The 68,785-nt window shown below is 56.1% G+C and overlaps 3 protein-coding genes across 3 annotated transcripts; all 3 read left to right on the top strand.

Annotated features, from left to right (window-relative positions):
• The first annotated feature begins 137 nt into the window (after window positions 1-137).
• On the top strand, window positions 138-5,108 carry LOC144279979 (sialic acid-binding Ig-like lectin 13). Its single transcript, XM_077841682.1, has 5 exons — window positions 138-153; window positions 297-701; window positions 838-1,158; window positions 4,528-4,791; window positions 5,104-5,108. Exons 1-5 carry the CDS (start codon window positions 138-140, stop codon window positions 5,106-5,108), a joined length of 1,011 nt encoding a protein of 336 aa, XP_077697808.1.
• An 11,614-nt stretch (window positions 5,109-16,722) lies between these two features.
• On the top strand, window positions 16,723-33,209 carry LOC144279688 (sialic acid-binding Ig-like lectin 13). The gene is made up of 8 exons (XM_077841282.1): window positions 16,723-16,812; window positions 27,247-27,408; window positions 27,751-28,155; window positions 28,292-28,612; window positions 30,840-30,893; window positions 32,059-32,322; window positions 32,478-32,543; window positions 32,673-33,209. Exons 2-8 carry the CDS (start codon window positions 27,273-27,275, stop codon window positions 32,966-32,968), a joined length of 1,542 nt encoding a protein of 513 aa, XP_077697408.1. The 5' UTR covers window positions 16,723-16,812; window positions 27,247-27,272; the 3' UTR covers window positions 32,969-33,209.
• A 7,715-nt stretch (window positions 33,210-40,924) lies between these two features.
• On the top strand, window positions 40,925-60,264 carry LOC144279497 (sialic acid-binding Ig-like lectin 16). Its single transcript, XM_077841028.1, has 12 exons — window positions 40,925-41,020; window positions 51,175-51,336; window positions 51,680-52,084; window positions 52,220-52,540; window positions 54,788-54,841; window positions 55,967-56,230; window positions 56,545-56,610; window positions 56,740-57,006; window positions 57,570-57,875; window positions 58,012-58,105; window positions 58,354-58,447; window positions 59,324-60,264. Exons 2-12 carry the CDS (start codon window positions 51,201-51,203, stop codon window positions 59,513-59,515), a joined length of 2,199 nt encoding a protein of 732 aa, XP_077697154.1. The 5' UTR covers window positions 40,925-41,020; window positions 51,175-51,200; the 3' UTR covers window positions 59,516-60,264.
• The last annotated feature ends 8,521 nt before the right edge of the window (window positions 60,265-68,785 follow it).

Below are 68,785 nucleotides of genomic sequence, written 5' to 3'. Positions count from 1 at the left end.
CGCGCTACGCAGGGCCAGGTCTGTCCCAGGCCACGGAAGGGAGACTGGCCAGAGGGGGAGGGGAGCCCGATGCCCTCGTGCGGTGCTAGGGGGCACCGAGCGACAGGGAGCGGGCAGGGGGCTCGACGTTGGGAGGGATGGAAACTAAATGGAGTGAGGTTTGGTTGAGGACCCAGGGCTGGGCTCGCAGGGGGCTGCAGGTCGGGAGTGAGGGCACCGGCAGAGGTGTCGGGGGAGCTCAGGGTTGGTCTCTGCTCTCTGTGGCTCCCACTTCGATCCCTCTCCGTCCCCTGCAGGGTCCCTGTCCCTGGAGTCTGGTTATTCCCTGGGGCTGCCGCAGTCGGTGTCGGTGCAGACGGGTCTCTGCGTTCTCGTCCCCTGCACCTTCGCGTACCCAGCCTCGTTCGACACCGACAATCCCCGGGACCGGCTCTACGGACACTGGTACAAGGAGCCCGCAACTACGGGCCAGGATCCACCCGTGGCCAGCACTGACCCCAGCCAGTGGGTGTCGCAGGAGACCCAGGGCCGGTTCCGGCTGGCGGGGGATCTGGCACGTGGCGACTGCTCCCTTCAAATCAGCGACGCCCGACGGACGGATGCAGGGAGATATTTCCTTAGGGTTGAGAAAGGAAACTTTAAATACAATTACCGCCCCAATCTGTATCGCGCTCACCCCACGCTCGCGATCTCCGTGCCAGGTAAGAGCAGCCGCAGTCACCGCTCATCAGCCCCCCTGAGCCAGTCCCTGGCCTGGGGCCGGATCGGGGCCGGCGCCCCCAGAGGGGAAAGGCCTCGTGTCCCCCAGTGATTCTCTCCCCTCTCCCCGTGTCTCAGGGCTGACGGAGGAGCCGGAGATCCAGATCTCGCCAGCGCGGGGGCTGCCAGGGACACTGCTGGCCGGGGAGCCGGTGACTGTGACCTGCACGGCCCCCGGGCGCTGCTCCGGGCCCCCTCCCCGAGTCACCTGGACGGGGCCGTTCAGCGACACAGCCCGGGACGACTCAGCCCCGCTGGCGAACGGCACCTGGGCCCGCAGCTCCACGCTGCGCTTCACACCCGCCCCGGGGGACCACGGCAAAGAGCTCGTCTGCACAGTCACCTACCGCCCACGATGGGGACCTTCCACCCGCAGAACCGTCCGGCTACACGTCGGCTGTGAGTGACCCCTCCAGCCCCTCCATGCCGGGCCCCAGCCCCCACTGCTGGGATCCCCACCCCCCTGGGCTCCCCAGCCCTGCCCTCCAGCCCCTCCCCTAACTCAGCCCTGTGCTGGGATCCCCACCCCCACCATGCACCCTCAGCCAATTCTACTCCAGACCCCTTCCCCCCCACACCATGCAGCCCCTTCTCTCTTGGGATTTTCACGCCTTCCTGCCACGTTGGCTATGGCTTCCTCCTCCCATCCACATGCCCCGTCCTCAGGCCCTTCTCTTCTGGGATCCTCTCTACCCGCGACCTGCCCTGCCCCCAGAATACTTCTATGCTGGGATCCACCCACTATTCCAGTCCCCCCTTGCTGGGATTCCCCCCCTCACACCAGACACCCCAGTTCCCCCCGAGATCCCCCCGCGCTGTCCCACCACCTCTCCTCCACCCCGTCCCCTTTCTGTCGGGATCGGTGGATGCTCTCTATGGGGCAGAGTGTTAACGGGACCCAGTCGCTGTCTGGCACTGAACACGCTCCAGGGTCCGTGCCCAGAGACCTCGGCCCGCCCTACCCGAGGGCAAACCCCCATTAACTGGCCCGTGACCCCCGCGCTGCAGATCCAGGGCAGAGGGCAAATCAGCAGCCGCCTTTGCGAGGTGAAGGACCAAATCGGGCTTCACTATAAGGACGACAGCCCTTGTTCCCATCAGCCGGAGGGAGATTTAGAAGGAAACTCGCCCCCCGCCCCACCCCGTGTCTGAGCCCAGGCCCCAGCCCGACCCCGAACGTCTACACAGGCCTCAGAGGAAACGTCCGCGCTGCAATCACAGACCCGCAGCCCGAGCCCCGCGAGCCCGACCCAACGGACCCAGGCTCTGGCCCTTGGCACCGCGGGGCTTTGAGGGCAGCGTGGACGGACCCTGCCAGGCCTGGCCAGAGGGCACCAGCGTCCGGCTCCTCCGGGTGTTGCTTTCAAAATACCCAGGCCTGGCCAGGGGCCAAAGGAGAGGGCTGGGGAGAGACGAACCGAGCGGAGAAGGCAAAGGACCCACAAGGGGGGTGTCTGACGACCCTGGTGGGAGCGAGACCGGGGTTATTTAGGCCCCCGGCTCCGTCCCGCCCTGGGGAGGACACGTTTGGGGAGCAGGACGCTGAACACCCGGGCGCCCGGCGGACAGTGGCAGCGAGATGGTGACGCTCGCTCCAGTCCCCAGGCCGGAGCAGCCCGGCCCCTCGTTAGTGCCTCCGCCAATTAAGCTGAATTCCGACCCACCAGTTTTGGTCCCTTGGTTCTGGCTCCCCCTGGCCCTAACCCGGCCCCTGGGTTACATCCGGAGCCTCTTCGGTCGCGCCCAGTCGGGTCTGTGGCTTCCCTTCCCTGCCCACGGGGCTTGTGTCACTTCAGGGACCTTCCCGTCCCCCAGCTGAGCTCACAGCGAGGTGACACGGGGTCCCCGGTTGATGCTCTGGACCTGCTCCCCATGAAGCCAGGTAGGACTCTGGGGAAGTCTCCTCTCTGGGAGCAGCCTGTCTGCAGGACACACAGCTCCCCCGGCTCCACCTTCCTGGGTCTGACCTCGGAGCATTCAGCATCCTCTGCCCCTCCGTGCGCTTCCCACAGCGAGTCCGCCCGGGCGGGGTCCTGGGGAAGCCAGAGGGTCCTGCCCCCCAACTCCGCAGTCAGACGTGACTCTCAGCCAGCCAGGAAAACAGAAGGTTTATTAGATGACAGGAACATGGTCTAACACAGAGCTTGTAGGTGCAGGGAACAGGACCTCTCAGCTGGGTCCATTTTGGGGGCAGTGAGCCAGACAACCACGTCTGCCTTTCACTCCATGTCCCAGCCAGCCCCAAACTGAAAACTCCCTCCAGCCCCCTCCTCCCCTGGGCTTTGTCCCTTTTCTGGGCCAGGAGGGCACCTGATTCCTTTGTTCTCCAACCCTTTAGCTCTCACCTTGCAGGGGGGAAGGGCCCAGGACATCAGGTGCCAGGAAACAGGGTGTCGGCCACTGTCTGTGTCCAGACCCCTGCACACACCTGCCCTCTAGGGCTCTGCAATGATCATACACCCTTACCCCACCCGCTAGATACTTAAGAACTGCGTAGGGGAAACTGAGGCACCCCCACACTATTCAGAGGAAACATTAAGAACAGTCCCACTTCGTCACACGAGGGTCCCTGTCTAAGCTCAGTGATCACTAGCACCCCCACGCCCTCGGTGATATCCAGCCCCCCGATCCCCCCTCTCTGGTTTGTGTTACAGACTTGCCCGGCCCCCCCAACATCACCGGGACCCTGACCAGGAACAGACGCCCCGGTGAGAGGCCACGCTGCAAGCCCCGGGGATCAGCGAGCGCCTCCGAGTCACGCTCTGCCCGCGGTCCGGGCCCGGCACCAGCTCAGCCGGGCTAGGCTGCTCCGTGCCCGGAGGGGAGAGCCCGAGGAACCGCGGGGCTGTGGGGGGCAGTGGTGGGGTGATCAGGCCTGGTTCCCTCTCTCTAGAGCCCGGGGTGGCGTTAAGGGGGCGCTGGGCAGTGGGCAGGAGATGGATTAGGGACTGATCGCTGCGACGGAGACCTGCTGCCATGGCAAGGCACCGAGATTGTGCGCCCACCCCAGAGGGGCCAGGTCTCAGCGCCGGGTGAGGGGTCCCTGTATAACCCCCCCCTCACCATCCCAGTGCTGACTCTGTGTCTTGGCTCCTTGGTGGGTGTCATTGCATCCCCGGGCGATGCTCTGGACCTGCTCCCCATGAAGCCAGGCAGGACTCTGGGGAAGTCTCCTCTCTGGGAGCAGCCTGTCTGCAGGACACACAGCTCCCCCGGCTCCACCTTCCTGGGTCTGACCTCGGAGCATTCAGCATCCTCCGCCCCTCCGTGTGCTTCCCACAGCGAGTCCGCTGGAACATGGTCTAACACAGAGCTTGCAGGTGCAGAGAACAGGACCCCTCAGCTGGGTCCATTTTGGGGGGCAGTGAGCCAGACAACCACATCTGTCCTTCACTCCATGTCCCAGCCAGCCCCAAACTGAAACTCCCTCCAGCCCCTCCTCCTCTGGGCTTTGTCCCTTTCCCCTGGCCACCGGATTCCTTTGTTCTCCAACCCTTTAGTCTCACCTCACAGGGGAGAAGGGCCCAGGCCATCAGGGGCCAGGAAACAGGGTGTCGGCCATTCTCTGTGTCCAGACCCCTGCACACACCTGCCCTCTAGGGCTCTGCAAGGATCATACACCCTTATCCCTCCACCTAGATACTTAGGAACTACATAGGGGAAACTGAGGCACCCCCACAATATTCAGAGGAAACATTAAGAACAGTCCCACTTCGTCACAGTGGGGAATCTCTGGTAGGACCAAACCCGCCTGCTCGTCTCTTCCAGTGCCAGGTGCCTGGGGAGCTGAGGGCGACGTCGTGTCTCTGGAGACCCAGGAGGGCGACTCCCTGAGCCTGGGCTGTGAGGCTGGGAGCAGAACCGTGGCCACCCTGAGCTGGGCCAAGGGGAACGAGTCCCTGAGCCCCGGCCAGGGAGGGGCCGGGCGCCTGGAGCTGCCGAATCTCAGCAGAGGGGACGCTGGGGAGTATCGGTGCTGGGCGAAGAATCCCTTTGGGTCGGCCAGCCGGGCCCTGTGTGTGCACGTGCAGTGTAAGGCATTTGGGGGTGCTGGGCGAGACAGAGGGGCCTCAGTGGGGGGTGCTGGGCTGCAGGGGGTGGGGGTGGTCAGTAGGGGGCCTGTGGTGCAGGGGGTGGGCGGGGGATCCATGGGGGGCGCGGGGCTGCAGGGGGGCAGGTGGTCAGTGGGGGGTGCTGGGCAGCGGAGCAGGGTGGAGAAACGGGTGGGTTGGTGTGAAGCGCAGCTGGCCAAGGATGGGGCCGGATCAGCACCTTGGGGCAAGCCAAAATTGACAAACAAGGGCAGAAGAACCTGTGGGACTCCCTCCCACTGGATATTAACAGTTTAATCTATGGGACTCCCTTCTCCTGGGTGTTAGAAGTGTTAACCCATGGGACTCCCTGCCACTAAGTTTCTCTTCTGCCTCGGCTCCAACCCCCATGGGATCTACACTGTCCTGCTGAGCCCACTAGAAACAGGTGGGAGCCCTTCCCCTCTATGGGGCGCTGGCTCTGATCTGACCCCGGCGGGGGATTGGCTGGCTTGGTGTGGGGCGGGGATTGGGCCACGGGACCTTTCCCATCAAGGAGATGCCAGCTCCTATCTGACCCCAGGGCGGGGTTGGCTGGCTCAGGGGCTGGGGAATTTCCCCTCTAGGGGGTGCTGGCTCCGACCTGGTCCCAGGGCTGGGCCTGGCTGGCTTGGGGCAGGGGTTGCAGGCATCTATCCCAGACTCTCGGCTTGTTCCAGCTCCCACAGGTGGCCTCACTCGGGCATTTATTGAAATCAGCTGCAAACTCGTCTTCATGGCGACTGGATTCTTCCTGGCCTATTACCTCACCCTGCTCTATTACGGACGGTAACTCAGCCACTGACCCACCCACCAACCTACCCACCCACCCATCTACCCACCTACCTACCGTCTATCTATCCACCTACCCAACTATGTACCAACCCACCAACTTCTGTGTCTATTCATCCCCATTCACCCCTCTTTCTATCTATCTATCTATCTATCTATCCCCATTCACCCCTCTTTCTATCTATCTATCTATCTATCCCCATTCACCCCTCTTTCTATCTATCTATCTATCTATCTATCTATCTATCTATCCCCATTCACCCCTCTACCTATCTATCTATCTATCTATCCACACTGCCAGCCACATACATATCCCAGAATCTCTCTCCCAGGACACCCTGCTGCTGTCGTGGAGGGAGAAGAAAGGACAGGCCGGGGGCCCGGGAATCCATGGTGCCCGAGTCCGGTGTCTAGATCGGGCCGTTCCTCAGCCACCGAAGCGCCGACAAGGAATTGGAATCTCACAGGATTGAGGAAAAGGAGAACGAGACCTCAGCTGAGCCCAGGGGTAGAAGCAGACATAGAACAGGTCACCTGGGCCCCCTCTCTTCCCTCCATTGTCCTCCCACTTGCCAGAACCGTCTGGCTCCCAAGATGGGCTCGGCCTCTGGGCCACTGGTTGCTAATGTCCATAATATCCCGGCCATTGTCCAGGGTCCCGGCTGCCAGGTGACATCACACCTGGCCCTCTGCAACCACTATCCCCCTCTCCCACCACCTCGTTCCGCACACAGCACACAGGGAAACTGAGGCAGACACAGTATTCATGCAAAACTCTAAAAAAATCCCCCACTTCGTCACAGGTGCTTTTCAAAATAAAAGTTTTGCGCAAAGGTTCCCTGCCCCAAAAACTAATCACGGGATTTTTTGGTTTTTGGAAAGGTTTCACAGGGATCTGGGCCACTTAAAACTAATGATCCCTGGGAAACATTCACTAGCTAGGAATTTTTCACAAAAATATCCCAAATGTTTCAATCTCTCCTGCCTCCCCCCCCCGCCCGCCCCCACACACCTCCTCGGCTTTAAAATATCTTCAGGACACAGAAAAAAACAGACATTTGAATTATTAGATAGATAGATAGATAGATAGATGATTAACCCTTGCCCTTCCATACCGACAGACGCAGTCACCATGATCCCAGCGTTATCAGCCATGTCAGGTTTCTATCTCGACCTGGTGGGTACAAGGTTTCCCAGAGAATTTCATTTTTTTCCTGTATCTGAATCTGGTAATTCCCAAGACCCAGGAAACACACACGTGTCAAATACTGAGCTCAATACAATGCACAAAGAGCCCTTGCCCAGCGCTGAGATGTGACCGCCTCTGGGGTAGGGAATGGGGGCTGTTTATATAAGGATCCCGGCTGGCGCTGAGATGCACCCACCTCCAGGTGGGGCTGTGACGAAGTGGGACTGTTCTTAATGTTTCCTCCGAATATTGTGGGGGTGCCTCAGTTTCCCCTATGCAGTTCTTAAGTATCTAGGGGGTGGGGTAAGGGTGTATGATCCTTGCAGAGCCCTAGAGGGCAGGTGTGCAGGGGTCTGGACACAGAGAATGGCCGACACCCTGTTTCCTGGCAACTGATGGCCTGGGCCCTTCCCCCCTGCAAGGTGAGAGCTGAAGGGTTGGAGAACAAAGGAATCAGGTGCCCTCCTGGCCCAGGAAAGGAACAAAGTCCAGAGGAGGGGGGGCTGGAGCGAGTTTCAGTTTGGGGCTGGCTGGAGACATGGAGTGAAGGGCAGACGTGGTTGTCTGACTCACTGGCCCCCAAAATGGACCCAGCCGAGAGGTCCCGTTCTCTGCACCTGCAAGCTCTGTTTTAGACCATGTTCCTGTCGTTTAATAAACCTCTGTTTTACTGTCTGGCTGAGAGTCACGTCTGACTGCGAAGTTGGGGTTCAGGACCCTCTGGCTTCCCCAGGACCCCGCCTGGGTGGACTCGCTGTGGGAAGCGCACGGAGGGACAGAGGAGGCTGAATGCTCCGAGATCAGACCCAGGAAGGTGGAAGCTGGGTGAACTGTGTGTCCTGCAGACAGTCTGCTCACAGAAAAGCGACTTCCCCAGAGTCCTGACCGGCTTCGTAGGGAGCAGTTCCAGAGCATCGCCCAGGGACTCCGTGACAACTGGTGTCAGCGGTGGGATGTACTGCACCCCATGGATGGCGCTTCCTGCAGTAAGTGACTGGGGAGCAGTAAAACGAAGGGGGATTGATGAGGACCAGGCGTGCTGAAGGCTGAGAGAGGAGCGGTTTCGGGGGGCAGTTAACCCCTGGGAGTTTGTGACCAGTGAGAAGGACTGTGCAGTAATGGGGTGCCCCTGGGGACTGCGATGAGCAGTCTCCGGGGCGGAGGAGCCTGCGGCTTGGCCCTGGGAGAGAGAAGGACTTTTGCAGTAACAGGGTCCCCTGGGGGATTGCAGCGAGCAGTCCCGGGGGGGGGGAGTCTGCAGCTCAACCCTGGCAAAGAGGGGGTGACCTCGAGAAGGGCTGGCACACTAGGGGTTCTCCCTGGAAACCGTGGGGAGCTGAGAGCACACAGGCCTGTGAGTCCACAACAACTTGGGAAGGGCGGAGTGATGGCCTGTCACCGTCTCCTGAAGAAGGACATTGTAACCCTGTGCAGAAAGAGAGGGTTGAGCATTGGAAAGTTCACCAAGGCACAGTTCATCGTGCAGCTGGAGGAGGATGACGGCTCTAAGGAACAGATTCCTGACCACAAATGGGGCTACAGCAGGATCTGGGAGCAGCTGGAGTGGGAGCCAGGCACCCCCAAGACTCCTGTCCCCGACCAGACGGGGGTCTTCACGATCGGGTTCCCCATTGGGGGATCGGAGACGGACGGGATTGAAGCTGAGTCCAAGAGAGCAAGAGGACTGTGAGAGCCAGCGAGAGCCCGAGAAAGAGCTGCAGCAGCAGCATGAACTGGCGGTGGGGGAGCGGAGAGGCCTAGGGGACCTCCCAGGGTGAGTGGGGATAGACCCCGGGGGGCCAGTTCCGCAGGGAACCTCGAAACTAAATTGCTGCCCCTGTTAAGGAGGGGCGGGGGGATGTGGATGCCACCTCACTGCCTTTGAGCAGGCTGGTGATTTGAACCAGGGGGACCCTGCGGAAGAGCCCCGGCGTCTAGCTCCCTTGCTGGGTCCCAAGGCCATAGACTCCGTCAGCCAGATGGGTGGGGAGGTGGACAGGCTCCCACTCCTGACCCCAACCTATCTGTCTGTGTGGAGTTTCCTGGGGCCAGGCCCCTCGGACCCCCAGTGGGAGCGGAAGGGGATGGTCAATGGGGAGACATTCCTGGGGTGGCGAGATCCTGGGACAGAGACAACTGTTGTCAGGCCCTGGGTGGTGCAGCTTCAGAGGCTGAGGGGCTGTGTGAGCTGGGTGAGGGTCCCAGGGACGAAGCCCCTCGCCCTGCCTATGGCCCAGATCCCTGTGCAGACCCGGGAGGGGTGGGGCTGGCTGGTCGTTGGGGTCTCCAGGACACCAGCTGCGAGACCCTGTTGTGGGGTGACTGTGTCTCTTTGGGGCAGGATCCAGGCCATGCTCCGGTAACTGCCAAGGGTTTGAATTTGAATCCAGGGAACCAATCGGCGGAGAGGGAAATGGTCAGTGAAAAGGCAGATGACCTGGCTGGCAGCAGGGAGGAGCGGCTAGGCTCAGGCTACCTGCCTGCCTGTAACCAGCCCCCTGGGGCTGGGTGGGACAGAGAGATGCTCCCCGCCCCCTTGCACACTGGAGAAGGGGCTCAGGCTGGCTCTGATGCACTGAGGAAAGCAGCAAGCTCGCTGCCTACCCCCACTGGGACAGCAAGGGCAGCGCTGAGCAAGGGGGCAGATAAGACCCCAGCTGGGTGGGGGGAGACACAGGCAGGGCAGGGTATTTGTTGGGAGTGGCAAGGTGCTTGGTAAGGAAAGTTTGGATGAGCCTAGGCAGCCTTGTGAGCTGATGGCTGTGTCTAGTCAGCAGGGTGGGAAGGCGAGGAGAGTGGAAGACGAGTGTCCCTGGACCTTACCTGTTAGCTGGGTGGAGAATTGGGACAGGGAAGGAAACGTGCCCATGTCTGTCAGGGGTATTGACTTGCATAGGGAGGGAGCTACCCCGATCTCCAAGCAGTTGTCTGTGACCAGCCTTGTGTGCTGGGACAAGGGGAATGAGATCCCAAGCTGGGTGTCTGGGAAAGGAGAAAGTGTGTCCGGCTCTTCTTTGTCTGTGGAGCAGACAGAAGGGGCCTTGCAGCCTGTGATGGCAGAGGGTCATGCAGTTGTCTCAGAGTTGGTTCTGGATTCAGCTAAAGCCCAGGAAGGGAAGGGCCCTAAGTTTGGGTCTGCTCGGGAGAATGGCCCTGTAACTAGGTCGCATCCAGTTAGGGTCAATGTAAAATCCCAGAGAGCAGACAATTCTGGTGCTTATATTTTGCCTGTTGCTAGTGTCTTGTTGGGAAAGGGTGGAGCAACTCTGTCTAATCAGGGTGAGATCCTAGCCAGGGCACAAGGAGAGCATGAAGGTGATGTGATTGTGTTACCTACTGAGGGTGTGGAAACCTGTCGCAAGAAGGAAAAGATTCCTGAACTTGTGTGTGGCAAAGGGAAGGAGAATGCTTCTAACCTTTTCTCTAGGAAGTCTGTAAGTTTGCCTGAAAGGGGATTGTGGAGGAATCCGCCTGATGGGCCAGAGGTAATTCTGGATGTAAGGGAGACCCAGAAAGAGTCTGTTGTTGCTCAGGAAAGTGTTCCTCTAGAGCAAGCCTGTGCAGACCCAGGAGGGGTGGGGCTGGCTGGTTGTTGGGGTTCTCCGGGATATCGGCTGCGAGACCCTGTCGTAGGGTCACTGTGTCTCTTTGGGGCAGGATCCAGGCCATGCTCCGGTAACTGCCAAGGGTTTGAATTTGAATCCAGGGAACCAATCGGCGGAGAGGGAAATGGTCAGTGAAAAGGCAGATGACCTGGCTGGCAGCAGGGAGGAGCGGCTAGGCTCAGGCTACCTGCCTGCCTGTAACCAGCCCCCTGGGGCTGGGCGGACAGAGAGATGCTCCCCGCCCCTTTGTACACTGGAGAAGGGGCTCAGGCTGGCTCTGATGCACTGAGGAAAGCAGCGAGCTCGCTGCCTACCCCCACTGGGACAGCAAGGGCAGCGCTGAGCAAGGGGGCAGATAAGACCCCAGCTGGGTGGGGGGAGACACAGGCAGGGCAGGGGATCTGTGGGGAGTGGCAAGGTGCTTGGTAAGGAAAGTTTGGATGAGCCTAGGCAGCCTTGTGAGCTGATGGCTGTGTCTAGTCAGCAGGGCGGGAAGGAGAGGAGACAGCCGTGTTAGTCTGTATTCGCAAAAAGAAAAGGAGGACTTGTGGCACCTTAGAGACTAACCAATTTATTTGAGCATGAGCTTTCGTGAGCTACAGCTCACTTCATCAGATGTATACCGTGGAAACTGCAACTACAGCATTTGCTCAAGAAACTTCCTGAAAAAGCACAAGATCAAATCCGCACAGACACAGCCCTGGAACCCCGACCTGGGATATTCTATCTACTACCCAAGATCCATAAACCTGGAACTCCTGGGCGCCCCATCATTTCAGGCATTGGCACCCTGACAGCAGGATTGTCTGGCTATGTAGACTCCCTCCTCAGGCCCTACGCTACCAGCACTCCCAGCTACCTTCGAGACACCACTGACTTCCTGAGGAACCTTCAATCCATCGGTGATCTTCCTGATAACACCATCCTGGCCACTATGGATGTAGAAGCCCTCTACACCAACATTCCACACAAAGATGGACTACAAGCCGTCAGGAACACTATCCCCGATAATGTCACGGCTAACCTGGTGGCTGAACTTTGTGACTTTGTCCTTACCCATAACTATTTCACATTTGGGGACAATGTATACCTTCAGATCAGCGGCACTGCTATGGGTACCCGCATGGCCCCACAATATGCCAACATTTTTATGGCTGATTTAGAACAACGCTTCCTCAGCTCTCGTCCCCTAAAGCCCCTACTCTACTTGCGCTATATTGATGACATCTTCATCATCTGGACCCATGGAAAAGAAGCCCTTGAGGAATTCCACCATGATTTCAACAATTTCCATCCCACCATCAACCTCAGCCTGGTCCAGTCCACACAAGAGATCCACTTCCTGGACACTACAGTGCTAATAAACAATGGGCACATAAACACCACCCTATACCGGAAACCTACTGACCGCTATTCCTACCTGCATGCCTCCAGCTTTCACCCTGACCACACCACACGATCCATCGTCTACAGCCAAGCTCTGCGATACAACCGCATTTGCTCCAACCCCTCAGACAGAGACAAACACCTACAAGATCTCTGTCAAGCTTTCTTACAACTACAATACCCACCTGTGGAAGTAAAGAAACAGATTGATAGGGCCAGAAGAGTTCCCAGAAGTTACCTACTACAGGACAGGCCTAACAAAGAAAATAACAGAACGCCACTAGCCGTCACCTTCAGCCCCCAACTAAAACCCCTCCAACGCATTATTAAGGATCTACAACCTATCCTAAAGGATGACCCAACACTCTCACAAATCTTGGGAGACAGGCCAGTCCTTGCCTACAGACAGCCCCGCAACCTGAAGCAAATACTCACCAACAACCACATACCACACAACAGAACCACTAACCCAGGAACTTATCCTTGCAACAAAGCCCGTTGCCAATTGTGCCCACATATCTATTCAGGGGACACCATCACAGGGCCTAATAACATCAGCCACACTATCAGAGGCTCGTTCACCTGCACATCCACCAATGTGATTTATGCCATCATGTGCCAGCAATGCCCCTCTGCCATGTACATTGGTCAAACTGGACAGTCTCTACGTAAAAGAATAAATGGACACAAATCAGATGTCAAGAATTATAACATTCATAAACCAGTCGGAGAACACTTCAATCTCTCTGATCACGCAATCACAGACATGAAGGTCGCTATCTTACAACAAAAAAACTTCAAATCCAGACTCCAGCGGGAAACTGCTGAATTCGAATTCATTTGCAAATTGGATACTATTAATTTAGGCTTAAATAGAGACTGGGAGTGGCTAAGTCATTATGCAAGGTAGCCTATTTCCTCTTGTTTTTTCCTACCCCCCCCTCCCCCCAGATGTTCTGGTTTAACTTGGATTTAAACTTGGAGAGTGGTCAGTTTGGACGAGCTATTACCAGCAGGAGAGTGAGTCTGTGTGTGTATGGGGGTGGTTTTTGGAGGGGGGTGAGGGAGTGAGAGAACCTGGATTTGTGCAGGAAATGGCCTAACTTCATTATCATGCACATTGTGTAAAGAGTTGTCACTTTGGATGGGCTATCACCAGCAGGAGAGTGAATTTGTGTGGGGGGGTGGAGGGTGAGAAAACCTGGATTTGTGCTGGAAATGGCCTAACCTGACGATTACTTTAGATAAGCTATTACCAGCAGGACAGTGGGGTGGGAGGAGGTATTGTTTCATATTCTCTGTGTATATATAAAGTCTGCTGCAGTTTCCACGGTATACATCTGATGAAGTGAGCTGTAGCTCACGAAAGCTCATGCTCAAATAAATTGGTTAGTCTCTAAGGTGCCACAAGTACTCCTTTTCTTTTTAAGGAGAGGAGAGTGGCAGATGAGTGTCCCTGGACCTTACCTGTTAGCTGGGTGGAGAATTGGGACAGGGAAGGAAACATGCCCGTGTCTGTCAGGGGTATTGACTTGCATAGGGAGGGAGCTACCCCAAACTCCAAGCAGTTGTCTGTGACCAGCCTTGTGTGCTGGGACAAGGGGAATGAGATCCCAAGCTGGGTGTCTGGGAAAGGAGAAAGTGTGTCCGGCTCTTCTTTGTCTGTGGAGCAGACAGAAGGGGCCTTTAAGCCTGTGATGGTTGAGGGTCGTGCAGTTGTCTCAGAGTTGGTTCTGGATTCAGCTAAAGCCCAGGAAGGGAAGGGTCCTAAGTTTGGGTCTGCTCGGGAGAATGGCCCTGTAACTAGGTCGCATCCAGTTAGGGTCAATGTAAAATCCCAGAGAGCAGACAATTCTGGTGCTTATATTTTGCCTGTTGCTAGTGTGTTGTTGGAAAGGGTGGAGCAACTCTGTCTAATCAGGGTGAGATCCTAGCCAGGGCACAAGGAGAGCATGAAGGTGATGTGATTGTGTTACCTACTGAGGGTGTGGAAACCTGTCGCAAGAAGGAAAAGATTCCTGAACTTGTGTGTGGCAAAGGGAAGGAGAAGGCTTCTAACCTTTTCTCTAGGAAGTCTGTAAGTTTGCCTGAAAGGGGATTGTGGAGGAATCCGCCTGATGGGCCAGAGGTGATTCTGGATGTAAGGGAGACCCAGAAAGAGTCTGTTGTTGCTCAGGAAAGTGTTCCTCTAGAGCAAGCCCTAGGTAAAGAGGGTAAGAGCAGAATTTCTGGGAGGGGTGAATTGTTGCATAGAAAAGCCCTAGGGAAAGGAATCCTCATGGAGTCTTTGCAAGCAGTTTACTGCCACTGAAGGGTGTGAAAGTGATTTAATCAAGAAAGTTTCAGTTCCTAACAGCCAGAAATTTTCTGTTGTAAATGGATCCACTGACTGTCCTGTTGAAAGATCCAGTGTGGAGAGCTTTGAGAAGGTCTCAGATGAAGTGAAAGCTGTTAAGAAAGTTAAACAGTCCTATAGCCAAGTGGCTGTGTTTGGCCAGCTTGCTGGGGAGAAGACCCAATCCCAGTTTGACCCCCTGGGGTTTTGGGGTGGCCAAAGGGCACGGGCCGCAGAAACCTTCCCACATGCGGCCTGCGAGTGCTATCGGCCACCCCCGACCTAAGGGAGGGCATGAAACTGGAAGGGCCTGGTGTAACTCCTACCAAGGAATGGGAGAGATGCTGGGGCATCCATGGGAACGTTGGTGGCTTCGAACTTCCCCAGGTCACCGGGTAAAGTAACCCCGCTCAGTTCGATCTCGAAGGGGGGAGAGATGTGACGAAGTGGGACTGTTCTTAATGTTTCCTCCGAATATTGTGGGGGTGCCTCAGTTTCCCCTATGCAGTTCTTAAGTATCTAGGGGGTGGGGTAAGGGTGTATGATCATTGCAGAGCCCTAGAGGGCAGGTGTGCAGGGGTCTAGACACAGAGAATGGCCGACACCCTGTTTCCTGGCCACTGATGGCCTGGGCCCATCCCCCCTGCAAGGTGAGAGCTAAAGGGTTGGAGAATAAAGGAATCAGGTGCCCTCCTGGCCCCGGAAAGGAACAAAGCCCAGAGGAGGAGGGGCTGGAGGGAGTTTCAGTTTGGGGCTGGCTGGGACATGGAGTGAAGTGCAGACGTGGTTGTCTGGCTCACTGCCCCCAAAATGGACCCAGCCGAGAGGTCCCGTTCTCTGCACCTGCAAGCTCTGTGTTAGACCATGTTCCTGTCGTTTAATAAACCTTCTGTTTTACTGTCTGGCTGAGAGTCACGTCTGACTGCGGAGTTGGGGGGCAGGACCCTCTGGCTTCCCCAGGAGCCCGCCTGGGCGGACTCGCTGTGGGAAGCGCACAGAGGGGCAGAGGAGGCTGAATGCTCCGAGGTCAGACCCAGGAAGGTAGAAGCTGGGTGAGCTGTGTGTCCTGCAGACAGGCTGCTCTCAGAAAGGCGAAATCCCCAGAGTCCTGACCGGCTTCGTAGGGAGCAGTTCCAGAGCATCGCCCAGGGACTCCGTGACAGGGGCATCTATTAAACAGCAACGGAGGGAAACCTCCGGGCAGCTCATTAAAAAGAGTCAGAAACCAAACGGGGATTAACCAGAGGCAGAATGTAACACACCAAACTCGGGGCCGGCCCAGACCCCGGGGTTCCTGCCCCGGAGCTCACCCCAGCGACCAGGGGTCTGCCCTGATCCGCATGGATCCAGCGCAGCGACTTCTAACCCACTAGCCCTGGCAGCCACAGTCCCAGCAGGAATCTGCCCCGGGCTCTCTCCTTCCCCCACTAGCTGGGGACCTATGTCCAAGCAGCTGCGCCCCACTGTTCAATGGGACCCTCTCACCTGCTCTCAGTGGCTCTCACTCAGCCCCGAACTGGTGTCGACCGGCCGGAGGTGGAGCAAACTCACCGACTGGAAACTTCCTGTTGTGCAAGATCCGCTCAGCGACCAGCTTCCCAGCACAGCCGCCGGTGCCCACACGCAGGGGGGCAGAGCTGACATGCCACTGGCCTGGGGCAGAGCAGGACTGGGGTGGGAGACTCGCAAGGGCCTGGCCATTGGGGCTGGTCCCAATGCCCCTAGGGGGTGCTGTGTTTCTTTTAGTTATAGGTTTCCCCCAAACCCTTGTGTATCTCAACACCGGGCAAGGAGTCCTTGTGTAAACAGCCCCCGAGCCCCACCCCAGAGGCAGCCACATCTCCACGCCGGGGAGAGGTCCCTGTGTAAACAGCCCCCAGGACCCAGGCCAGATTCAGCTGCATCTCACCTCTTAAGTCGAAGGACGGAGTCTGTGGCGGGCCGTGGAATCCAGCTGCCTCTCCTGATCCAGCCGACGACCCGGGTCCCATCACAAGGGAATCCCCAGACTCAGTGACCTCAAACAGGCGTTTGAGGACCTGAGAGACAGAAAACAAACATCTGCGCTCAATGGACCGGCTCCGATCTGCTGGCTTCTCCCCTGCTGAGAGACCCTAGAGGGGAAGGACCCCGGGTCCCATTCCCACCCCCCAGAGCCAGCCAGTTCCCCACCCTGCAGCAGATCACATCCAGCGCTCCCGAGAGGGGAAAGGCCCCATGCCCCATTCCTCCCACCCCGAGCCAATCCCCCCACGGTGGGGCCGGAAGCCGGCTGCCAGGAGGAGCTGGCCTGTATCTGTGACAATCTCCCTCTTCTGTCGATGGCCCCGAGATCTCCGGCCACTGGAACCAGCTTGTGCAAGACATGCGAGGGCCAGATACACACACTGACTTCCCCTTCCTGTCTTGAAATCTCACCTCTCGCCCCAGCCCTCGCCCTGACACTCGCACCCGCTCCCTGCGAGGCAGGTCTCTGCACACACCCGGCTCTTCCCATTGGAGTCGGGATTGGCTAGCCGTCCTAACTGGGCATCTGCTGTTCCAGTGCGCTGTTCCCAGACGCCCCACCCCAGAGGCGGACGCACCTCAGCTCCAGGTGTGCAACCCCTGGACAGTGTTGCTGTGCGGCTGTTCCCCAGCCGCCCCACCCCAGACGCGGACACATCTCAGCTCGGGGTGAGTGATTAGTGTCTGCAGCGTGTTCAATACGATGAGAGGTGTGAGCTGCTAGCGTTCAAATATTGCTGTGTGACTGGAAAACGCAGTCAGAAAGGGATAGGGTGGGGACGGGGGGCAGGTAGTCAGGACTCCTGGGTTCTACCCCCTGCTCTGGGAGGGGAGTGAGGTCTAGTGGTCAGAGCAGGGCGGCTGGGAGCCAGGTCTCCTGGGTTCTCTCCAGGCTCTGGGTGGGGAGTGGGGTCTAGTGGTCAGAGCCGGGGGGTAATGGGAGCCAGGACTCCTGGGTTCCATCCACGGCTCTGGGAGGAGAGTGGGGTGTAGAGGGTCTCAGAGCCACGACTCCTGGGTTCTGTCCCTGGCTCTGGGAGGGGAGCTGGGTCCAGTGGGTTAGAGTGGGGGGTGGAGGCAAGGAGTCACGGCTCCTGGGTTGTGTCCCAGCTCTGGAAGGATTAGCAGGGCTCAGAGACCCGGACTCCTGGGTTCTATTTCAGCCCCACAAGCAAGATGCGGCCTGCCTCTGTTGCAAGGAAGCCACAGGCAGCCCCAGCCAGAGGGAGAGGAAGTCGGCAGGATGCTGATGCTGGGGTTTCTGAGACATCATCTCCCCTTCATCCCTGTCCGCACCGACTTCTGCTTTCACATTCCTATGCATGCCGCTTCCCCGGGCTCCAAGTCACAAAGCGTGAGGAACCCGGGCTGCAGGGTGGGAGAGCCAGGCCTGGGCCCCCCTCTGCAGGTCTAGGGGTGAGTGGAACTAGGGTGCGGGAGGGAGCTGGATGGTCTGTGGAGACTGGGGTGCCCTAAATCCCGACCCGCAGCCCCTTCTTATCCCAGCCCTGGGCTCCCTGCCCCCACAGCTCTGCCACTGCCCCTCAAGCCCGAGCAGGGTCCTGCCCCAGGGCTCCCCCACCCTGGGGACAACACTGGAGGTGTCGGCTCAGGGGGCCACGTACAGCCCGGGGTTCCCCAGCTCTCATCTCTCCGCCTCCTTCCCGAGAGCACCTGAGGGCAGCAGAGGGATGGTGGGAAATGGAACTGCCGGGGGTTTCCCCTTCCCCATGGGGGTGGGTTTTGGGGGCAGGGAGGCCAGGCATTGCAGAGGAGGCAGTTATAGATACCCCAGGGGGAGCACATACGTGCAAACTTCTCTCCCAACCCCCAGCTGTGCTCCCCATATTGCCCCGCATGGAGCTGGGTGGGGCACAGACCCCTTGGGGCTCCCAGACACTGCACGGGGTCAGGGCAGCCCCCCAGGGATGGGGATGGGGGCTGGACCTCTCAGGGCTGGTCCATGCTCCTCCTGCCCTGCCCACTTATCCCGCCTCCTGGAGAAGGGCAGCCAATCAGGGGTGCTGCAGGAGGGAGGCAGCTCCCCCTTCAGGAGCTGAGAGGAGTTTTTAGGTAGGGGAGGGAAAGAGGGGGAGCGGCCTGTACCATTTTCTTGGGGGTGCGAGGAGCCATTGCCCCATACCATTTGCACAGAAAGGGAAGGGGGAGGAGGAGAGAGGCTCATACCATTTTAAATGCAAAGGAGGGGTGAGGAGTCAGTAGTCCACAATATTTTCATAGGGGGGAGGGGAGAGGAGTGAGTGGCCCATACCATTCTCATGGGTGAGGAAGAGGTAGGAGGGAGTGGCCCAAACCCTATTAACAGGTGAGAAGGGGGGGAAGGTGTGAGTGGCCAATACCATTTTCACCTGTGTCAGGGTTCCCTCCCCACTCCGAACTCTGGGGTACAGATGTGGGGACCCGCATGAAAGACCCCCGAAGCTTATTCTTACCAGCTTAGGTTAAAAACTTCCCCAAGGCACAAATCCTTCCTTGTCCTTGGATGGTACTGCAGCCACCACCAAGTGATTGAGACAAAAATTCAGGAAAAGAGCCACTTGGAGTCCCTTGTTCCCCAAAATATTCCCCCAAGCCCCTTCACCCCCTTTCCTGGGGAGGCTTGAGAATAATGAGAATACCGACCAGACCCTTTGTCCTTAGGACACTGAAAATCAAACAGGTTCTTAAAGACGAACTTTATTTAAAGAAAAAGTAAAAGAATCACACCTGCAAAATCAGGATGGAAGGTAACTTTCCAGGGTAATAAAAAGATTTAAAACACAGAGGATTCCCCTCTAGGCTCAACTACAAAGTTCAAAGTTACAAAAAACAGGAATAAAACTCCCTCTTAGCATCGGGAAAATTCACAAGCTAAAACAAAAGATAATCTAACGCATTTCCTTGCCTTTACTTACACTTTCTGTAATTTTAGATGTGTCATTTCAGGTATCTTTTCAGGAGATGTTTTACCTGCTAGGTCTCTCTCTCTGTCCAGAGAGGGAACACCCAAAGAGAGCACAAACAAAACCTCTCCCCCCACCCCCAGATTTGAAAGTATCTTCTTTCCTTATTGGTCAGATACCAACCAGGTTATTTGAGCTTCTTAACCCTTTACAGGTAAAGTGATTCTGTACCTCTGGCCAGGAGGGATTTTATGTCCCTGCATACATAAAAGTTGTTACCCTTCCCTTTATATTTATGACAACATGTGAGCAGTGGGGAGGAGGGAGTGGCCTTTACTAGTCTCACAAGAGCGTGTGGGCGGGCGGGGGGGTCAGGGGGGAGTGGCCCCTACCATTCTCAGAAGAGTGGGGAGGAGGGAGTGGCCAGTACCATTTTCATCGGGGGAGGAGAGTCCCAGCTGGGGATAAGCCAACGGGCCACAAACAACAGGATGTGTGGAGACAAAGCACAAATCTGTGGATTTTAAAAGCCAGTCTCAGGATTCTTAGAGCAAATCTCACAATTTTTAGCCAGTCTCAGGATTTTTAAAGCAAACCATGGGATTGATTAGCGAATTTCGGGGACAAGGGGTTGTCATGAAGTTCACATTAAATCTCTGGATGTTTCAGTGAATCCTAGAATCACAGACCCACAGGGTGAGAAGGGACCGCAGGGGTTACCTAGTCCAACCCCTGCCAAGATGCAGGATTTGTTGGGTCTAACCTATCCCAGACAGATGCTCTCCAGCCTCCTCTCAAAACCCTCCAGTGAAGGAGCTTCCAAGACCTCCCTGGACATCTGGTCCATTGTCTGACTGCTCTCACAGCTGGGGAGATTGCCCTGAGATTTAATCTCAATCAATTCTGCTGTGGTTTGAACCGTTGCCCCTTGTCCTGCCCTCTGGGGGGAGAGAGAACAACTTTTCTCCAGCTTCTTTCTGGCAGCCTTTCCAGTATTTGAAAACCCCGATCATGTCCCCCTCCCCCAATCTCTTTTCCAAACTAACCGCGCCCAGTTCCTTCAGGCTGTGCCCCTAGGACTTCCCTTCCATCCCTTTGATCATCTTTCTCCCTCGCCTCTGGATCCTTTCCAGTTTCTCTGCATCCTTTCTACACATCGGTGACCAAAACTGGACACGGTCCTCCAGCTGAGGCCTAGCCAGCGCCGAGTAGAGTGGGACTGGCACCTCCCGGGACTTGCTGTGAGGATGGGACGCAGCCGGGAGGGGGGAGTGTTGACCTGGGAATGTGCCCTGGGAATGGGAGACCTGAGAGCCTGTCACCTGAGCCAGGAGCGGGAAGGGGAGGTGACACCTCTGACCAGGAATGTGGACGGAGGCTGCAGCAGGGAACCTGCTGGGTGGGTTTAGTTTCAGTTTGGGGCTGGGTGGAGGAACGCAGGGAACCCCAGGGCTGGGGTCTAAGCTCACTGCTCCCCCAGAAGGACTTGACTGAGGGGTCCTGGGTGTACCCACAAGCTCTGTTTTGGACTGTGTTCCTGTTGTCCAATAAACCTTCTGTTTTACTGGCTGGCTGAGAGTGTCAGTGAATCCCAGGAAGAGGGGTGCAGGGCCTGGATTCCCCCACACTCCCTGACATTTGCATGCTCTGCCTCTGGTAATGCAACCGGAAATTGCATTTGATTTTTTTTGCAACAGCATCGCATTGCTGACTCCTGTCGAGGTTGTGATCCACCCCAACACCCAGCTCCTTCTCAGCAGTGCTGCTGCCCGGCCAGTTCTTCCCCATCCTGTATTTGTGCAGTTGGGTTTTCTTCCCTACGTGGAGCACCTTCCATTTGTCCTTCATGAATTTCATTGTGTCGTCTGCAGCCCAGTCCTGCAATTTATCCAGTTGGCAACTCCCCCCAGCTTTGTGTCATCTGCAGATGTGATCAGTCTGCTCCCTAGTCCTACATCCAGGTCATTGAGAAAGATGTTAAACAACACAGGACCCAGAACAGATCCCCTGTGGGACTTCCGTTGAGACTTCTCTAGAATCCAATATCTTTCCATTAATAGTTATTCCTTATTTGCCGTTGTTTAACCAGTTATGTATCCACTTAATGGTAGTTCCACCCAGCCCACACTTCTCCACAAGAACGGCCAGACTGGGTCAGAACAAAGGTCCCTCTAGGCCAGTATCCCATCTTCCGACATTGGCCAACTTCAGGTGCCCCCAGAAGGAATGATCGGAGCAGTAATCATCAAGTGATCCATCCCCTGTCTCCCATTCCCAGCTTCTGGCAAACAGAGGCTAAGGACACCATGCCTGCCCATCCTGGCTAATAGCCATTGATTGACTTTCTCACCAGCTTTGCCCGTTACTTTGGGGTACGCTCATTTATTAGGGTTACCCTTCTGGGCGGGGGAGGTGTTCTGTATTTCTATCAAGGTACCGCTTGTGTCACTTGTGTTCTCATAGGGAGCTCAACTTCTCCCTGCTGCTCGGCCCTCCCAATGGCGCTATCCTGCAGGACCTCGGTTCCCCAGGGCTGGGCTCTTCCAGCCCCAGAATCAGACAAACACACACAAATTAACAGAGCGTGTCTGAGAGGACCGGGTTAATCAGCACTCCCAACCTAACCCCTTAGATGTCCCTGGCCCCAGTAGGCCAGGTCGACCAGCTATTCTAAGCTCCCACCCTCCTATGTCCCTGGTTCAGCACGTCTCTATCCCCACTTCAACGTTACAATTGTTCTGGTCGTAACCCGCTTGATGAGCAAACCCCACAGGATTTTAGGGCGCTGCTGTCACGGAGTCCCTGGGCAATGCTCTGGAGCTGCTCCCCATGAAGCCAGGCAGGACTCTGGGGAAGTCTCCTTTCTGTGTGCAGCCTGTCTTCAGGACACACAGCTCACCCGGCTTCCACCTTCCTGGGTCTGACCTCGGAGCATTCAGCATCCCCTGCCCCTCCGTGCCCTTCCCACAGCGAGTCCGCTCAGGCGGGGCTCCTGGGGAAGCCAGAGGGTCCTGCTCCCCAACTCCTCAGTCAGACGTGACTCTCAGAGAGCCAGTAAAACAGAAGGTTTATTAGACGACAGGAACATGGTCTAAAACAGAGCTTGCACGTGCAGAGAACAGGACCCCTCAGGTGGGTCCATTTTGGGGGGCAGTGAGCCAGACAACCACGTCTGCACTTCACTCCATGTCCCAGCCAGCCCCAAACTGAAACTCCCTCCAGCCCCTCCTCCTCTGGGCTTTGTCCCTTTCCCGGGCCAGGAGGGCACCTGATTCCTTTGTTCTCCAACCCTTTAGCTCTCACCTTGAGGGGGGGGGGAAGGCCCAGGCCATCAATTGCCAGGAAACAGGGTGTCGGCCATTCTCTGTGTCCAGACCCCTGCACACACCTGCCCTCTAGGGCTCTGCAATGATCATACACCCTTACCCCACCCCCTAGATACTTAAGAACTGCTTAGGGGAAACTGAGGCATCCCCACACTATTCAGAGGAAACATTAAGAACACCTCACTGCCTTTGAGCATTATCTTTGAAAACTCATGGCGATCGGGGGAGGTCCCGGACCACTGGAAAAAGGCTAATGTAGTGCCCATCTTTAAAAAAGGGAAGAAGGCGGATCCTGGGAACTACAGGCCAGTCAGTCTCACCTCAGTCCCTGGAAAAATCATGGAGCAGGTCCTCAAGGAATCAATTCTGAAGCACTTAGAGGAGAGGAAAGTGATCAGAAACAGCCAGCATGGATTCAGCAAGGGCAAGTCATGCCTGGCTAATCTAATTGCCTTCTATGATGAGATAACTGACTCTGTGGATGAGGGGAAAGCAGTGGACGTGTTGTTCCTTGACTTTAGCAAAGCTTTTGACACGGTCTCCCACAGTATTCTTGCCAGCAAGTTAAACAAGTATGGGCTGGATGAATGGACTATAAGGTGGATAGAAAGTTGGCTAGATTGTCGGGCTCAACGGGTAGTGATTAATTGCTCCCTGTCTAGTTGGCAGCCGGTATCAAGTGGAGTGCCCCAAGGGTCGGTCCTCGGGCCGGTTTTGTTCAATATCTTCATAAATGATCTGGAAGATGGTGTGGATTGCACCCTCAGCAAGTTTGCAGATGACACTAAACTGGGAGGAGAGGTAGATACGCTGGAGGGTAGGGATAGGATACAGAGGGCCCTAGACAAATTAGAGGATTGCGCCAAAATAAATCTGATGAGGTTCAACAAGGAGAAGTGCAGGGTCCTGCACTTAGGATGGAAGAACCCAATGCACCGCTACAGACTAGGGACCGAATGGCTCGGCAGCAGTTCTGCAGAAAGGGACCTAGGGGTGACAGTGGACGAGAAGCTGGATATGAGTCAGCAGTGTGCCCTTGTTGCCAAGAAGGCCAATGGCATTTTGGGAAGTATAGGTAGGGGCATTGCCAGCAGATCGAGGGTCGTGATCGTTCCCCTCTATTCGACATTGGTGAGGCCTCCTCTGGAGTACTGTGTCCAGTTTTGGGCCCCACACTACAAGAAAGATGTGGAAAAATTGGAAAACGTCCAGCGAAGGGCAACAAAAATGATTAGGGGACTGTGACACATGCCTTATGAGGAGAGGCTGAGGGAACTGGGATTGTTTAGTCTGCAGAAGAGAAGAACGAGGGGGGATTTGATAGCTGCTTTCAACTCCCTGAAAGGATTCCAAAGAGGATGGATCTAGACTGTTCTCAGTGGTAGAAGAGGACAGAACGAGGAGTAATGGTCTCAAGTTGCAGCGGGGGAGGTTTAGGTTGTATATTAGGAAAACCTTTTTCACTAGGAGGGTGGTGAAACACTGGAATGCGTTACCTAGGGAAGTGGTGGAATCTCCATCCATAGATATTTTTAAGGTCAGGCTTGACAAAGCCCTGGCTGGGATAATTTAGTTGGGGATCGGTTCTGCTTTGAGCAGGGGGTTGGACTAGATGACCTCCTGAGGTCCCTTCCAACCCTGATATTCTATGATTCTATGATTCTATTGCCAGGTCATAACCACAGGGGAGCCAAACAAACAAAACAGTGATACTATTAAATCCAACTCAAATTTGATTATTAAACTCAGGTTTACAACACTCTAACTGATCACACAAGTCAGGGTCAGAAGGCTACACCTCGAGAGACAGAGAGCGAGAGCTGGGTTCTCACCACTCCGTGAAGCTGGAATCGATCGGGGGACCCAGGTGTTGGTGGTAGCTGAGGGTCTGGAGTGCTGGAGACAGGCAGAGCTCTCAGCATGATCAATCAGGAGAAGATGAAGTCCCAATGGAAGTGATGCAGATTTTGGATCCAGGCATCAGAACACTTACTTGAGTGTGGGTCGGGGATTTTCTAGAGAAACAACAATGGTTCAAGGGAGAACTCGAGATTTGTTGATGTGTAAACAAGGGAGAATACCAAAGCTGTTTTGATCAGGCTAGACAATGGGAGCTGATCATTCCTGGCTATGGGCGATGTTCCTTGGAGGGAGCTCACAATGCAGTCAGGCGGCTTCATTATTTTGGATCCCAATAAAGGATTTCTTACTAGAATTGGTCTGATAACTAATGAGCTGGGGGTGTGCAGGCATGGGTTTGTTAACATCTGGAGCAGAGATCCCCCATCATGCAGTGCTTCCCTGCTTTTCTGGCCCCAGAGTTCCCTGCGGTTCTTGCCTTGGAATCTCTGTTCTCCATTCTGTCTGCTAATGGAGATGCCTCCTTGTCCCATCTTCGATGTAAATGAGGCTAGGGGAGTTGCCTTAATTCTGTCATCCTTATCCCAGGGGTTTAGGTGTGTCTCCCACTGCCTTTTCATTGGTTTTCATAAGTCATTCTTCTGGTGTAGATTTGGTTCAAGCAGAGGCTGTGGGGGGGGGCACACGGTATTCGTGAGACAGACAGACTGGGTACAGCGCCATGCTTCCCCAAGATCACAGAGCTGCTAGGTAACAACCTATCCTCCATTAATTTATCCAGTTCTTTTTTGAACCATGTTATAGTTTTGGCCTTCACAACGTCCTCTCGCAAGGAGTTCCACAGGTTGACTGTGTGTTGTGTGAAGAAATACTTCCTTTTGTTTGTTTTAAACCTGCTGCCTATTAATTTCATTTGGGGACTTCTAGTTCCTGTGTTATGGGAAGGAATGAAGAACACTTCCTGATTTACTATCTCCACACCTGTCATGATTTTCGATCATATCCCCACTTAGTCATCTCTTTTCCAAGCTTTAGAGTCCCGCTCTTATTAATCTCTCCTCATATGGAAGCTGTTCCACACCCCGCATCATTTTCGTTGCCCTTTTCTGAACTTTTTCCAATTCCAATTTGAGATGGGACCACCAGAACTGCACGCAGCATTCAAGCTGTGGGCGTACCATGGATTTATATAGAGGCAATGTGATATTTTCTGTCTTATTATCTGTCCCTTTCTTCAGGATTCCCAACATTCTGTTCACTTTTTTGACGGCCGCTGCACATTGAGTGGATGATTTCAGAGAACTATCCGCAGTGACTCCAAGATCTCTTCCTTGAGCGGTAACAGCTAATTTAGACCCCAATCATTGTATATGTATAGGTGGGATTATGTTTTCCAATGTGCATTACTTTGCATTTACTAACACGGAATTTCATCTGCCATTTTGTTACCCAGTCATCCAGTATTGTGAGATCCCTTTGCAGCTCATCGCACTCAGTTTTAAACTTAACTATCTTGAGTAGTTTTGTATCATCTGCAAATTTTGCCACCTCACTGTTTACCTCTTTTTCCAGATCGTTAATGAGTATGTTGAACAGCACTGGTCCCAATACAGACCTCTGGGGGACACCGCTATTTACCTCTCTCCACTGTGAAAATTGACCATTTATTCCTATCCTTTGTTTCCTATGTATTAACCAGTTACTGATCCAGGAGAGGACCTTCCCACGTATCCCATGACAGCTTACTTTGCTTAAGAGCCTTTCGGGAGACAACTTGTCAAAGGCTTTCTGAAAATCTAAGTACATCAACTGGGTCACCCTTGTCCACATGCTTGTTGACTCCCTCACAAAATTTGAGTAGATTGGGGAGAATCTTTAGAAAAACCGTGTTGAGTCTTCCCCAACAAATGATGTTCACCTAGGCGTCTGATCATTCTGTTCTTTGCTATAGTTTCAAACAGTTTGCCTGGCACTGAAGTTAGGCTTAGCGGCTTCTAATTGCTGGGATCACCTCTGGAGCTCTTTTAAAAAAATTGGTGTCACATTAGCAATCCTCTCGTCATCTGGTACAGAAGCTGATTGAAATGCTAGGTTACAGACCATCATTAGTAGTTCTGCAGTTTCACTTTTGAGTTCCTTCAGAAGTCTTCTCCAGCTTACTTATGAGAATGTCCTGTGGGACAATGTCAAAAGCCTTCCTGAAGTCCAGGTATGTGATGTCCACCGCTTTCCCCTGCCATTAACCAATTAGCTCGTCAAAGAAGGAAATCAAGCTGGTTTGGCAGGATTTCTTCTTGGTAAATCCAGGCTGGTGATCACCCCTTCGTCCTCCCGTATTGAAGGTTTTCTACATTGTTCTAATAGCATTCCAGGTGTCGGGGTCAGGCTGACTGGTCCGTAGTTGCCCAGCTGTTCCTTTTCCCCCTTTTAAAGATGGCCACTCCGTTAGCCCTTCTCCCGTCTTCTGCAACCTCTCCTAGCATCCATAAGTTTGCAAATATTATTGCCAGTGGCTCCAAGTTTTCTTCAATTATTTCCTTCAGCATTCTAGGTTGAAAAGCGCCCTGCCCCACTGATTTGAATTCATTCAAATTGGTCAGAACATCTCTGACGGGTTCTTTCCTTCTCCCGATCTGACGCCCTTCCCCTTTGTCATCCGTGGTAACTTCGCTGGCCGCCCGCTCGTGTGTTGGTGTTTGTGGGAAGATGGAAGCAGAGCAGGCTCTGAGCAGCGCTGCCTTCCCACCATCTTCTCTCACCAGCTCGGGATTTTCTGACTGATCTCGTGATTCCTGGAGAAAATCTCAGCTTTTTCGCTAATTGAAGGATTTTTTTAGCCCACGATCTCTCGGGACCGTCTCCTGATTTGGGGATTTGGAGGGGTCACTGTGCTGTCAGCAGCCCCAGATCAGCCCCCTGCAGAGCCCAGCAGCACTGATGGTCCCCAAGGCAGATCTTTCCCCCTGTAAACAGCTTCTGCTCTCACACACCCCACCCTCCCCGTCTGTCTCTAGGTCTGTCCCAGCTGGACGCCCCAGCCATGGGCAGAGCCCTGCTTCCACAGCAGGACACCAGGGAACGGGAGCTCCCAGCTCAGGGCCCCCCCCGGAGAGAAGGGGGTCCTGCCCCCCCTGCGGCCACGCTGAGGGTCCTGATCCTCGCCCTGCTCTGGAGGGGTAAGTAAGCAGCCCTGCAGCCCCAGTGCAGGGGGAAGGGCAGAACCCGCGCTACGCAGGGCCAGGTCTGTCCCAGGCCACGGAAGGGAGACTGGCCAGAGGGGGAGGGGAGCCCGATGCCCTCGTGCGGTGCTAGGGGGCACCGAGCGACAGGGAGCGGGCAGGGGCTCGACGTTGGGAGGGATGGAAACTAAATGGAGTGAGGTTTGGTTGAGGACCCAGGGCTGGGCTCGCAGGGGGCTGCAGGTCGGGAGTGAGGGCACCGGCAGAGGTGTCGGGGGAGCTCAGGGTTGGTCTCTGCTCTCTGTGGCTCCCACTTCGATCCCTCTCCGTCCCCTGCAGGGTCCCTGTCCCTGGAGTCTGGTTATTCCCTGGGGCTGCCGCAGTCGGTGTCGGTGCAGACGGGTCTCTGCGTTCTCGTCCCCTGCACCTTCGCGTACCCAGCCTCGTTCGACACCGACAATCCCCGGGACCGGCTCTACGGACACTGGTACAAGGAGCCCGCAACTGCGGGCCAGGATCCACCCGTGGCCAGCACTGACCCCAGCCAGTGGGTGTCGCAGGAGACCCAGGGCCGGTTCCGGCTGGCGGGGGATCTGGCACGTGGCAACTGCTCCCTTCAAATCAGCGACGCCCGACGGACGGATGCAGGGAGATATTTCCTTAGGGTTGAGAAAGGAAACTTTAAATACAATTACCGCCCCAATCTGTATCGTGCTCACCCCACGCTCGCGATCTCCGTGCCAGGTAAGAGCAGCCGCAGTCACCGCTCATCAGCCCCCCTGAGCCAGTCCCTGGCCTGGGGCTGGATCGGGGCCGGCGCCCCCAGAGGGGAAAGGCCCCGTGTCCCCGAGTGATTCTCTCCCCTCTCCCCGTGTCTCAGGGCTGACGGAGGAGCCAGAGATCCAGATCTCGCCGGCGCGGGGGCTGCCAGGGACGCTGCTGGCCGGGGAGCCGGTGACTGTGACCTGCACGGCCCCCGGGCGCTGCTCCGGGCCCCCTCCCCGAGTCACCTGGACGGGGCCGTTCAGCGACACAGCCCGGGACGACTCAGCCCTGCTGGCGAACGGCACCTGGGCCCGCAGCTCCACGCTGCGCTTCACACCCGCCCCGGGGGACCACGGCAAAGAGCTCGTCTGCAGAATTACCTACCGCCCACCACAGGGACCTTCCACCCGCAGAACCGTCCGGCTACACGTCGGCTGTGAGTGACCCCCCCAGCCCCCCCTGCTGGGATCCCCACCCTCCTGGGCTCCCCAGCCCTGCCCTCCAGCCCCTCCCCCATCTCAGCCCTGTGCTGGGATCCCCACCCCCCACCATGCACCTTCAGCCAATTCTACTCCAGACCTCTTCCCCCCCACACCATGCAGCCCCTTCTCTCTTGGGATTTTCACGCCTTCCTGCCACGTTGGCTATGGCTTCACCCTCCCATCCACATGCCCCGTCCTCAGGCCCTTCTCTTCTGGGATCCTCTCTACCCCCGACCTGCCCTGCCCCCAGAATCCTTCTATGCTGGGATCCACCCACTATTCCAGTCCCCCCTTGCTGGGATTCCCCCCTCACACCAGACACCCCAGTTCCCCCCGAGATCCCCCCGCGCTGTCCCACTGCCTCTCCTCCACCCCGTCCCCTTTCTGCCGGGATCGGTGGATGCTCTCTATGGGGCAGAGTGTTAACGGGACCCAGTCGCTGTCTGGCACTGAACACGCTCCAGGGTCCGTGCCCAGAGACCTCGGCCCGCCCTACCCGAGGGCAAACCCCCATTAACTGGCCCGTGACCCCCGCGCTGCAGATCAGGGCAGAGGGCAAATCAGCAGCCGCCTTTGCGAGGTGAAGGACCAAATCGGGCTTCACTATAAGGACGACAGCCCTTGTTCCCATCAGCCGGAGGGAGATTTAGAAGGAAACTCGCCCCCCGCCCCACCCCGTGTCTGAGCCCAGGCCCCAGCCCGACCCCGAACGTCTACACAGGCCTCGGAGGATACGTCCGCGCTGCAATCACAGACCCGCAGCCCGAGCCCCGCGAGCCCGACCCAACGGACCCAGGCTCTGGCCCTTGGCACCGCGGGGCTTTGAGGGCAGCGTGGACGGACCCTGCCAGGCCTGGCCAGAGGGCACCAGCGTCCGGCTCCTCCGGGTGTTGCTTTCAAAATACCCAGGCCTGGCCGGGGGCCAAAGGAGAGGGCTGGGGAGAGACGAACCGAGCGGAGAAGGCAAAGGACCCACAAGGGGGGTGTCTGACGACCCTGGTGGGAGCGAGACCGGGGTTATTTAGGCCCCCAGCTCCGTCCCGCCCTGGGGAGGACACGTTTGGGGAGCAGGACGCTGAACACCCGGGCGCCCGGCGGACAGTGGCAGCGAGATGGTGACGCTCGCTCCAGTCCCCAGGCCGGAGCAGCCCGGCCCCTCGTTAGTGACTCCGCCAATTAAGCTGAATTCCGACCACCGGTTTTGGTCCCTTGGTTCTGGCTCCCCCTGGCCCTAACCCGGCCCCTGGGTTACGTCCGGCGCCTCTTGTGTCGCGCCCAGTCGGGTCTGTCGCTTCCCTTCCCTGCCCACGGGGCTTGTGTCACTTCAGGGACCTTCCCGTCCCCCAGCTGAGCTCACAGCGAGGTGACACGGGGTCCCCGGGCGATGCTCTGGACCTGCTCCCCATGAAGCCAGTCAGGACTCTGGGGAAGTCTCCTCTCTGGGAGCAGCCTGTCTGCAGGACACACAGCTCCCCCAGCTCCACCTTCCTGGGTCTGACCTCGGAGCATTCAGCCTCCTCTGCCCCTCCGTGCGCTTCCCCCAGCGAGTCCGCCCAGGCGGGGTCCTGGGGAAGCCAGAGGGTCCTGCCCCTCAACTCCACAGTCAGACGTGACTCTCAGCCAGCCAGGAAAACAGAAGGTTTATTAGACGACAGGAACATGGTCTAACACAGAGCTTGTAGGTGCAGAGAACCGGACCCCTCAGCTGCGTCCATTTTGGGGGCACTGAGCCAGACAACCGCGTCTGCCCTTCACTCCATGTCCCAGCCAGCCCCAAACTGAAACTCCCTCCAGCCCCTCCTCCTCTGGGCTTTGTCCCTTTTCTGGGCCAGGAGGGCACCTGATTCGTTTGTTCTCCAACCCTTTTGCTCTCACCTTGCAGGGGGGAAGGGCCCAGGCCATCAGTTGCCAGAAAACAGGGTGTCGGCCACTGTCTGTGTCCAGACCCCTGCACACACCTGCCCTCTAGGGCTCTGCAATGATCATACACCATTACCCCACCACCTAGATACTTAAGAACTGCGTAGGGGAAACTGAGGCACCCCCACACTATTCAGAGGAAACATTAAGAACGGTCCCACTTCGTCACACGAGGGTCCCTATCTAAGCTCAGTGATCACTAGCACACCCCCCCCAGTGATATCCAGCCCCCCGATCCCCCCTCTCTGGTTTGTGTTACAGACTTGCCCGGCCCCCCCGACATCACCGGGACCCTGACCAGAAACGGACGCCCCGGTGAGAGGCCGCGCTGCGAACCCCGGGGATCAGCGAGCGCCTCCGAGTCACGCTCTGCCCGCGGTCCGGGCCCGGCGCCAGCTCAGCCGGGCCAGGGTGCTCCGTGCCCGGAGGGGAGAGCCCGAGGAACCGCGGGGCTGTGGGGGGCAGTGGTGGGGGATCAGGCCTGGTTCCCTCTCTCCAGAGCCCGGGGTGGCGTTAAGGGGGCGCTGGGCAGCGGGCAGGAGATGGGTTAGGGACCGATGGCTGCGACGGAGACCTGCTGCCATGGCAAGGCACCGAGATTGTGCGCCCACCCCAGAGGGGCCAGGTCTCAGCGACGGGCGAGGGGTCCCTGTATAACCCCCCCCACCCCATCCCAGTGCTGACTCTGTGTCTTGGCTCCTTGGTGGGTGTCATTGCATCCCCGGGCGATGCTCTGGACCTGCTCCCCAAGAAGCCAGGCAGGACTCTGGGGCAGTCTCCTCTCTGGGAGCAGCCTGTCTGCAGGACACACAGCTCACCCGGCTCCACGTTCCTGGGTCTGACCTCGGAGCATTCAGCATCCTCCGCCCCTCCGTGCGCTTCCCACAGCGAGTCCGCTCAGGCAGAGTCCTGAGGGGGCCAGAGGGTCCTGCCCCCCAACTCCGCAGTCAGATGTGACTCTCAGCCAGCCAGGAAAACAGAAGGTTTATTAGACGACAGGAACATGGTCTAACACAGAGCTTGCAGGTGCAGAGAACAGGACCCCTCAGCTGCGTCCATTTTGGGGGCACTGAGCCAGACAACCCCGTCTCCCCTTCACTCCATGTCCCAGCCAGCCCCAAACTGAAACTCCCTCCAGCCCCCCTCCTCTGGGCTTTGTTCCTTTCCTGGGCCAGGAGGGCACCTGATTCCTTTGTTCTCCAACCCTTTAGCTCTCACCTGGCAGGGGGGAAGGGCCCAGGCCATGAGATGCCAGGAAACAGGGTGTCGGCCAGTCTCTGTGTCCAGACCCCTGCACACACCTGCCCTCTAGGGCTCTGCAAGGATCATACACCCTTATCCCACCCCCTAGATACTTAAGAACTGCATAGGGGAAACTGAGGCACCCCCACAATATTCAGAGGAAACATTAAGAACAGTCCCACTTCGTCACAGTGGGAAATCTCTGGGGGGACCAAACCTGCCTACTCCTCTCTTCCAGTGCCAGATGCCTGGGGAGCTGAGGGCGACGTCGTGTCTCTGGAGACCCAGGGGGGCGACTCCCTGAGCCTGGGCTGTGAGGCTGGGAGCAGAACCGAGGCCACCCTGAGCTGGGCCAAGGGGAACGAGTCCCTGAGCCCCGGCCAGGGAGGGGCCGGGCGCCTGGAGCTGCCGAATCTCAGCAGAGGGGACGCTGGGGAGTATCGGTGCTGGGCGAAGAATCCCTTTGGGTCGACCAGCCGGGCCCTGTGTGTGCACGTGCAGTGTAAGGCATTTGGGGGTGCTGGGCGAGACAGAGGGGCCCCAGTGGGGGGCGCGGGGCTGCAGGGGGGCAGGTGGTCAGTGTGGGGTGCTGGGCAGCGGAGCAGGGGGTCAGTGGGGGACGCTCTCCAATCTAATACGTTGCCATGGGTATTTCAGCTCTAGAGAGGACTCTGCAAATCACCATTTCCAGAGCCAACAGGAGCGACCCCCAGCTATTCCAAGGTATCGCCAGGGGGCGGGAACTGGGGCATGGGGCCTTTCCCCTCTAGGGGGCGCTGGCCCTGATATGGCCCCCAGGCAGGGCCTGGCTGGCTCAGGGTGCGAGTGGCTCTGTGTTATTCCTGTTCCCAGATCCCGGCACCCCGGTGGGGAACGGCTCACAACTCACAGCCCGGGAGGGCGACTCCCTGCGGTTCCTCTGCTCCGTCGCCAGCAACCCCCACGCTGTGCTGGGCTGGGTGAGGGGGGGCCGAGCCGTCGAGGGCGCCCGCCCCACGGGGGAGAATCAGCTGCAGCTGGAACTGCCCAACGTGACGGCCGAGGACGGGGGGCTGTACGGGTGCTGGGCCCGGAACGAGGAGAGCTCTGCCCAGGGGACGTTCCAGCTGCTCGTCGAGTGTGAGTGGGGTTTTGCCCTGGGATGCTGACACTGGAGAGTAGCAGTGTTAATCCGTGGGACTCATTGCCACTGAGTTCTAGCCGGTGTCGCAGGGTGCCTGGCCCTTTTAAAATGGCAAATCAGCCAACCCCCCCACCCCCGTGCCATAGTTAATTAGCTGCTTCGGGGTAGCCCCAAGAGGGGCAGCTGAGGCTGCATAAAAGGGCCGTGAGCACCCAGGCTAAGGGTGAAGAAACAGGTGGGTTGGTGTGAAGCGCAGCTGGCCAAGGATGGGGCCGGATCAGCACCTTGGGGCAAGCCAAAATTGACAAACAAGGGCAGAAGAACCTGTGGGACTCCCTCCCACTGGATATTAACAGTTTAGTCTATGGGACTCCCTTCTCCTGGGTGTTAGAAGTGTTAACCCATGGGACTCCCTGCCACTAAGTTTCTCTTCTGCCTCGGCTCCAACCCCCATGGGATCTATACTGTCCTGCTGAGCCCACTAGAAACAGGTGGGAGCCCTTCCCCTCTATGGGGCGCTGGCTCTGATCTGACCCCGGCGGGGGATTGGCTGGCTTGGTGTGGGGCGGGGATTGGGCCACGGGACCTTTCCCATCAAGGAGATGCCAGCTCCTATCTGACCCCAGGGCGGGGTTGGCTGGCTCAGGGGCTGGGGAATTTCCCCTCTAGGGGGTGCTGGCTCCGACCTGGTCCCAGGGCTGGGCCTGGCTGGCTTGGGGCAGGGGTTGCAGGCATCTATCCCAGACTCTCGGCTTGTTCCAGCTCCCACAGGTGGCCTCACTCGGGCATTTATTGAAATCAGCTGCAAACTCGTCTTCATGGCGACTGGATTCTTCCTGGCCTATTACCTCACCCTGCTCTATTACGGACGGTAACTCAGCCACTGACCCACCCACCAACCTACCCACCCACCCATCTACCCACCTACCTACCGTCTATCTATCCACCTACCCAACTATGTACCAACCCACCAACTTCTGTGTCTATTCATCCCCATACACCCATCTATCTATCGATCTATCTATCCCCATTCACCCCTCTTTCTATCTATCTATCTATCTATCCCCATTCACCCCTCTATCTATCTATCTATCTATCCACACTGCCAGCCACATACATATCCCAGAATCTCTCTCCCAGGACACCCTGCTGCTGTCGTGGAGGGAGAAGAAAGGACAGGCCGGGGGCCCGGGAATCCATGGTGCCCGAGTCCGGTGTCTAGATCGGGCCGTTCCTCAGCCACCGAAGAGCCGACAAGGAATTGGAATCTCACAGGATTGAGGAAAAGGAGAACGAGACCTCAGCTGAGCCCAGGGGTAGAAGCAGACATAGAACAGGTCACCTGGGCCCCCTCTCTTCCCTCCATTGTCCTCCCACTTGCCAGAACCGTCTGGCTCCCAAGATGGGCTCGGCCTCTGGGCCACTTAAAACTAATGATCCCTGGGAAACATTCACTAGCTAGGAATTTTTCACAAAAATATCCCAAATGTTTCAATCTTTCCTGCCTTCCCCCCCGCCCCCACACACCTCCTCGGCTTTAAAATATCTTCAGGACACAGAAAAAAACAGACATTTGAATTATTAGATAGATAGACAGATAGATAGATAGATGATAGATGATTAACCCTTGCCCTCCCATACCGACAGATGCAGTCACCATGATCCCAGCGTTATCAGCCATGTCAGGTTTCTATCTCGACCTGGTGGGTCCAAGGTTTCCCAGAGAATTTCATTTTTTTCCTGCATCTGAATCTGGTAATTCCCAAGACCCAGGAAACACACACGTGTCAAATACTGAGCTCAATACAATGCACAAAGAGCCCTTGCCCAGCGCTGAGATGTGACCGCCTCTGGGGTGGGGAATGGGGGCCGTTTATATAAGGATCCCAGCTGGCACTGAGATGCAGCCACCTCCAGGTGGGGCTGTGACGACGTGGGACTGTTCTTAATGTTTCCTCTAAATATTGTGGGGGTGCCTCAGTTTCCCCTATGCAGTTCTTAAGTATCTAGGGGGTGGGGTAAGGGTGTATGATCATTGCAGAGCCCTAGAGGGCAGGTGTGCAGGGGTCTGGACACAGAGAATGGCCGACACCCTGTTTCCTGGCAACTGATGGTCAGGGCCCATCCCCCCTGCAAGGTGAGAGCTGAAGGGTTGGAGAACAAAGGAATCAGGTGCCCTCCTGGCCCAGAAAAGGAACAAAGCCCAGAGGAGGAGGGGCTGGAGGGAGTTTCAGTTTGGGGCTGGCTGGGACATGGAGTGAAGTGCAGACGTGGTTGTCTGACTCACTGCCCCCCAAAATGGACCCAGCCGAGAGGTCCCGTTCTCTGCACCTGCAAGCTCTGTTTTAGACCATGTTCCTGTCGTTTAATAAACCTCTGTTTTACTGTCTGGCTGAGAGTCACGTCTGACTGCGAAGTTGGGGTGCAGGACCCTCTGGCTTCCTCAGGAGCCCGCCTGGGCGGACTCGCTGTGGGAAGCGCACGGAGGGGCAGAGGATGCTGAATGCTCCGAGATCAGACCCAGGAAGGTGGAAGCTGGGTGAACTGTGTGTCCTGCAGACAGGCTGCTCACAGAAAGGCGACTTCCCCAGAGTCCTGACCGGCTTCGTAGGGAGCAGTTCCAGAGCATCGCCCAGGGACTCCGTGACAACTGGTGTCAGCGGTGGGATGTACTGCACCCCATGGATGGCGCTTCCTGCAGTAAGTGACTGGGGAGCAGTAAAACGAAGGGGGATTGATGAGGACCAGGCGTGCTGAAGGCTGAGAGAGGAGCGGTTTCGGGGGGCAGTTAACCCCTGGGAGTTTGTGACCAGCGAGAAGGAATGTACAGTAATGGGGTGCCCCTGGGGACTGCGATGAGCAGTCTCAGGGGTGGAGGAGCCTGTGGCTTGGCCCTGGGAGAGAGAAGGACTTTTGCAGTAACAGGGTTCCCCTGGGGATTGCAGCGAGCGGTCCCAGGGGCGGAGGAGTCTGCAGCTCAACCCTGGCAAAGAGGGGGTGACCTCGAGAAGAGCTGGCACACTAGGGGTTCTCCCTGGAAACCGTGGGGAGCTGAGAGCACACAGGCCTGTGAGTCCACAACAACTTGGGAAGGGCGGAGTGATGGCCTGTCACCGTCTCCCGAAGAAGGACATTGTCACCCTGTGCAGAAAGAGAGGGTTGAGCATTGGAAAGTTCACCAAGGCACAGTTCATCGTGCAGCTGGAGGAGGATGACGGCTCTAAGGAACAGATTCCTGACCCCAAATGGGGCTACAGCAGGATCTGGGAGCAGCTGGAGTGGGAGCCAGGCACCCCCAAGACTCCTGTCCCCGATCAGACGAGGGTCTTCACGATCGGGTTCCCCATCGGGGGATCGGAGACGGACGGGATTGGAGCTGAGTCTGAGAGAGCAAGAGGACTGTGAGAGACAGCGAGAGCCCGAGGAAGAGCTGCAGCAGCAGCATGAACTGGCGATGGGGGAGCGGAGAGGCCTAGGGGACCTCCCGGGGTGAGTGGGGATAGACCCCGGGGGGCCAGTTCCGCAGGGAACCTCGAGACTAAATTGCTACCCCGGTTAAGGAGTGGGGGGATGTGGATGCCACCTCACTGCCTTTGAGCAGGCTGGAGATTTGAACCTGGGGGACCCTGCAGAAAAGCCCCGGTGTCTATCTCCCTTGCTGGGTCCCAAGGCCATAGACTCCGTCAGCCAGATGGGTGGGGAGGTGGACAGGCTCCCACTCCTGACCCCAACCTATATGTCTGTGTGGAGTTTCCTGGGGCCAGGCCCCTCGGACCCCCAGTGGGAGCGGAAGGGGATGGTCAATGGGGAGACATTCCTGGGGTGGCGAGATCCTGGGACAGAGAGAACTGTTGTCAGGCCCTGGGTGGTGCAGCCTCAGATGCTGAGGGGCTGTGTGAGCTGGGTGAGGGTCCCAGGGACGAAGCCCCCCGCCCTGCCTATGGCCCAGATCCCTGTGCAGACCCAGGAGGGGTGGGGCTGGCTGGTTGTTGGGGTTCTCCGGGATATCGGCTGCGAGACCCTGTCGTAGGGTCACTGTGTCTCTTTGGGGCAGGATCCAGGCCATGCTCCGGTAACTGCCAAGGGTTTGAATTTGAATCCAGGGAACCAATCGGCGGAGAGGGAAATGGTCAGTGAAAAGGCAGATGACCTGGCTGGCAGCAGGGAGGAGCGGCTAGGCTCAGGCTACCTGCCTGCCTGTAACCAGCCCCCTGGGGCTGGGCGGACAGAGAGATGCTCCCCGCCCCTTTGTACACTGGAGAAGGGGCTCAGGCTGGCTCTGATGCACTGAGGAAAGCAGCGAGGTCGCTGCCTACCCCCACTGGGACAGCAAGGGCAGCGCTGAGCAAGGGGGCAGATAAGACCCCAGATGGGTGGGGGGAGACACAGGCAGGGCAGGGGATCTGTGGGGAGTGGCAAGGTGCTTGGTAAGGAAAGTTTGGATGAGCCTAGGCAGCCTTGTGAGCTGATGGCTGTGTCTAGTCAGCAGGGCGGGAAGGGGAGGAGAGTGGAAGACGAGTGTCCCTGGACCTTACCTGTTAGCTGGGTGGAGAATTGGGACAGGGAAGGAAACGTGCCCGTGTCTGTCAGGGGTATTGACTTGCATAGGGAGGGAGCTACCCCAATCTCCAAGCAGTTGTCTGTGACCAGCCTTGTGTGCTGGGACAAGGGGAATGAGATCCCAAGCTGGGTGTCTGGGAAAGGAGAAAGTGTGTCCGGCTCTTCTTTGTCTGTGGAGCAGACAGAAGGGGTCTTGCAGCCTGTGATGGTTGAGGGTCGTGCAGTTGTCTCAGAGTTGGTTCTGGATTCAGCTAAAGCCCAGGAAGGGAAGGGTCCTAAGTTTGGGTCTGCTCGGGAGAATGGCCCTGTAACTAGGTCGCATCCAGTTAGTGTCTATGCAAAATCCCAGAGAGCAGACAATTCTGGTGCTTGTATTTTGCCTGTTGCTAGTGTGTTGTTCGAAAGGATGCAGCAACTCTGTCTAATCAGGGTGAGATCCTAGCCAGGGCACAAGGAGAGCATGAAGGTGATGTGATTGTGTTACCTACTGAGGGTGTGGAAACCTGTCGCAAGAAGGAAAAGATTCCTGAACTTGTGTGTGGCAAAGGGAAGGAGAAGGCTTCTAACCTTTTCTCTAGGAAGTCTGTAAGTTTGCCTGAAAGGGGATTGTGTAGGAATCCGCCTGATGGGCCAGAGGTGATTCTGGATGTAAAGAAGACCCAGAAAGAGTCTGTTGTTGCTCAGGAAAGTGTTCCTCTAGAGCCAGCCTTAGGGAAAGAGGGTAAGGGCAGAATTTCTGGGAGGGGTGAATTGTTGCATAGAAAAGCCCTCGGGAAAGGAATCCTCATGGAGTCTTTGCAAGCAGTTTACTCCAACTGAAGGGTGTGAAAGTGATTTAATCAAGAAAGTTTCAGTTCCTAACAGCCAGAAATTTTCTGTTGTAAATGGATCCACTGACTGTCCTGTTGAAAGACCCAGTGTGGAGAGCTTTGAGAAGGTCTCAGATGAAGTGAAAGATGTTAAGAAAGTTAAACAGTCCTATAGCCAAGTGGCTGTGTTTGGCCAGCTTGCTGCGGAGAAGACCCAATCCCAGTTTGACCCCCTGGGGTTTTGGGGTGGCCAAAGGGCACGGGCCACAGAAACCTTCCCACATGCGGCCTGTGAGTGCTATCGGCCACCCCCGACCTAAGGGAGGGAGTGAAACTGGAAGGGCCTGGTGTAACTCCTACCAAGGAATGGGAGAGATGCTGGGGCATCCATGGGAACGTTGGTGGCTTCGAACTTCCCCAGGTCACCGGGTAAAGTAACCCCGCTCAGTTCGATCTCGAAGGGGGGAGAGATGTGACGAAGTGGGACTGTTCTTAATGTTTCCTCCGAATATTGTGGGGGTGCCTCAGTTTCCCCTATGCAGTTCTTAAGTATCTAGGGGGTGGGGTAAGGGTGTATGATCATTGCAGAGCCCTAGAGGGCAGGTGTGCAGGGGTCTGGACACAGAGAATGGCCGACACCCTGTTTCCTGGCCACTGATGGCCTGGGCCCATCCCCCCTGCAAGGTGAGAGCTAAAGGGTTGGAGAATAAAGGAATCAGGTGACCTCCTGGCCCCGGAAAGGAACAAAGCCCAGGGGAGGAGGGGCTGGAGGGAGTTTCAGTTTGGGGCTGGCTGGGACATGGAGTGAAGTGCAGACGTGGTTGTCTGGCTCACTGCCCCCAAAATGGACCCAGCCGAGAGGTCCCGTTTTCTGCACCTGCAAGCTCTGTTTTAGACCATGTTCCTGTCGTTTAATAAACCTTCTGTTTTCCTGGCTGGCTGAGAGTCACGTCTGACTGCGGAGTTGCGGGGCAGGACCCTCTGGCTTCCCCAGGAGCCCGCCCGGGCGGACTTGCTGTGGGAAGCGCACGGAGGGGCAAAGGAGGCTGAATGCTCCGAGGTCAGACCCAGGAAGGTGGAAGCTGGGTGAGCTGTGTGTCCTGCAGACAGGCTGCTCTCAGAAAGGCGAAATCCCCAGAGTCCTGACCGGCTTCGTAGGGAGCAGTTCCAGAGCATCGCCCAGGGACTCCGTGACAGGGGCATCTATTAAACAGCAACGGAGGGAAACCTCCGGGCAGCTCATTAAAAAGAGTCAGAAACCAAACGGGGATTAACCAGAGGCAGAATGTAACACACCAAACTCGGGGCCGGCCCAGACCCCGGGGTTCCTGCCCCGGAGCTCACCCCAGCGACCAGGGGTCTGCCCTGATCCGCATGGATCCAGCACAGAGACTTCTAACCCACTAGCCCTGGCAGCCACAGTCCCAGCAGGAATCTGCCCCGGGCTCTCTCCTTCCCCCTCTGGCTGGGGACCTATGTCCAAGCAGCTGCGCCCCACTGTTCAATGGGACCCTCTCACCTGCTCTCAGTGGCTCTCACTCAGCCCCGAACTGGTGTCGACCGGCCGGAGGTGGAGCAAACTCACCGACTGGAAACTTCCTGTTGTGCAAGATCCGCTCAGCGACCAGCTTCCCAGCACAGCCGCCGGTGCCCACACGCAGGAGGGCAGCTGACGTGCCCCTGGCCTGGGGCAGAGCAGGGCTGGGGTGGGAGACTCGCAAGGGCCTGGCCATTGGGGCTGGTCCCAATGCCCCTAGGGGGTGCTGTGTTTCTTTTAGTTATAGGTTTCCCCCAAAGCCTTGTGTATCTCAACACTGGGCAAGGAGTCCTTGTGTAAACAGCCCCCGAGCCCCACCCCAGAGGCAGCCACATCTCCACGCCGGGGAGAGGTCCCTGTGTAAACAGCCCCCAGGACCCAGGCCAGATTCAGCTGCATCTCACCTCTTAAGTCGAAGGACGGAGTCTGTGGCGGACCGTGGAATCCAGCTGCCTCTCCTGATCCAGCCGACGACCCGGGTCCCATCACAAGGGAATCCCCAGACTCAGTGACCTCAAACAGGCGTTTGGGGACCTGAGAGACAGAAAACAAACATCTGCGCTCAATGGACCGGCTCCGATCTGCTGGCTTCTCCCCTGCTGAGAGACCCTAGAGGGGAAGGACCCCGGGTCCCATTCCCACCCCCCAGAGCCAGCCAGTTCCCCACCCTGCAGCAGATCACATCCAGCGCTCCCGAGAGGGGAAAGGCCCCATGCCCCATTCCTCCCACCCCGAGCCAATCCCCCCACGGTGGGGCCGGAAGCCGGCTGCCAGGAGGAGCTGGCCTGTATCTGTGACAATCTCCCTCTTCTGTCGATGGCCCCGAGATCTCCGGCCACTGGAACCAGCTTGTGCAAGACATGCGAGGGCCAGATACACACACTGACTTCCCCTTCCTGTCTTGAAATCTCACCTCTCGCCCCAGCCCTCGCCCTGACACTCGCACCCGCTCCCTGCGAGGCAGGTCTCTGCACACACCCGGCTCTTCCCATTGGAGTTGGGATTCGCTAGCCGTCCTAACTGGGCATCTGCTGTTCCAGTGCGCTGTTCCCAGACGCCCCACCCCAGAGGCGGACGCACCTCAGCTCCAGGTGAGCAACCCCTGGACAGTGTCGCTGTGCGGCTGTTCCCCAGCCGCCCCACCCCAGACGCGGACACATCTCAGCTCGGGGTGAGTGATTAGTGTCTGCAGCGTGTTCAATACGATGAGAGGTGTGAGCTGCTAGCGTTCAAATATTACTGTGTGACTGGAATACGCAGTCAGAAAGGGATAGGGTGGGGACGGGGGGCAGGTAGTCAGGACTCCTGGGTTCTACCCCCTGCTCTGGGAGGGGAGTGAGGTCTAGTGGTCAGAGCAGGGCGGCTGGGAGCCAGGTCTCCTGGGTTCTCTCCAGGCTCTGGGTGGGGAGTGGGGTCTAGTGGTCAGAGCCGGGGGGTAATGGGAGCCAGGACTCCTGGGTTCCATCCACGGCTCTGGGAGGAGAGTGGGGTGTAGAGGGTCTCAGAGCCACGACTCCTGGGTTCTGTCCCTGGCTCTGGGAGGGGAGCTGGGTCCAGTGGGTTAGAGTGGGGGGTGGAGGCAAGGAGTCACGGCTCCTGGGTTGTGTCCCAGCTCTGGAAGGATTAGCAGGGCTCAGAGACCCGGACTCCTGGGTTCTATTTCAAGCCCCACAAGCAAGATGCAGCCTGCCTCTGTTGCAAGGAAGCCACAGGCAGCCCCAGCCAGAGGGAGAGGAAGTCGGCAGGATGCTGATGCTGGGGGTTCTGAGACATCATCTCCCCTTCATCCCTGTCCGCACCGACTTCTGCTTTCACATTCCTATGCATGCCGCTTCCCCGGGCTCCAAGTCACAAAGCGTGAGGAACCCGGGCTGCAGGGTGGGAGAGCCAGGCCTGGGCCCCCCTCTGCAGGTCTAGGGGTGAGTGGAACTAGGGTGCGGGAGGGAGCTGGATGGTCTGTGGAGACTGGGGTGCCCTAAATCCCGACCCGCAGCCCCTTCTTATCCCAGCCCTGGGCTCCCTGCCCCCACAGCTCTGCCACTGCCCCTCAAGCCCGAGCAGGGTCCTGCCCCAGGGCTCCCCCACCCTGGGGACAACACTGGAGGTGTCGGCTCAGGGGGCCACGTACAGCCCGGGGTTCCCCAGCTCTCATCTCTCCGCCTCCTTCCCGAGAGCACCTGAGGGCAGCAGAGGGATGGTGGGAAATGGAACTGCCGGGGGTTTCCCCTTCCCCATGGGGGTGGGTTTTGGGGGCAGGGAGGCCAGGCATTGCAGAGGAGGCAGTTATAGATACCCCAGGGGGAGCACATACGTGCAAACTTCTCTCCCAACCCCCAGCTGTGCTCCCCATATTGCCCCGCATGGAGCTGGGTGGGGCACAGACCCCTTGGGGCTCCCAGACACTGCACGGGGTCAGGGCAGCCCCCCAGGGATGGGGATGGGGGCTGGACCTCTCAGGGCTGGTCCATGCTCCTCCTGCCCTGCCCACTTATCCCGCCTCCTGGAGAAGGGCAGCCAATCAGGGGTGCTGCAGGAGGGAGGCAGCTCCCCCTTCAGGAGCTGAGAGGAGTTTTTAGGTAGGGGAGGGAAAGAGGGGGAGCAGCCTGTACCATTTTCTTGGGGGTGCGAGGAGCCATTGCCCCGTACCATTTGCACAGAAAGGGAAGGGGGAGGAGGAGAGAGGCTCATACCATTTTAAATGCAAAGGAGGGGTGAGGAGTCAGTAGTCCACAATATTTTCATGGGGGGGGAGGGGAGAGGAGGGAGTGGCCCATACCATTCTCATGGGTGAGGAAGAGGTAGGAGGGAGTGGCCCAAACCCTATTAACAGGTGAGAAGGGGGGGAAGGTGTGAGTGGCCAATACCATTTTCACCTGTGTCAGGGTTCCCTCCCCACTCCGAACTCTGGGGTACAGATGTGGGGACCCGCATGAAAGACCCCCGAAGCTTATTCTTACCAGCTTAGGTTAAAAACTTCCCCAAGGCACAAATCCTTCCTTGTCCTTGGATGGTACTGCAGCCACCACCAAGTGATTGAGACAAAAATTCAGGAAAAGAGCCACTTGGAGTCCCTTGTTCCCCAAAATATTCCCCCAAGCCCCTTCACCCCCTTTCCTGGGGAGGCTTGAGAATAATGAGAATACCGACCAGACCCTTTGTCCTTAGGACACTGAAAATCAAACAGGTTCTTAAAGAAGAACTTTATTTAAAGAAAAAGTAAAAGAATCACACCTGCAAAATCAGGATGGAAGGTAACTTTCCAGGGTAATAAAAAGATTTAAAACACAGAGGATTCCCCTCTAGGCTCAACTACAAAGTTCAAAGTTACAAAAAACAGGAATAAAACTCCCTCTTAGCATCGGGAAAATTCACAAGCTAAAACAAAAGATAATCTAACGCATTTCCTTGCCTTTACTTACACTTTCTGTAATTTTAGATGTGTCATTTCAGGTATCTTTTCAGGAGATGTTTTACCTGCTAGGTCTCTCTCTCTGTCCAGAGAGGGAACACCCAAAGAGAGCACAAACAAAACCTCTCCCCCCACCCCCAGATTTGAAAGTATCTTCTTTCCTTATTGGTCAGATACCAACCAGGTTATTTGAGCTTCTTAACCCTTTACAGGTAAAGTGATTCTGTACCTCTGGCCAGGAGGGATTTTATGTCCCTGCATACATAAAAGTTGTTACCCTTCCCTTTATATTTATGACAACATGTGAGCAGTGGGGAGGAGGGAGTGGCCTTTACTAGTCTCACAAGAGCGTGTGGGCGGGCGGGGGGGTCAGGGGGGAGTGGCCCCTACCATTCTCAGAAGAGTGGGGAGGAGGGAGTGGCCAGTACCATTTTCATCGGGGGAGGAGAGTCCCAGCTGGGGATAAGCCAACGGGCCACAAACAACAGGATGTGTGGAGACAAAGCACAAATCTGTGGATTTTAAAAGCCAGTCTCAGGATTCTTAGAGCAAATCTCACAATTTTTAGCCAGTCTCAGGATTTTAAAAGCAAACCATGGGATTGATTAGCGAATTTCGGGGACAAGGGGTTGTCATGAAGTTCACATTAAATCTCTGGATGTTTCAGTGAATCCTAGAATCACAGACCCACAGGGTGAGAAGGGACCGCAGGGGTTACCTAGTCCAACCCCTGCCAAGATGCAGGATTTGTTGGGTCTAACCTATCCCAGACAGATGCTCTCCAGCCTCCTCTCAAAACCCTCCAGTGAAGGAGCTTCCAAGACCTCCCTGGACATCTGGTCCATTGTCTGACTGCTCTCACAGCTGGGGAGACTGCCCTGAGATTTAATCTCAATCAATTCTGCTGTGGTTTGAACCGTTGCCCCTTGTCCTGCCCTCTGGGGGGAGAGAGAACAACTTTTCTCCAGCTTCTTTCTGGCAGCCTTTCAAATATTTGAAAACCGCGATCATGTCCCCCTCCCCCAATCTCTTTTCCAAACTAACCGCGCCCAGTTCCTTCAGGCTGTGCCCCTAGGACTTCCCTTCCATCCCTTTGATCATCTTTCTCCCTCGCCTCTGGATCCTTTCCAGTTTCTCTGCATCCTTTCTACACATCGGTGACCAAAACTGGACACGGTCCTCCAGCTGAGGCCTAGCCAGCGCCGAGTAGAGTGGGACTGGCACCTCCCGGGACTTGCTGTGAGGATGGGACGCAGCCGGGAGGGGGGAGTGTTGACCTGGGAATGTGCCCTGGGGATGGGAGACCTGAGAGCCTGTCACCTGAGCCAGGAGGGGGAAGGGGAGGTGACACCTCTGACCAGGAATGTGGACGGAGGCTGCAGCAGGGAACCTGCTGGGTGGGTTTAGTTTCAGTTTGGGGCTGGGTGGAGGAACGCAGGGAACCCCAGGGCTGGGGTCTAAGCTCCCTGCTCCCCCAGAAGGACTTGACTGAGGGGTCCTGGGTGTACCCACAAGCTCTGTTTTGGACTGTGTTCCTGTTGTCCAATAAACCTTCTGTTTTACTGGCTGGCTGAGAGTCTCAGTGAATCCCAGGAAGAGGGGTGCAGGGCCTGGACTCCCCCACACTCCCTGACATTTGCATGCTCTGCCTCTGGTAATGCAACCGGAAATTGCATTTGATTTTTTTTGCAGCAGCATCGCATTGCTGACTCCTGTCGAGGTTGTGATCCACCCCAACACCCAGCTCCTTCTCAGCAGTGCTGCTGCCCGGCCAGTTCTTCCCCATCCTGTATTTGTGCAGTTGGGTTTTCTTCCCTACGTGGAGCACCTTCCATTTGTCCTTCATGAATTTCATTGTGTCGTCTACAGCCCAGTCCTGCAATTTATCCAGTTGGCAACTCCCCCCAGCTTTGTGTCATCTGGAGATGTGATCAGTCTGCTCCCTACTCCTACATCCAGGTCATTGAGAAAGATGTTAAACAACACAGGACCCAGAACAGATCCCCTGTGGGACTTCCATTGAGACTTCTCTAGAATCCAATATCTTTCCATTAACAGTTACTCCTTGTTTGCCGTTGTTTAACCAGTTATGTATCCACTTAATGGTAGTTCCACCCAGCCCACACTTCTCCACAAGAACGGCCAGACTGGGTCAGAACAAAGGTCCATCTAGGCCAGTATCCCATCTTCCGACATTGGCCAACTTCAGGTGCCCCCAGAAGGAATGATCGGAGCAGTAATCATCAAGTGATCCATCCCCTGTCTCCCATTCCCAGCTTCTGGCAAACAGAGGCTAAGGACACCATGCCTGCCCATCCTGGCTAATAGCCATTGATTGACTTTCTCACCAGCTTTGCCCGTTACTTTGGGGTACGCTCATTTATTAGGGTTACCCTTCTGGGCGGGGGAGGTGTTCTGTATTTCTATCAAGGTACCGCTTGTGTCACTTGTGTTCTCATAGGGAGCTCAACTTCTCCCTGCTGCTCGGCCCTCCCAATGGCGCTATCCTGCAGGACCTCGGTTCCCCAGGGCTGGGCTCTTCCAGCCCCAGAATCAGACAAACACACACAAATTAACAGAGGGTGTCTGAGAGGACCGGGTTAATCAGCACTCCCAACCTAACCCCTTAGATGTCCCTGGCCCCAGTAGGCCGGGTCGACCAGCTATTCTAAGCTCCCACCCTCCTATGTCCCTGGTTCAGCACGTCTCTATCCCCACTTCAACGTTACAATTGTTCTGGTCGTAACCCGCTTGATGAGCAAACCCCACAGGATTTTAGGGCGCTGCTGTCACGGAGTCCCTGGGCGATGCTCTGGAGCTGCTCCCCATGAAGCCAGGCAAGACTCTGGGGAAGTCTCCTTTCTGTGAGCAGCCTGTCTGCAGGACACACAGCTCACCCGGCTTCCACCTTCCTGGGTCTGACCTCGGAGCATTCAGCCTCCTCTGCCCCTCCGTGCCCTTCCCACAGCGAGTCCGCTCAGGCGGGGCTCCTGCGGAAGCCAGAGGGTCTTGCCCCCCAACTCCGCAGTCAGACGTGACTCTCAGCCAGCCAGGAAAACAGAAGGTTTATTAGACGACAGGAACATGGTCTAAAACAGAGCTTGCACGTGCAGAGAACAGGACCCCTCAGGTGGGTCCATTTTGGGGGGCAGTGAGCCAGACAACCACGTCTGCACTTCACTCCATGTCCCAGCCAGCCCCAAACTGAAACTCCCTCCAGCCCCTCCTCCTCTGGGCTTTGTCCCTTTCCGGGCCAGGAGGGCACCTGATTCCTTTGTTCTCCAACCCTTTAGCTCTCACCTTGCTGGGGGCGGGGGAAGGCCCAGGCCATCAATTGCCAGGAAACAGGGTGTCGGCCATTCTCTGTGTCCAGACCCCTGCACACACCTGCCCTCTAGGGCTCTGCAATGATCATACACCCTTACCCCACCCCCTAGATACTTAAGAACTGCTTAGGGGAAACTGAGGCATCCCCACACTATTCAGAGGAAACATTAAGAACACCTCACTGCCTTTGAGCATTATCTTTGAAAACTCATGGCGATCAGGGGAGGTCCCGGACCACTGGAAAAAGGCTAATGTAGTGCCCATCTTTAAAAAAGGGAAGAAGGCGGATCCTGGGAACTACAGGCCAGTCAGTCTCACCTCAGTCCCTGGAAAAATCATGGAGCAGGTCCTCAAGGAATCAATTCTGAAGCACTTAGAGGAGAGGAAAGTGATCAGAAACAGCCAGCATGGATTCAGCAAGGGCAAGTCATGCCTGGCTAATCTAATTGCCTTCTATGATGAGATAACTGACTCTGTGGATGAGGGGAAAGCAGTGGACGTGTTGTTCCTTGACTTTAGCAAAGCTTTTGACACGGTCTCCCACAGTATTCTTGCCAGCAAGTTAAACAAGTATGGGCTGGATGAATGGACTATAAGGTGGATAGAAAGTTGGCTAGATTGTCGGGCTCAACGGGTAGTGATCAATTGCTCCCTGTCTAGTTGGCAGCCGGTATCAAGTGGAGTACCCCAAGGGTCGGTCCTCGGGCCAGTTTTGTTCAATATCTTCATAAATGATCTGGAAGATGGTGTGGATTGCACCCTCAGCAAGTTTGCAGATGACACTAAACCGGGAGGAGAGGTCGATACGCTGGAGGGTAGGGATAGGATACAGAGGGCCCTAGACAAATTAGAGGATTGCGCCAAAATAAATCTGATGAGGTTCAACAAGGAGAAGTGCAGGGTCCTGCACTTAGGATGGAAGAACCCAATGCACAGCTACAGACTAGGGACCTACTGGCTCGGCAGCAGTTCTGCAGAAAGGGACCTAGGGGTGACAGTGGACGAGAAGCTGGATATGAGTCAGCAGTGTGCCCTTGTTGCCAAGAAGGCCAATGGCATTTTGGGAAGTATAGGTAGGGGCATTGCCAGCAGATCGAGGGTCGTGATCGTTCCCCTCTATTCAACATTGGTGAGGGCTCCTCTGGAGTACTGTGTCCAGTTTTGGGCCCCACACTACAAGAAAGATGTGGAAAAATTGGAAAACGTCCAGCGAAGGGCAACAAAAATGATTAGGGGACTGTGACACATGCCTTATGAGGAGAGGCTGAGGGAACTGGGATTGTTTAGTCTGCAGAAGAGAAGAATGAGGGGGGATTTGATAGCTGCTTTCAACTCCCTGAAAGGATTCCAAAGAGGATGGATCTAGACTGTTCTCAGTGGTAGAAGAGGACAGAACGAGGAGTAATGGTCTCAAGTTGCAGCGGGGGAGGTTTAGGTTGTATATTAGGAAAAACTTTTTCACTAGGAGGGTGGTGAAACACTGGAATGCGTTACCTAGGGAAGTGGTGGAATCTCCATCCATAGATATTTTTAAGGTCAGGCTTGACAAAGCCCTGGCTGGGATGATTTAGTTGGGGATCGGTTCTGCTTTGAGCAGGGGGTTGGACTAGATGACCTCCTGAGGTCCCTTCCAACCCTGATATTCTGTGATTCTATGATTCTATTGCCAGGTCATAACCACAGGGGAGCCAAACAAACAAAACAGTGATACTATTAAATCCAACTCAAATTTGATTATTAAACTCAGGTTTACAACACTCTAACTGATCACACAAGTCAGGGTCAGAAGGCTACACCTCGAGAGACAGAGAGCGAGAGCTGGGTTCTCACCACTCCGTGAAGCTGGAATCGATCGGGGGACCCAGGTGTTGGTGGTAGCTGAGGGTCTGGAGTGCTGGAGACAGGCAGAGCTCTCAGCATGATCAATCAGGAGAAGATGAAGTCCCAATGGAAGTGATGCAGATTTTGGATCCAGGCATCAGAACACTTACTTGAGCGTGGGTCGGGGATTTTCTAGAGAAACAACAATGGTTCAAGGGAGAACTCGAGATTTGTTGATGTGTAAACAAGGGAGAATACCAAAGCTGTTTTGATCAGGCTAGACCATGGGAGCTGATCATTCCTGGCTATGGGCGGTGTTCCTTGGAGGGAGCTCACAATGCAGTCAGGCGGCTTCATTATTTTGGATCCCAATAAAGGATTTATTACTCAAATTGGTCTGATAACTAATGAGCTGGGGGTGTGCAGGCGTGGGTTCATTAACATCTGGAGCAGAGATCCCCCATCATGCAGTGCTTCCCTGCTTTTCTGGCCCCAGAGTTCCCTGCGGTTCTTGCCTTCGAATCTCTGTTCTCCATTCTGTCTCCTAATGGAGATGCCTCCTTGTCCCATCTTCGATATAAATGAGGCTAGGGGAGTTGCCTTAATTCTGTCATCCTTATCCCAGGGGTTTAGGTGTGTCTCCCACTGCCTTTTCATTGGTTTTCATAAGTCATTCTTCTGGTGTAGATTTGGTTCAAGCAGAGGCTGTGGAGGGGGGGGGGGCACACGGTATTCGTGAGACAGACAGACTGGGTACAGTGCCATGCTTCCCCAAGAACACAGAGCTGCTAGGTAACTCTTATTAATCTCTCCTCATATGGAAGCTGTTCCACACCCCGCATCATTTTCGTTGCCCTTTTCTGAACTTTTTCCAATTCCAATTTGAGATGGGACCACCAGAACTGCACGCAGCATTCAAGCTGTGGGCGTACCATGGATTTATATAGAGGCAATGTGATATTTTCTGTCTTATTATCTGTCCCTTTCTTCATGATTCCCAACATTCTGTTCACTTTTTTGACGGCCACCGCACATTGAGTGGATGATTTCAGAGAACTATCCGCAGTGACTCCAAGATCTCTTCCTTGAGCGGTAACAGCTAATTTAGACCCCAATCATTGTATATGTATAGGTGGGATTATGTTTTCCAATGTGCATTACTTTGCATTTACTAACACGGAATTTCATCTGCCATTTTGTTACCCAGTCATCCAGTATTGTGAGATCCCTTTGCAGCTCATCGCACTCAGTTTTAAACTTAACTATCTTGAGTAGTTTTGTATCATCTGCAAATTTTGCCACCTCACTGTTTACCTCTTTTTCCAGATCGTTAATGAGTATGTTGAACAGCACTGGTCCCAATACAGACCTCTGGGGGACACCGCTATTTACCTCTCTCCACTGTGAAAATTGACCATTTATTCCTATCCTTTGTTTCCTATGTATTAACCAGTTACTGATCCAGGAGAGGACCTTCCCACGTATCCCATGACAGCTTACTTTGCTTAAGAGCCTTTCGGGAGACAACTTGTCAAAGGCTTTCTGAAAATCTAAGTACATCAACTGGGTCACCCTTGTCCACATGCTTGTTGACTCCCTCACAAAATTTGAGTAGATTGGGGAGAATCTTTAGAAAAACCGTGTTGAGTCTTCCCCAACAAATGATGTTCACCTAGGCGTCTGATCATTCTGTTCTTTGCTATAGTTTCAAACAGTTTGCCTGGCACTGAAGTTAGGCTTAGCGGCTTCTAATTGCTGGGATCACCTCTGGAGCTCTTTTAAAAAAATTGGTGTCACATTAGCAATCCTCTCGTCATCTGGTACAGAAGCTGATTGAAATGCTAGGTTACAGACCATCATTAGTAGTTCTGCAGTTTCACTTTTGAGTTCCTTCAGAAGTCTTCTCTAGCTTACTTATGAGAATGTCCTGTGGGACAATGTCAAAAGCCTTCCTGAAGTCCAGGTATGTGATGTCCACCGCTTTCCCCTGCCATTAACCAATTAGCTCGTCAAAGAAGGAAATCAAGCTGGTTTGGCAGGATTTCTTCTTGGTAAATCCAGGCTGGTGATCACCCCTTCGTCCTCCCGTATTGAAGGTTTTCTACATTGTTCTAATAGCATTCCAGGTGTCGGGGTCAGGCTGACTGGTCCGTAGTTGCCCAGCTGTTCCTTTTCCCCCTTTTAAAGATGGCCACTCCGTTAGCCCTTCTCCCGTCTTCTGCAACCTCTCCTAGCATCCATAAGTTTGCAAATATTATTGCCAGTGGCTCCAAGTTTTCTTCAATTATTTCCTTCAGCATTCTAGGTTGAAAAGCGCCCTGCCCCACTGATTTGAATTCATTCAAATTGGTCAGAACATCTCTGACGGGTTCTTTCCTTCTCCCGATCTGACGCCCTTCCCCTTTGTCATCCGTGGTAACTTCGCTGGCCGCCCGCTCGTGTGTTGGTGTTTGTGGGAAGATGGAAGCAGAGCAGGCTCTGAGCAGCGCTGCCTTCCCACCATCTTCTCTCACCAGCTCGGGATTTTCTGACTGATCTCGTGATTCCTGGAGAAAATCTCAGCTTTTTCGCTAATTGAAGGATTTTTTTAGCCCACGATCTCTCGGGACCGTCTCCTGATTTGGGGATTTGGAGGGGTCACTGTGCTGTCAGCAGCCCCAGATCAGCCCCCTGCAGAGCCCAGCAGCACTGATGGTCCCCAAGGCAGATCTTTCCCCCTGTAAACAGCTTCTGCTCTCACACACCCCACCCTCCCCGTCTGTCTCTAGGTCTGTCCCAGCTGGACGCCCCAGCCATGGGCAGAGCCCTGCTTCCACAGCAGGACACCAGGGAACGGGAGCTCCCAGCTCAGGGCCCCCCCCGGAGAGAAGGGGGTCCTGCCCCCCCTGCGGCCACGCTGAGGGTCCTGATCCTCGCCCTGCTCTGGAGGGGTAAGTAAGCAGCCCTGCAGCCCCAGTGCAGGGGGAAGGGCAGAACCCGCGCTACGCAGGGCCAGGTCTGTCCCAGGCCACGGAAGGGAGACTGGCCAGAGGGGGAGGGGAGCCCGATGCCCTCGTGCGGTGCTAGGGGGCACCGAGCGACAGGGAGCGGGCAGGGGGCTCGACGTTGGGAGGGATGGAAACTAAATGGAGTGAGGTTTGGTTGAGGACCCAGGGCTGGGCTCGCAGGGGGCTGCAGGTCGGGAGTGAGGGCACCGGCAGAGGTGTCGGGGGAGCTCAGGGTTGGTCTCTGCTCTCTGTGGCTCCCACTTCGATCCCTCTCCGTCCCCTGCAGGGTCCCTGTCCCTGGAGTCTGGTTATTCCCTGGGGCTGCCGCAGTCGGTGTCGGTGCAGACGGGTCTCTGCGTTCTCGTCCCCTGCACCTTCGCGTACCCAGCCTCGTTCGACACCGACAATCCCCGGGACCGGCTCTACGGACACTGGTACAAGGAGCCCGCAACTGCGGGCCAGGATCTGCTGGTGGCCAGCACTGACCCCAGCCAGTGGGTGTCGCAGGAGACCCAGGGCCGGTTCCGGCTGGCGGGGGATCTGGCACGTGGCGACTGCTCCCTTCAAATCAGCGACGCCCGACGGACGGATGCAGGGAGATATTTCCTTAGGGTTGAGAAAGGAAACTTTAAATACAATTACCGCCCCAATCTGTATCGTGCTCACCCCACGCTCGCGATCTCCGTGCCAGGTAAGAGCAGCCGCAGTCACCGCTCATCAGCCCCCCTGAGCCAGTCCCTGGCCTGGGGCTGGATTGGGGCCGGCGCCCCCGGGGGGAAAGGCCCCGTGTCCCCGAGTGATTCTCTCCCCTCTCCCCGTGTCTCAGGGCTGACAGAGGAGCCAGAGATCCAGATCTCGCCGGCGCGGGGGCTGCCAGGGACGCTGCTGGCCGGGGAGCCGGTGACTGTGACCTGCACGGCCCCCGGGCGCTGCTCCGGGCCCCCTCCCCGAGTCACCTGGACGGGGCCGTTCAGCGACACAGCCCGGGACGACTCAGCCCCGCTGGCGAACGGCACCTGGGCCCGCAGCTCCACGCTGCGCTTCACACCCGCCCCGGGGGACCACGGCAAAGAGCTCGTCTGCAGAATTACCTACCGCCCACCACAGGGACCTTCCACCCGCAGAACCGTCCGGCTACACGTCGGCTGTGAGTGACCCCTCCAGCCCCTCCATGCCGGCCCCCAGCCCCCCCTGCTGGGATCCACACCCCCCTGGGCTCCCCAGCCCTGCCCTCCAGCCCCTCCCCCATCTCAGCCCTGTGCTGGGATCCCCACCCCCCACCATGCACCTTCAGCCAATTCTACTCCAGACCCCTTCCCCCCCACACCATGCAGCCCCTTCTCTCTTGGGAATTTCACCCCTTCCTGCCACGTTGGCTATGGCTTCCTCCTCCCATCCACATGCCCCGTCCTCAGGCCCTTTTCTTCTGGGATCCTCTCTACCCGCGACCTGCCCTGCCCCCAGAATCCTTCTATGCTGGGATCCACCCACTATTCCAGTCCCCCCTTGCTGGGATTCCCCCCTCACACCAGACACCCCAGTTCCCCCCGAGATCCCCCCACGCTGTCCCACCGCCTCTCCTCCACCCCGTCCCCTTTCTGCCGGGATCGGTGGATGCTCTCTATGGGGCAGAGTGTTAACGGGACCCAGTCGCTGTCTGGCACTGAACACGCTCCAGGGTCCATGCCCAGAGACCTCGGCCCGCCCTACCCAAGGGCAAACCCCCATTAACTGGCCCGTGACCCCCGCGCTGCAGATCCAGGGCAGAGGGCAAATCAGCAGCCGCCTTTGCGAGGTGAAGGACCAAATCGGGCTTCACTATAAGGACGACAGCCCTTGTTCCCATCAGCCGGAGGGAGATTTAGAAGGAAACTCGCCCCCCGCCCCGCCCCGTGTCTGAGCCCAGGCCCCAGCCCGACCCCGAACATCTACACAGGCCTCGGAGGATACGTCCGTGCTGCAATCACAGACCCGCAGCCCGAGCCCCGCGAGCCCGACCCAACGGACCCAGGCTCTGGCCCTTGGCACCGCGGGGCTTTGAGGGCAGCGTGGACGGACCCTGCCAGGCCTGGCCAGAGGGCACCAGCGTCCGGCTCCTCCGGGTGTTGCTTTCAAAATACCCAGGCCCGGCCGGGGGCCAAAGGAGAGGGCTGGGGAGAGACGAACCGAGCGGAGAAGGCAAAGGACCCACAAGGGGGGTGTCTGACGACCCTGGTGGGAGTGAGACCGGGGTTATTTAGGCCCCCGGCTCCATCCCACCCTGGGGAGGACACGTTTGGGGAGCAGGACGCCGAACACCCGGGCACCCGGCGGACGGTGGCAGCGAGATGGTGACGCTCGCTCCAGTCCCCAGGCCGGAGCAGCCCGGCCCCTCGTTAGTGCCTCCGCCAATTAAGCTGAATTCCGACCACCGGTTTTGGTCCCTTGGTTCTGGCTCCCCCTGGCCCTAACCCGGCCCCTGGGTTACGTCCGGAGCCTCTTGGGTCGCGCCCAGTCGGGTCTGTCGCTTCCCTTCCCTGCCCACGGGGCTTGTGTCACTTCAGGGACCTTCCCGTCCCCCAGCTGAGCTCACAGCGAGGTGACACGGGGTCCCCGGGCGATGCTCTGGAAATGCTCCCCATGAAGCCAGGCAGGACTCTGGGGCAGTCTCCTCTCTGGGAGCAGCCTGTCTGCAGGACACACAGCTCCCCCGGCTCCACCTTCCTGGGTCTGACCTCGGAGCATTCAGCCTCCTCTGCTCCTCCGTGCGCTTCCCACAGCGAGTCCGCCCAGGCGGGATCCTGGGGAAGCCAGAGGGTCCTGCCCCCCAACTCCGCAGTCAGACGTGACTCTCAGCCAGCCAGGAAAACAGAAGGTTTATTAGACGACAGGAACATGGTCTAACACAGAGCTTGTAGGTGCAGGGAACAGGACCCCTGAGCTGGGTCCATTTTGGGGGCAGTGAGCCAGACAACCATGTCTGTACTTCACTCCATGTCCCAGCCAGCCCCGAACTGAAACTCCCTCCAGCCCCTCCTCCTCTGGGCTTTGTCCCTTTCCCTTAGGGCTTCTGATTCCTTTGTTCTCCAACCCTTTAGCTCTCACCTTGCAGGGGGGAAGGGCCCAGGCCATCAGGTGCCAGGAAACAGGGTGTCGGCCATTGTCTGTGTCCAGACCCCTGCACACTCCTGCCCTCTAGGGCTCTGCAATGATCATACACACTTACCCCATCCCCTAGATACTTAAGAACTGTCTAGGGGAAACTGAGGCACCCCCACACTATTCAGGGGAAACATTAAGAACAGTCCCACTTCGTCACACAAGTGTCCCTGTCTAAGCTCAGTGATCACTAGCGCCCCCACCCCCTCGGTGATATCCAGCCCCCCTGATCCTCCCTCTCTGGTTTCTGTTACAGACTTGCCCGGCCCTCCCAACATCACCGGGACCCTGACCAGGAACGGACGCCCCGGTGAGAGGCTGCGCTGCGAGCCCCGGGGATCAGCGATTGCCTCCGAGTCACGCTCTGCCCGTGGTCCGGAGAGCCCGAGGAACCGCGGGGCTGTGGGGGGCAATGCTCGGGGGAGCAGGCCTGGTTCCCTCTCTCTAGAGCCCGGGGTGGCGTTAAGGGGGCGCTGGGCAGCGGGCAGGAGATTGGTTAGGGTCCGATCGCTGCGACGGAGACCTGCTGCCATGGCAAGGCATTGAGATTGTGCGCCCACCCCAGAGGGGCCAGGTCTCAGCGCTGGGCGAGGGGTCCCTGTATAACCAGCCCCCCCACCCCACCCCAGTGGTGACTCTGCGTCTTGGCTCCTTGGTGGGTGTCACGGGGTCCCCGGGCGATGCTCTGGACCTGCTCCCTACGAAGCCAGGCAGGACTCTGGGGCAGTCTCCTCTCTGGGAGCAGCCTGTCTGCAGGACACACAGCTCACCCGGCTCCACCTTCCTGGGTCTGACCTCGGAGCATTCAGCATCCTCTGCCCCTCCGTGCGCTTCCCACAGCGCGTCCGCTCAGGCGGGGTCCTGGGGAAGCCAGAGGGTCCTGCACCCCAACTTCGCAGTCAGACGTGACTCTCAGCCAGCCAGGAAAACAGAAGGTTTATTAGACGACAGGAACATGGTCTAACACAGAGCTTGTAGATGCAGAGAACTGGACCCCTCAGCTGCGTCCATTTTGGGGGGCAGTGAGCCAGACAACCACATCTGTCCTTCACTCCATGTCCCAGCCAGCCCCAAACTGAAACTCCCTCCAGTCCCTCCTCCTCTGGGCTTTGTCCCTTTCCCGGGGCCAGGAGGTCACCGGATTCCTCTGTTCTCCAACCCTTTAGCTCTCACCTCACAGGGGGGAAGGGCCCAGGCCATCAGGTGCCAGGAAACAGGGTGTCGGCCAGTCTCTGTGTCCAGACCCCTGCACACACCTGCCCTCTAGGGCTCTGCAAGGATCATACACCTTTATCCCTCCACCTAGATACTTAAGAACTACATAGGGGAAACTGAGGCACCCCCACAATATTCAGAGGAAACATTAAGAACAGTCCCACTTCGTCACAGTGGGGAATCTCTGGGGGGACCAAACCCGCCTGCTCGTCTCTTCCAGTGCCAGATGCCTGGGGAGCTGAGGGCGACGTCGTGTCTCTGGAGACCCAGGAGGGCGACTCCCTGAGCCTGGGCTGTGAGGCTGGGAGCAGAACCGAGGCCACCCTGAGCTGGGCCAAGGGGAACGAGTCCCTGAGCCCCGGCCAGGGAGGGGCCGGGCGCCTGGAGCTGCCGAATCTCAGCAGAGGGGACGCTGGGGAGTATCGGTGCTGGGCGAAGAATCCCTTTGGGTCGGCCAGCCGGGCCCTGTGTGTGCACGTGCAGTGTAAGGCATTTGGGGGTGCTGGGCGAGACAGAGGGGCCTCAGTGGGGGGTGCTGGGCTGCAGGGGGTGGGGGTGGTCAGTAGGGGGCCTGTGGTGCAGGGGGTGGGCGGGGGATGCATGGGGGGCGCGGGGCTGCAGGGGGTGGGGGTGGTCAGTAGGGGGGGCTGTGGTTCAGGGCGTGGGCGGGGGATCCATGGGGGGCGCGGGGCCACAGGGGGGCAGGGGGGCAGGTGGTCAGTGGGGGGTGCTGGGCAGCGGAGCAGGGGGTCAGTGGGGGGCGCTCTCCAATCTAATACGTTGCCGTGGGTATTTCAGCTCCAGTGAGGAATCTGCAAATCACCGTCTCCAGAGCCAACAGGAGCGACCCCCAGCTATTCCAAGGTATTGCTAGGGGGCAGGGCAAGGGGCATGCGGCCTTCCCCCTCTACGGGGTGCTGGCCCCGATCCAGCCCCCAGGCAGGCCCTGGCTGGCTCAGGGTGCGAGTGGCTCTGTGTTATTCCTGTTCCCAGATCCCGGCACCCCGGTGGCGAACGGCTCACAACTCACAGCCCGGGAGGGCGACTCCCTGCGGTTCCTCTGCTCCGTCGCCAGCAACACCCCCGCTGTGCTGGGCTGGGTGAGGGGGGGCCGAGCCGTCGAGGGCGCCCGCCCCATGGGGGAGAATCAGCTGCAGCTGGAACTGCCCAACGTGACGGCCGAGGACGGGGGGCTGTACGGGTGCTGGGCCCGGAACGAGGAGAGCTCTGCCCAGGGGACGTTCCAGCTGCTCGTCGAGTGTGAGTGGGGTTCAGCCCTGGGATGCTGACACTGGAGAATAGCAGTGTTAATCCGTGGGACTCCTCGCCATTGAGTTCTAGCAGGTGTCACAGGTCTCTGGCCCCTTTAAACGGAGACAGCCAACCTCCCATGTGCCATAGTTAATTAGCTGCTTCGGGGCAGCCCCAAGAGGGGCAGCTGAGGCTTGAACAGACCTCTGGGCCGTCTCCAAGGGCCGTGAGCGCCGAGGCTGAAGGTGGAGAAGCAGGTGGGTTCGTGTGATGTGCAGCTCGCTGAGGATGGGGCCAGATCAGCGCCCACGGGCTGGCTGAAGAGACGTCCCAGTGCAGAAGAATCCGCGGGACTCCCTGCCTCTGGATATTTAGCAGGTTAATCTATGGAACTCCCTGCCCCTGAATATTAGAAGGGTTAACCCACGGGACTCCCTGACACTGGATATTAGTAGGTTAATCAGTGGGACTCCCTGCCCCTGGGTATTAGGAGGGTTAACCCACGGGACTCCCTGCCACTGGGTTTCTCTCTCTGACTATTAATTTGTCGCTGTGTCTCCTGCTTTCCCCAGACAGCCCCCGGCCAGGGACCGGGCTGAACCCGTCCTGCCAGCGCCAGGGGCCCGGCGTCAGCTGCAGCTGCTCACTGCGCTCCCACCCCCCGCCCCGGCTTCTGTGGCAGGTGGACGGGGAGCCCCTGGCTGGGAACGGCTCGCGAGGGGCCCTGCACATCAGCTCGTGGGCCCAGGGGGACGAGGTTTTCAGCACCCTGAGCTGGACAGGGAGCGGGGACAGGGGTCCCCGGATCTTCTGCCTCGGCTCCAACCCCCACGGGACCTACGCCGCCCTGCACTTTGAACTCAGCCCCCCGCAGAGAGGTGAGACACTCGGACTCCTGGGTTCTGTCCCCCGCCCTGGAAGAAGGGTGGGGTCTGGGAGTTGGAGGCAGGGCAGCTGGCAGCCAGGACTCCTGGGTTCTCTCCCAGCTGTGCCCCGTGCTGTGTGTTTTTGCAGGTGCGGAGGAGCCTGGCAAGCTGCTGGGCATCGGGGTGGCCTGTGGGCTGGGGGTCGCTGTCGGCATCTTCCTTCTCGGGCTCTGTGTGATCAAGTGAGTCTGACGCCTCCTGCCCTGACCCGCAGCTGCCCCCGTCCCGAGATCCCACTGAGATCCCCTGCCATCTCCCCAGGGCTATTCCAGCCCCTTAGTCCCTCATCGAGTGAGATCCCTCCCGACCCACCAACCTCTCTCCCTGGCCTATCCCAGTCCCCTGCCCTCTAGACTCTCATACTGGTGTGCCACCCCCGCCCCCCACCGCCCCGGGTCTCATGAGTCCGTCCTGATCCATCTTCCCACAGGCTGCGGGGCCGGGAGCCGGCTCCCGGGACCCAGGCTGAGCACACGGCCGACGACTCCAGCCTGATCTACAATAAGGTCACCACCATCCCCATGGTATGTACCTGGGAGGAGCAGGGGACCAAGCCCACCTGCCCTTCCTGTCTCTTCCCCCCTCCATTTCTCCTCCTCCCTGCCCCCTGCTTTCCCACCCCCTTAATGAATGCAGGACTATAAGTCAGGCTTTCACCAGGGCACCCAACCCCCCATGCGTGCTCGGTGGAGGATATGCACCCCTGCCACCAGCCTGGGCCCCCCGAACGGCATGGGGTCGGCTCCTGCATGCAGAGAAGGCACCTCATCCCTCGGGTCTCGCTCAGAGGGGAGGACATGCGGCGAATGCATTCTCGTGAATTCACCACGTGCATGGGACTAGATTGGGGCTGGGATGCTGCCAATCTCCTGGATGCACCAACCGGGCAGGAAATGCATTTCTGCAGCTGCGGTGTCAGGTGCTTGTGATCGGACGGTGCGTGCAGGCTGTTCTGAGTCTGTTGCACCTTTCAGAAAAAGCAACGAACGCATCAGCATGGGCTCTGCAACCACGAGATGCCTGGGATCAAATGCGTGGCCGGTGCAGGCAATGCAGGGAACGTATTAACGTAACCGGCTCTGCCCCAAGACGCAGGAGATCGGTGCAGGCACGTGCAATGTGTGAAATGCACAGAACCCCGTGCGTCTTGCGAATGCGTGGCCTGTGTGGGTGAGGCAGGGGAGGCATTAACCGAGCTGGTGCCGGCATGGGATCGGCTCACGCATGCAGCGCGTGTGAAACGCACCCAATCCCCCCGGCCTCTGGCTAGTGCACGCCCGATGCAGGAAATGCATTTGCATGGAGGGTGGGGGAAACCAGGCCGGGGGCAGCCCATGCAATCAGCTCAGCATGGAGGCTGCAAGTCTCTGCCTGGTGTCTCTGCCTTGCTTCTCACTCAGGATCACAACACTCCAGCCGCCGGCCGGACCAAAGGCGTCCAGGACGGGTCTGCAGCAGCTCAGGGCCCGCTAGGCCCCGGGGAGCCGGAGGAGCTGCACTACGCCTCCATCGACTTCTCCAAGCTGCAGCGCAAAGGGAGGGAGCCTCCGGAAGCCCCCGCCACGGAATATTCTGAGCTCCGGCTGAAATAGCCTCCTCGCGCCATGGGCCCAGGCTGGGCGTCTCTGGCCCATCCTGTGAGGGGGGGGTGTCACAGTGACGGGGGAAGGGGACAAGTGGTCGGCCCAGGGCTGTGGGAAACCTGGGTGCAAATCCCTGCTTCAGCCCGGACTCAGGGCGGAGTCAACTAGGCCTTCGAGATGCTGGAGCGCTGCATTGTGGGGAGGTATCCCAGAGTCCTCTGCAGCCGGGTCCCAAAGCCTGCCCCCTCCCAAACCCTACTGCCCCAGGGGGAAAGAGAGCCGCTCACCTCTCAGCCGTAGAGCATCTCTCTTCTACCCGGCCTGAGCCCTCACCAACTCGTTTTACAGATGGAGAGCATTTTCCATCTCAGGGGCAGCAGCTGGCAAGAGTGGAGGGACGGGCTTGTATCTAAGGTGCTGGCCTGGTACTCAAGTTTCCTGGGTTCTCATCCCTGCTCCACTGAAAATGCTGTGGGTGGAGGTTGGGCCAGTTGCTGCATCTGTCTGGCCTCAGTTTCCTCACTTTGAAAATTGGGATAATAATGGTGTCCTGGGCTCGTTATGTTCTAAACCCCTCGGGGCAGGGACTGTGTGTCTGGGCAGCCCCTGGCACAATGGGCCCTGATCTCTGTCTAGGTCAATCAGTGCCATGTGATTATAAATTCTTAATAACGATGCTCTATTCAAGGTAACATGTTCACTCCAAAGCCAAAAGCATCCGACTGTAAAATTCCCGCTTTACAAGCTGTTCCTTGAAATAGATTTTCATGTGTCGTTTTTTGTCCCTGCTACTTTTTTAACAAAGGGCCATAACAACTATGACTTATTTGTGTGCAGTGAAGAATCAGTTTTCACTTCGGCCTTTCCCCTGGGAAGGCCCCGATCACGGTTGGTTTCTGGGCAGCGCCGGGCGTAACACGGCCCCAATCTCAGCTGGGGCAGGGCCCGTCTCTCGCTGGGTCTGGGCAGCACCCAGCTGTCACGGACTCCCAGGGCTCATTCTCGCTCGGCTCCGTACGGCCCCTGGGAGTGACCCTCCTTCGGCGTGACAGCCCGCCGGGAAGGTTCACTCTCTCTCTGGTGTTAGACCCTCTGACCCCAGCACCTTCTGGGACCGCACCTCTGAGCTGGCCTGTCTCTGCCGTGGGCCCCTTCAGGGAGTCCCCTTGCTCTGCACCCCAGGGTCCTCCACCCCCCCGATCGCAACCCTGCAGTGACTCTCAGCCAGCATAACACAGGAGGTTTATTGAAGGTCTGAACCCAGCCCAGGAGGCTCTCAAGGCCCTCGGGCCTGGCCTCCCTCAGCACAGGACATCTGGGTCTCTCTCGCATCCAGGTAGGCTCTGGCTGCTCTCTTCCCCCCAGCCCAGAAGCCCCCTCCTTCCAGCTGAGCCTCCGATATCACTGGCCCCCACAGCTCCTCCCCTGTCCTTTGTGTCATTTGTCCTCCATCCCAAGTAAACAGGTCACCGGGGTCCTCTCTCCTCGGCCCTTTGTCCTCCACTGGCCTGAACTGGCTGCCTTCCAAACTGGGGGGGCTCCTGGTCACCAGATCAACAGTTGTTAGGGTTCCCCATCTCCAAGCCGTTGTCCGGGGTCCCGGCTGCCAGGCGAGGTCACACCGGGCCCTCTGCAACAACGAACCCTCTCTCTCCACCTCGTTACACACGCAGCACACAGGGAAACTGAGGCACACATGCACCTTTCTGGCCTTGGCATCTAGGAACGCCACTTCTCCATGCATAGTCTTCCCTCCCCAGCCGGTTGTGGGTGATACGTCCACCAGGCCTGGAAATAAGGCAAAACTGCTCTATTTCTTTGGCCGTTTATTTTGGAGCAACTTTCCTGACTGTGCTGGGACCTGGTGCACCAGGCCACAGAGATTCCGCTCGCTCCACCTACAGGTAGCTGAGCAAGGAGCTGGGGGGTCTGATTGCGTTTTGGGGGTGTGACATGACAACCGCCTGGGAAAGAGACAGTGGGTTGCAGGGGAGGGGGATACTAGGGGAAATGGAGAGACTAGAAAACAAACAGATACAATCCGATGAGTGTGTAACGCACGGAGAAATTAGACCCAACAATCTAGTACGGGTGGATACACAATCTGATGAGGATCAAATCCAAGGGGAAATTATACACAACAATCGAGAGGGATAGCTCAGTGGTTTGAGCGTTGGCCTGCTAAACCCAGGGTTGTGAGTTCAATCCTTGAGGGTACCATTTAGGGATCTGGGGCAAAAATTGGGGATTGGTCCTGCTTTGAGCAGGGGGTTGGACTAGATGACCTCCTGAGGTCCCTTCCAACCCTGAGATTCTATGATTAAAAAGTGTGTAACATCCGGAAGAATTAGACACAATGATTTGGTAGACACACAATCTCTCTCGACTCTAACAAGGGGAAACGGGACAAGCCAGTGAGAAACACACCATGGTGAATGTGTAACACAAGGAGAAAGGGGGCATAACAACGGCTCTTACCTGTGTTCCACTGGGGAGACCTGTTGTGTTTTGGGTGCTGGAGGGTGTTGATCATTCCCAGGAAGCTTGTCTTTCATCTGGGAACAAACACAGAACCTCACTGAAGCTCAGGGGTGTTAGCAGCCTTCTGTCCAGCCTAAATGAGGCAGCAATTAAACACTCCTTTGCTTAGTGATAAATGAAACAGGGTCATTGATTGGGCTGCAGCTAGGTGCCTCGGAAGCAGAAAGCTGCCCCCAAAAAGGCTGCAGCAAGCCAGAGGAGCATTGAGAGGAAATCTTTTTGGGCAGAATACTGTCTGCAAGCAGGCTTGGATTTCTGAGGAAGGAAACTTCCCCCTGGAGTTTGTTATCTGCTGTGTTGAGGGAGAGACGGCTGTGTTTCCATTCTTGGGAGATAAACAGGACTGTACCCAAGAAACACCTGACGTGGATCTACAAATTCTGCTGCATGGAAATGGTCTGTGAGGCCCTGAACATGGGCTACACTGCTCCGGTGGAAAGGAGCGACATACTGAGACACCGCCGGCATTTGGAAGTGGTTTCAGCATCTTGGCAGTGTGGCTGCCAGTGTATTAATTAGTAACGAGAACTTTATTACTAGAGAGACCAGGTCGGGGAGGGAATATCTTTGATTGGACCAACTTTTGTTGGTGAAAGAGACGCTTTCAAGCTGCACAGAGCTCTTCTTCTGGTCCTGAATAAGAGCTCGGGACAGCTCAAAATCTTGTCTCTTTCACCATTACCTCACCTCCCTTGTCTCTCTGATCTCCTGAGACTAGCCCGGCTACAATAACACTGCAAACAAGCGTTATTACTAATAATTCCCTTCATGATGTGAGCCATGGAATAGTGCGACTAAGGAATAGTACTGGAATGTAATGGATATTCTTGTTAATTATTATAGAAATGTGCAATGCATCAAAATTAATAATTGGCGTTTGATTACCAATAATTAATTCTTTGGTTTGAGCAATGGAATATTAATGAATATTTTTAGAATGTAGTGTACATTTGTATTAATTACCATATCAATTTGTTATCAATGATAATTTTCTTACTAATAATTTAGTAATTTTACCAATGGAATATGAATGAATATCAGAATATAGTGATTACTGTTAATTGACATTGTTATAATAATCAGCATATAATTGTTGTTTAATTTCACAGCAGATTTTTCTGAGTAATTAATATTATAATTTAGTGATAGATCATTATTAATTATAGCACTTTAGCAGTAGATTACTGATATTAATTAACATAATTACCAATATAAAATTGGTAAGAAATTTCACAACAGATTATTCTTAGTATTTAACATAATTTAGTGATAGATCATTGCTAATTATAGAAATTTAGCAATAGATTACTAAGTTACATGATTATAAAAATAAGTATATAACTTTAGTGAATAATTTAGAAACAAAATATTCTTATTAATAAACCATAATTTACTAATAGGTCATTGTAATTAATTAATAACATATTCATATTCATAGACTAGTATTTAGCAATAGATCATCATAGTTAATTAGCAACAGAATGTCCTTATTAAGATACTAGAATTTAGAAATAGGTTATTGTTATTAATTAGCATCAGAATATTATTAATTAATATACTATAATTTACTGATAGATCATTGATATTAATAACATTGTATTAATTATTAAATTATAATTTAGCAATAGGTCATTAACTATCGTAGCAATTCAGCAATCGATTACTTACACCGTTATTTGAGTGATAGATTATTAGCGTTATTACTTGCTATTAGTTCCCTCGCTCTGGGGATTGCATAGACATAACTGAGCATCCATTTACTACGTCAGAAATGCAAAGGGGTCTCACTACAGACCCACTTCATGGAGACAAAGCAATTAATAGGGATTCTTTCTGACATACTTCCCAGCACCACCAGCAGGGGGCAGCGCTGTGCAGGGAGTCACCACGGGAGTTTATGGCACTGTTAGCGTTGCACTGCACATGGCCCACATCATGGGTCTCCAAAAGTAAGTCCCTCCCTCTGAACAGTCGGGGGCGCTGTGCTGCAGTGAGCCGGGGGGTGGGGGCTCTTCCCTGGCAGTCAGGACTGCCCCAATGCCCCAGGGTGGCACTAGGGGGCGCTGTGCTGCAGGCAGTGGGGCAGGTGACTCAGTTTACCCAGCGACTGGGCTGGTTTCTGTATGGGTGGGAGGATAAGTCCATGGCTGATGTGGCACCTGATGTGACCATCACGACTCTCGGTGGTGAGACGGCTCCTGGCCACAAAGCACATCTCATCCACCCTCCCAGCCCTGCCAGCTACAGGCCTCATGTCGGGGTCAGAGGCACTGGACCCACCCCCCGGGTTAGAACCCATGGATCCTGGGCCAGCAGGGTGACCCGAGGGCCAGGGGTGGGTGCCATCTATTGGCTCTCAGGTACACCGGGAATGGGTCAGAACAGAAGCATCCAAGGGCTGGCAGCTGGGCCTGGCTAGGTAACGAATTAGATTTGTGAGCTGGGGGGAGGGCGGTGAGGTGAATATGATGGATTGATGCCGGAGTGTGTATGGGTGTGTCATAGCCATACAGCTAAGGGTAACCTAGAATTCCTCCTTACCTGTAAGGGGTTAAGAAGCTCAAATAACCTGGTTGGCACCTGACCAAAAGGACCAATGGGGAAAGAAGATACTTTCAAATCTGGGGCGGAGTCGGGTGGGGGGAAAGCCTTTTTTTTCATGTGTTCTCTTGGGAAGCAGAGAAGCATCAGTTCAGAAAACTCCTTCTCCTATAATCCATCCTAAAAGACTCTCATATTACAAATTGTAAGTAAAAGCCAGGCAAGGCGTGTTAGATTATCTTTTGTTTTGCTTGTGAATTTTTCCTTTGCTGGAAGGAGGTTTATTCCTGTTTTTTGTAACTTTGAAACTAAGCCGAGAGGAAGTTCGGCTGTGTTTTTGAATCTTTTGTTACCCTGTAAAGTTGTTTTCCATCCTGATTTTACAGAGGTGATTTTTACTTTTTTTTTAAATAAAATCCTTCTTTTAAGAACCTGACTGATTTCTCTATTGTCCTAAGACCCAGGGGGTTGGGTCTGTGATCACTTTGTAGCCAGTTGGTTAGGATATTATTCTCAAGCCTCCCCAGGAAAGGGGGTGTAAGGGCTTGGGGGGATATTTTGGGGAAAGAGGAATTCCAAGTGGTCCTTTCCCTGATTCTTTGTTAAATCACTTGGTGGTGGCAGCGTACCATCCAAGGGCAAAGAATTTGTGCCTTGGGGAAGTTTTTAACCTAAACTGGTAGAACTTAGCTTAGGGGGTCTTTCATGCGGGTCCCCACATCTGTACTCTAGAGTTCAGAGTGGGGAGGGAACCCTGACAGGGGGTGACCAGATAGAGGGGGATGGATGAGGGTGGTTGGAGAGGGTCTGCGGACAGATGAAGTGGAATGCGGAGCTGGATGGATGGATGGATGGGAGTGTAGGGGGATGGATGGATGGATGGAGCTGAGGGTGGACAGTTATCCAGGGACAGTGAATCTCTAATTAAGTCTGAGGGTTATTTGATCACAACACTGGGAATCCCTGATAACATCGGAGTCAGCAGCTCTGGGGTCATTGGAGGACTGAGTGCCAGGAAATCTGTGGTTGAGGCTGAAATGCAGCGGGCAGCGGAGTGGAAGGAGGAACAAGGGCTCGGGTTCAGTGGGGGGAGCTGGCGATGGGTGAGCATGGGAAGGCGGTGAGAAAACAGCTTCCCCAGCTCTGGGGCTGCATCGCATCCCTGTTTGCAAGCAAAGTGTTCGATTCGTGCAACCAGGGAGGGGCATGTCTTGTGAGAGTGCCCCTGCAGAGCATGAAATGCAGCCCTCCGGGAGGTGCATGGGACGGACAGGGGCCTTGCAATGCGTGGGGGGTGTTTCTAGCTCTTGCCTCCCCTGCCTAAGTGTCGGCATTGAAGTTTGGAGTCCATGCTCTTGCGATGGTAGGGAAGCTAATGCCTACAACTGGAAGTGCAAGATCTGCTGTGCATACGAGGCGTTTGTCTACAGAGTGCACACAGCAGGCTCTTCAATGCATGCAAAAGCATTTCCCTCTCGAATGCATGCCTGGCACCTGAGGTGCAAATGATGCATCTGCGCATAGAAAGCAGACCCCAGCAATGCACAAGATATATGTGTATATCGAATGCATGTGCTGGGCTCTGTAATGCACCCCATGCATTTGCCTATAACATGCATGCAGCAGGCTCTGAACTGCACCCCATGCATTTTGTGACACTCTGTACCTCAGGGGAACACCCTGCACCCCCATGTTCATCCTTATAATATGATTGTGTGGTGTCCAATGCAGTTTGTCAGGTCAGGTGTCTTCGGAAGGCTCATGATGCACTGAGCATTGTTGTTATAGTGATGTTATCGGTTGTAATTTCATATATATAGATATAAGGCTGAAAATGTGCCCTCAGGGCTTAAAACAGGCCCAGCCAAAACTCTCCAGGAGCAGAGGGGCAGTTCACACGTCATCCCGGCATGTATGGGACAAACCCAGCCCAGCCTCACAGGAACAAAGGACACTGGCCTAGGCAGCAACAAAGGATCTGTTGGACTCTCCAGTGAGTCACCCCCCTTCCTCTGGACAGTTGGGGACTGCGATGAGGTAATGCTCCCCTGACTCTGAAGGGTGGGGAGGGGGCAAAGCCAAGAGGGAAGAAAGGACATGATAAAATGGAGAGACTTTCACCATGCTCTCTCTCTCTTCCACCTCCCTCTACAGAGATCACAACCAAGTGACTGAAGCGCTGATCAAAGGGAAGAGCCTGGCTGAAGGGCAACCAGCCAGCCTGTGGTGAGCAGTATTCAAGTTTGTAAGGGCATTGAAAGTGTTAAGATCAGCTTAGAAGGCGTTTTGCTTTTATTTCATTTGACCAAAGCTGACTTCTTGTGCTTTGACTTATAATCACTTAAAATCTATCTTTATAGTTAATAAATCTGTTTGTTTATTCTACCTGAAGCCATGCGTTTTGTTTGAGGCATGTCAGCATCTTGCCTTGGGATAACAAGCCTGGTACATATCAATTTCTTTGTTAAATTGACGAACTCATATAAACTTGCAGCGTCGAGCGGGCATAACTTGACACTGCAAGACAGAGGTGTGACCAAGTGGGACTGTTCTTAATGTTTCCTCTGAATAGTGTGGGGTTGCCTCAGTTTCCCCTATGCAGTTCTTAAGTATCTAGGTGGTGGGGTAAGGGTGTATGATCATTGCAGAGCCCTAGAGGGCAGGTGTGTGCAGGAGTCTGGACACAGAGAATGGCCGACACCCTGTTTCCTGGCAACTGATGACCTGGGCCCTTCCCCCCTGCAAGGTGAGAGCTAAAGGGTTGGAGAACAAAGGAATCAAGTGACCTCCTGGCCCGGGACAGGGACAAAGCCCAGAGGAGGAGGGGCTGGAGGGAGTTTCAGTTTGGGGTGGTTGGAGACGTGGAGTGAAGTGCAGACGTGGTTGTCTGGCTCACTGCCCCCCAAAATGGACCCAGCTCAGGGGTCCTGTTCTCTGCACCTGCAAGCTCTGTGTTAGACCATGTTCCTGTCGTCTAATAAACCTTCTGTTTTCCTGGCTGGCTGAGAGTCACGTCTGACTGTGGATTTGGGGGGCAGGACCCTCTGGCTTCCCCAGGAGCCCCGCCTGAGCGGACTCGCTGTGGGAAGCGCACGGAGGGGCAGAGGATGCTGAATGCTCCAAGGTCAGACCCAGGAAGGGGGAAGCCGGGTGAGCTGTGTGTCCTGCAGACAGGCTGCTCCCAGAGAGACTTCCCCAGAGTCCTGCTTACTTCATGGGGAGCAGTTCCAGAGCATCGCCCGGGGACTCCGTGACAGGAGGTTCCTAGGGTTGTGTCTGGGACTGGAGATATTGGCTAGTGTCATTTGGTTGCACAATCCAAGCAGCGGGCTGGCGACAAGCGTTCCCTTATGCGCTGGGAGCAGTTTACATGCCAGAGGCCGTGGGGTAACAACCCGGGAGTGGGGTTCTCACAGCAGAGCAGAGTGAGGCTGGCTCCCACAGTTGAGGAGGGGAGTGATCTAGCAGATCACCAGTCCAGGTAGCACCAGGGGAACCTCACACACTGGCCTACAGAATGCAAGCCTGGTGCCTGAAATGCGAATGACACATCTGCATATAGAAAGCAGCCACCCGGCTCTTCAATGGACAAGTTATATTTGTACGTAGAATTCATGCGCCAGGCTCCGCAATGCAACCTCAGCATTTGCCTATAGAACGTGCTCCCAGGGCCTGAAATGCAAACGAGGCATTTGCATGTGGAGCAAATACACAAGGCCAGCCACGAGGCCGACGGTTTTGCATATACAAGGGGCTGGCGAGTCTGTAAAGGCACGTGCTGCAAGCACCGGGAGCTGGACTGCGTGCTATGCTGGGGCATGTTACAAGATGCCCCCAGCGCCTACGGACCAAGACTTGTCAAGCTCTGTAGGTGTTTCTACGCTGTGTTGTGAGGCCTGCATCTCTAGTTTTCAAAAGGGACTTAGGAGCTGAAATCCCATCGACCATCAGTGGGGTTTTGGCTCCTAAATGCCTAAAGCACTTTTGAAAATAGACGTGGGACTTTGCTCAGACTTAAAAGGATCTCTCAGCTTCATCTGTCACTTGGGCTGGGAGTTCCAGCTAGGGTTGCCAACCCACCAGGTTTGGCCGGGAGTCTCCAGGAATTAAAGATTAATCTTTAATGAAAGATGATGTCATGTGATGAAATCTCCAGGAATACATCCAACCAAAACCTGGCAAACCTAGTTCCAACCC

The sequence above is a fragment of the Eretmochelys imbricata genome, chromosome 24 (genome assembly GCF_965152235.1).
Source record: "Eretmochelys imbricata isolate rEreImb1 chromosome 24, rEreImb1.hap1, whole genome shotgun sequence".
NCBI classification, from domain to species: domain Eukaryota; kingdom Metazoa; phylum Chordata; order Testudines; family Cheloniidae; genus Eretmochelys; species Eretmochelys imbricata.
Note: the sequence above shows the minus strand (reverse complement) of the source record. Positions and strands in the feature narration are given on the sequence as shown.

What these genes read in the sequence shown, in the direction of transcription:
- LOC144279979 (XM_077841682.1), top strand. An exon ending in GCTCGCGATCTCCGTGCCAG is followed by an intron (nt 702 to 837) that starts GTAAGAGCAGCC and finishes CCCGTGTCTCAG; the next exon opens with GGCTGACGGAGGAGCCGGAG. An exon ending in CGTCCGGCTACACGTCGGCT is followed by an intron (nt 1,159 to 4,527) that starts GTGAGTGACCCC and finishes CGTCTCTTCCAG; the next exon opens with TGCCAGGTGCCTGGGGAGCT.
- LOC144279688 (XM_077841282.1), top strand. Translation starts at nt 27,273, where the DNA reads ATGGGCAGAGCCCTGCTTCCACAGCAGGACACCAGGGAACGGGAGCTC. An exon ending in GCTCGCGATCTCCGTGCCAG is followed by an intron (nt 28,156 to 28,291) that starts GTAAGAGCAGCC and finishes CCCGTGTCTCAG; the next exon opens with GGCTGACGGAGGAGCCAGAG. An exon ending in GACCAGAAACGGACGCCCCG is followed by an intron (nt 30,894 to 32,058) that starts GTGAGAGGCCGC and finishes CCTCTCTTCCAG; the next exon opens with TGCCAGATGCCTGGGGAGCT.
- LOC144279497 (XM_077841028.1), top strand. Translation starts at nt 51,201, where the DNA reads ATGGGCAGAGCCCTGCTTCCACAGCAGGACACCAGGGAACGGGAGCTC. An exon ending in GTTCCAGCTGCTCGTCGAGT is followed by an intron (nt 57,007 to 57,569) that starts GTGAGTGGGGTT and finishes TGCTTTCCCCAG; the next exon opens with ACAGCCCCCGGCCAGGGACC. An exon ending in AGGTCACCACCATCCCCATG is followed by an intron (nt 58,448 to 59,323) that starts GTATGTACCTGG and finishes CTTCTCACTCAG; the next exon opens with GATCACAACACTCCAGCCGC.